The sequence below is a fragment of the Varanus komodoensis genome, unplaced genomic scaffold (genome assembly GCF_004798865.1).
Source record: "Varanus komodoensis strain SLA01 unplaced genomic scaffold, ASM479886v1 scaffold50, whole genome shotgun sequence".
Lineage (NCBI taxonomy): Eukaryota > Metazoa > Chordata > Lepidosauria > Squamata > Varanidae > Varanus > Varanus komodoensis.
The window spans coordinates 4,815,808-4,887,495 of NW_025336088.1; the positions used below are offsets into that span (position 1 = coordinate 4,815,808).

The 71,688-nt window shown below is 40.6% G+C and overlaps 3 protein-coding genes across 10 annotated transcripts in view; all 3 read right to left on the reverse strand.

Annotated features, from left to right (window-relative positions):
* Positions 1-362: 362 nt before the first annotated feature.
* On the reverse strand, positions 363-33,040 carry SMARCE1 (SWI/SNF related, matrix associated, actin dependent regulator of chromatin, subfamily e, member 1). Of its 3 annotated transcripts, none has more exons than XM_044446955.1 (11): positions 32,927-33,040; positions 29,872-29,907; positions 28,638-28,681; positions 20,879-20,983; positions 16,083-16,163; positions 14,961-15,092; positions 14,120-14,291; positions 10,343-10,515; positions 8,798-8,899; positions 5,651-5,861; positions 363-3,290 (listed from the first exon to the last, which is right to left on the reverse strand). In XM_044446955.1, the coding sequence occupies exons 2-11, from the start codon at positions 29,876-29,878 to the stop codon at positions 3,079-3,081; spliced, it is 1,239 nt and encodes a 412-aa protein (XP_044302890.1). In that variant the 5' UTR covers positions 29,879-29,907; positions 32,927-33,040; the 3' UTR covers positions 363-3,078. The 3 variants fall into 3 exon arrangements, with proteins under 3 accessions (XP_044302890.1, XP_044302888.1, XP_044302889.1); XM_044446953.1 differs by having other exon boundaries at positions 20,816-20,983; XM_044446954.1 differs by lacking the exon at positions 28,638-28,681 and having other exon boundaries at positions 20,816-20,983.
* Positions 33,041-40,572: 7,532 nt separating this feature from the next.
* On the reverse strand, positions 40,573-52,849 carry KRT222 (keratin 222). Its single transcript, XM_044446966.1, has 6 exons — positions 52,722-52,849; positions 46,370-46,498; positions 45,062-45,282; positions 42,969-43,048; positions 41,988-42,090; positions 40,573-40,786 (listed from the first exon to the last, which is right to left on the reverse strand). Exons 1-6 carry the CDS (start codon positions 52,815-52,817, stop codon positions 40,573-40,575), a joined length of 843 nt encoding a protein of 280 aa, XP_044302901.1. The 5' UTR covers positions 52,818-52,849.
* A 13,528-nt stretch (positions 52,850-66,377) lies between these two features.
* Positions 66,378-71,688, reverse strand: part of KRT24 (keratin 24) — a 9,981-nt gene continuing 4,670 nt past the window's right edge. Inside the window, exons 4-9 of one of the 6 annotated variants that reach the window (XM_044446960.1) lie at positions 70,997-71,158; positions 70,186-70,311; positions 69,034-69,248; positions 68,990-68,997; positions 67,810-67,830; positions 66,378-66,481 (exon numbers count right to left, since the gene is read on the reverse strand). In XM_044446960.1, the coding sequence (XP_044302895.1) occupies positions 66,378-66,481; positions 67,810-67,830; positions 68,990-68,997; positions 69,034-69,248; positions 70,186-70,311; positions 70,997-71,158 (636 nt within the window). Of the gene's footprint in view, positions 66,493-67,332; positions 67,347-67,554; positions 67,593-67,809; positions 67,831-68,989; positions 69,249-70,185; positions 70,312-70,996; positions 71,159-71,688 lie in introns of all 6 variants that reach the window. The other 5 variants (XM_044446958.1, XM_044446959.1, XM_044446957.1 and 2 more) reach the window with 5 other exon arrangements.

A 71,688-nucleotide genomic window follows, 5' to 3' on the forward strand; every position in this document is an offset into this window, starting at 1 on the left:
AACAAGTTCTGGCTGCCACAATTAACAGATGTAGCGATTCAGTATGGTGCAATGCTTGGAGCAGCTTTCCCTAACCGGACTCCTCCAAGATGGTCGTCTGCAATACCCAACAACCAAGCTAGTACGATTAATGACCAGGGATGATGTAGGCCAAACTATTTGGAAGGTCTAGCACTGGGGAAAGCTGGGTTAGTGTGTCAGATCAAATCTTTACTCAGAACCAAGCTTGGGTGAGGGAACCTTGGCTCTGTCATCCTTTCTCTGCTTAAAGTTTAAGAAATGGAGGAGGGAGAATCATGTAAAGCCTTGGGCTCCTTGGGGGAAAAACTTGGAAATTAAACAAGAAAATCAGTGAAGCGAAATTGCTAAATTGGATCTTATATTTGAGAAGTCAAGCAATGATGTCAGTTACATGAGGCCATAACTTTTTGTTACTTAAAACATTCAAGCACACAATTTTTTCCCAAAAGAAAACCTCAAGTTTTGCACCTGTGGCTCTGAAAAACAACGGATTGGTGCTTGTCCATTCCTAAGGCTATGCGGAAATAAAAGGACAGCAGCTTTCTGAGATGCAGTCTGTGCAGCTGCAGAACCCAACTGTTGGATGACAGAGACCAGAGGTTGCCCTTCCATGCATGGCTCATGCTCCGAACCATTCCCCCAGCTGTAGTTGAACTTCTGGGAATGCCTAACTTAGATGCATTAATTATCAGGTAAAAGTTGAGTCACTGCGATCCAACGAAGTAGGTCTTGATGCAGAGGCCTGCTTCTGTAGATCCAAATGTGTGTCGTGCTGAAGGTTGTCCTGAATTTCTTTTGTTTTTTGGAACGAAGTAGTGCTTTCATGGCAGTTGAAATCTTTCTCCCCAATCCCTTTGCGAGAGTTCTTAACTTGTCAAAAGGCCCGTCCACTGCTGTTGCTTTCCTTATCTGCTACCACTTCTAGCCCCTGCTTCCTCAAAGTGAGGAACATTAAGACAAATCATGATACTACACAGCTAGTCACTTTTGGCTCTTCAATGGCACCCTTAATGTGGAGGGCAAACAAAATTTATTTATTTAGGATATGCTTTCGTCTCTGGATGGCTTACAACAAAACCAGCTAAGAGAGGCAGCAAGAAAAGGATATGGGTACACACTGGCAAATATTCCCACTGGTTTTGAGAAAAATGAAAAAGAAGATGCTTTCCAATGCGAAGAAAAATGTGGGCGGTTTTCGCTCAGTCAAAATTAGGATGCCTGTTTGTGTCCGATTGAGCCAGCTGGAAGCATTTGAAAAATGTGAGGTTGTGCATCCCCATTCACGGGGCTGCTAGTCGCTGAGCCCTCCACATTCATGCCTGATGGTGTATTAGGATCAGCAGAGTGGGCTTATTTTAAACTGGAAGGAGTCCTGATTTTTTTATTGCTGGCATCCCTGTGGAAATTTTTATTTCCCCTCTATGTAGGAAAGTAGGACTTTACAACCAGTTCAGAATATGACAGCCTCATTTTTTTTTAAAAAACCACATTTTAGTTTATTACATCAAAGACTATTTAAAATAGGCCAAAGGAAGTAAAAACAAAACAAAACAAAAGCAACCCCCCAAACTCACTACAAATCCATAAGCAGCTGATGGATTATGAGACATTTGCAAAACTGGATGCTTTTGATTAAATCTACACTTTAAAAAAATTCTCTGAGGAGACAAGGGTAGATGACAACACTGAAACAACATTCTTAGATAGCTTGTCTAAAACAAATTAGTTAGTGATGGTGAAAAAAGTTTGCAGAATTCATTTCAGCTCAGAACCATTTGAAAGAAACTTTGCATGATGCTCATGTAGTGTGGTGTGCCATAGAAGGTGAAAATTTTTGACAAGGGTGAAGGAATTGCCTTGGATTGTGTTCCACCACACTTTTACAAGTTATTCTCCACAAAGGCATTAAAAAGCATCCAAAGGGGAGAAAAGGCCCCAAGATGTCATGAAGCCACATGACACAATCACATTTTTGGTAAAAATAGGGTAAAGCAGCATTTCCCCACCTGGCCCCCACTCCACCAGACGTTGGGAGCGCAGCTCTCATAATCTGGCTGTGAAAGAAACTGCATTCTCTTGAGAGAAACTGCGTTCTTTTTGTCTGTGCATGGGAGATACTATTAGTGCAGAGAGGAAGAACAGATCTAGACAGCAAATCTTTGCTTAAAGTATTTGTGGTTTTAAACTGCAGAGATCTGAAATGCTTATAATCAGTGTTTGCTTTCAATGCTTATACTTAATATTCCAGCACTGCAGCTTCTTTTGTCTTAATAGATCCTGAAAAGGGGGATGTTAAGACTATGATTTTTCATACAAATTTTCAGTAAGTACATGTGTAACAACACCACTAATATATTCAAAAAATCAGGGGAAATACAAGAAACACTTTAAAATACTATTCTGGAGAAAGAGGAAGAAAACAGGATTTTTGAATCTCAGTGCTGTAGTTTTAGCCCAAGTGGAAGCAAGAAACTTCCTTTCTTCGTAAAAATAAATGGCAATTTAATTCTGTGGGAAGAAACTTGTGGTTTTCACAGAAATTAGAAAAACGGTTATGTTTGGCAGGAGCTAACTTTGGAATATGGGTTCCAGATGCACTCTTTAATAATGTGGAAGAGGGAGACTAAGGTTTGGGAAACTTGCACCATAATAACCGGATTCTAAGCTTTTAGTTCCTGAGAAGAGGGAGCTTTTCTGAGATATAGTCTCTTCTTCAGCGCTCTGTAACATTTCCTTGGAAAAGGGGCATAGGGGAGAAAATAGCAAATAATAAAACAAAACTGTTTCCTTGAGCCATGATGCCCCTATTGTGGATGAAATGCAATGCAGTGAAAGCTGGGAACTGGCTTTATGCCAAATGATCACCCAGAAGTCATTGCTCATTCCTGGACATTTGTACTCATCAGCATCACACAAGGTACAAACAGTTGTTAGGTGGCTGCTAACATATAAAACAAAAACAAAAACAACAAAAAAAGGACACCAATTTCCATACAAGTCTTTCCCATGCTGCTAATAGTTTTAGCCAGAGATACATGGAAAGACACAGCTGTATATTTATTCTTTTTTTTCAGGGTCTTCTGGAGCTCCTGGATCAGTTGGTGGTTCTTCAACCATGGCACTGTTGCTTTCTGAACCAGTGTTGCTGTCACTTGTTCCTTCCTCTGCCATGCTCTCAACCCCTTCTTGTCCACTCTCTTTGTCTTCTGGTGTGGATGTCCCTTCACCGTTTTGCTGGTTTTCAATAGGTTCTTCAGGGGGAGGTTCCTCTGCCATAGAAACAGTTTATTATGTCAATTAGATACTTTTGTTGTTAACCTGAGTTCTATCGGAAAGCTTTTCAGGCTTAACAACAGCATGCAGAGAGTTTAAATAATGAATTGCATGGACAAAAGGAAAACAAAGTAAGATGGTCTTATCTTTAAAATTGTTATCAATTTTCTATCAAATTGTGGCCTAGTTAATGGAGATCTTGTGTCAACATCTGAATGGTTTCATCCCACACTACCCCTAAAGCTTAGGGGATATAATACTATTCCATACGCAAAAGTCAAGTCAAATTCAGTAATGGTATGGAAGTTACTATGGACATCTGAGGCTTAGATCAGATGTCAAAGCAGAAAATGCAGGTAACAGTTGTCACCTCCACTCACCCAAACTCCCTGAGGTAAGTTCCACCTACAATGTTTGAAAATTCCATAGCTTCCGGCCACATTTTCACACCTTTGAAATAAGTTGCGGCATCATGTAATACTCATGGGTATTTTGAAAGTTCAGAAGTTCAACTTCCAGCACAAGGGCTTAGGAAAAAGAGCTGGCTATGAATTCTTGTTGGGAAGAGGTGTGGAAGAGTTGGAGGAGCTGGTAGTGTTGGGATGAGGGAATACATGTGATGATTAATGCAATAGGGAAGACACAGCAATGAGTACACACTTTGCAAGCCTCACCCAAAGTATTTCTTTTCATATAAACACAAAATAATTCCTGCCCCTTGAATGCCCTTGATCAAAGAAAGGCGATACAACTTGAGAGGCACGTAGAATGAAAGCAATGGACAGAATTAGCAGGGGAACTAGTTTTTAATACAGTCTGGGATGGAAGAAATTACTAAATGTACTTGATCATTCCTGCCAATTTGGCAACACAGGTAATTGCCCAGTTCTCTCCTCCCTTCCTAACTCCAATTAAGCTGTGAACACATGCAGGGTGCTGGGAAGGCACAAGGGCCTTTCTGGTCCGCAGAAAATGTTAAGTGGAAAATTTGCTAACAATGTGTTTCATAGAGTCAATCTGGGTAAATGCCTGGCAGTACAAGTACATCCTGTGATTGAAAGGGCAGGGTCCCTAATTTTTCATGGCTTTTCTGGAGCCTATGCTTCAAGGATGTAGCAGACTCTGTGCGTATTTCCAATGCAGAAAGCAAGTCACTAAGCTAAGTGTGATTTTTTAATTCTGCCTTTGATTGAGAAAGTTTTTCTCCTGGATTGATGGTGGGAACTTAGAGAAAGGACATACATGGTGTTCCTAGATGAGCAACCAGCTGCTCTGGAGCAGCTCCACAGGATGAAAACAAAGACATAGATGACAAAGTGGAAAATGTTTCCCCCTTTGGGCATTTCAGCAAGAGCTCCTGCTTTGTCTGTTTGCTGGACATTTAAATCACAAAGTTATAGCTATTTAAATTTGTTGTTCCCCCTTTTGTTACCAAAGAGTTGCATTGTTTATTTATATTATATTTATATCCCACCATTTTTTTCCTTTCAAGGAACTCAAGGTGGCTTATATCCTCCTCCTCTTCTCAATCTTATCCTCACAACAACAACCCTGTGAGGTAGCTTGGGCTGAGAGTCTGTGACTGGCCCAAACTCACCCAGTGGACTAAGTGGGGCTAGAACCCAGATCTCCCGAGTCTCAGTTCTGCACTCTTAACCACTGCACCACACATGTTCTCTGGCATCATAAGGTGTATATTCTAGTTATGTTATAAGATGTAGCAAAATCCACAAAGCCCTGGTTATTAAATCAATGTCGAATTCAGTGTTCCTCACATCTGTCTTGTCAGACATTATGTCACTTTCTTTCAGTGACCTTCTGGAAAGATAGCAGTTACCCAAGTTATTTGTAAAGAATACCTTTCCAGAGGAAGACAGAAATATTTAAAACCAGTTATAAAACTCTTCTCTGGGGGGGCAAGTGAGATTAGATGCACTCATGTAAATGTAGAGATAAATTAAAGGGCTCACAAAATGACTTGAGAACTAATCTGGGAAGCCTGCTGAAACAGATACGTTTTTAACTTCCTTTTAAAGGTGGTAATTTGGAAAATCAGATGCATCTCGCCCAGCAAACCATTCCGCAGTTTAGGAGCAACCAATGAGAAAGTGTTCTGGGTAGCTGACATTAATCTGACTTCAGAAGATTATCCCCAGAGGATCTTAGCTGGCTAGGCGGAATGTATGAAAAGTACACTCTTAAAATCAGATATATCAAAAGATATTATTTGATGCAGACTTCAAATCCTTTTTCAATAATGATTAAATAAAAAATTAAGACCACATTCTCCTGCCTTCACTTCCCCACTGTAGCTTCTTCGAGAAAAGCCTAACGCTGGCTTTGCGAAAGCATGTACCTGTTTCTATGGGTGCAGTTCCCTCTTCTTTCTTCTCTTCCGCCTTGCCAGCAGCTTGCTCCTCCTCAGCGCCTATGCTGTTCTGATGGCGCTCTGCTTGCTCTGCAGCTTCTTTCTCCCTCTCCTCCTGCCGCTTTCGGGCCTGCTCCTCAGCCTGAGCAATTTCCGCAACGATTTTCTCCATATCCACCTCTACTTTCAGGCTACACAGCTAGGGGTAAAAGGAGAAAAAAAAAATCTCACTTTGGAATCCAGCACTTTTGTCCAGTTATTTTATCATCCTAATAGAGTTCACATGAGCTTAAGTGGACTCCGGGGGATAGTGGAGGACAGCAAGGCCTGGAGGAATGTTGTCCATGGGGTCACAATGGGTCAGACATGACTTGATGACTAGCAACAATAGAGTTCAAATCTCGTCTTGATCATGAATTTGCTAGGTGGCCTTCTGCCAGCCATTTTCTTAGTTTTTCTGTTATATATATTGATTCTCAATATCCAAGCCATGACTCATCCACCTACTGTAATCTTGAGCCTTACCTAAGAATTTTGTTATGCTGGATCAGACCAAGATGATCATCTGATCCAGTATTCTTTGCAAAAATCCCAGCAAACAGCAGCACTAGTTAACCCCCCTCAAACCTGACCAGAGGTGGCTCAGTGGGTCTTCTCTTACCACAGTCTCTAGCACAGGGTAAATACAAAGAAACTGCTTAATATTCAGTTCAGTGGAAATTGGCCAGTGATCCACCTTCTGCTTCTGCCTTAGTGGTTAACTGTGAGGACTATCAAAATAATGCATGTGGACCTCTTAGACCATTATAAAGTGTGGTACAGATTCAAGCTGTGCTTTCAACCTGCAGAGAGAATTTCGAAAGTGCACCATGATGGCTAGAAACTTGCTTTTTAAAACATTAAACTTCTAATGCCTTCCAATGTCTAAGCAAATCTTGAGGGCCTCACAAACATTTCTAAAGATTTGCATGTTTGTGCACATGGAAATGATCTGCAGTTCTAGTTTTTTTCTGGACCATTTCAAAGGAATTAGGCTGGATAATAACAAGGGGTGAACATACAATAATTGTTCTCATAACATGCCTCTTCTATTAGTTCAAAGATGGTCTCTCAATGTGGCATAATATTCAAACCTGTAGGCAAACCCCTTTTTTCTGAGGAATGTTTTTACTTAGAAGCAGCACATACAATAAGGAGTCCTAGATGAGCACAGTAGTAGCAATCATCATCATCTTCTTCTTTTAGTATAATCCTTTACTCAGAGGCAATTCCCACTGAGTTCAATGAGGTTACTCTCAAGTAAGTAACCCAACCTATACTTGTGTGCAAAAAGAGTATTGGTTATAGGGCGGATTTAAGATACAATCAATAAATACTTTGGCAATTATTTATAAATCAATAAATACAGACAAACATTTATTTATTTATTTAAATAGTTATAGCCTATCTTCAATCAAGGTAAGATGGCACCTGCAGAATTTCTAGGTGGTCTCCTGTCTAGGCATTGCCTAGAACCGGACCAGCACCATTTCAGCAAAGTCAGTGGGCTATGGTCCTTTGGGCTTTGCCACTGCTATATTCACCGCCTCTGACCTGTACCATTATGGCTTGCCCTTGGAGTGAAAACAATGCTTGCCCTTGGCTGAACTGTATTCAGTTCTGAACTGAACTGACAATTCATATACCACTCCAAGTCTACACACATTTCAGAGCAGTGAAGAGATTCTGGAGCAAATGGATTCATGATGGAGACTTGAGAGTACCACCACACATATGAGATAAGTACCCATGCCTACAATGACTGGGTATATACTGTGCGAAACAAGCAGTGCTATGTGACTCAGAATACAGATGACAAAACCCACCTGATTTAACTATAGTTTATGGTAAGAACAAATTTTAATATGCTTCATCAGATTTTAGAAATTTGACTTATTCATAAAAAGTGGAACTTCAGAATAATTTTCCATAAGAACATGTCCCTGCTGCATTAAGCCAGAAAAATGACTTTTTAAAATAACAGGGTTTTTAATAAAAATATATGCCACTTTTATGAGGAAGTTTTTATAATAATGTACATGAGCCAGCTTGACTTTCCCAAATTAAGTTTTCCCCATTTGACTTTCCCAAATTAAGCATTAAGTAGAATGCTTCAGCAGCCAGAGTGGAACTCCGTAAGCAGGGTTGTGAGTCCTACTTTTCCTAGTCAGGGCAAGACACATGCATGAAACTGAATTCGCTCTCCTTATTCAAGCATCTTTCCCACCAATGGAAGTGGCCTGGCCAGCACTATGGGCATGCAATTTGTCAGTTCTTCATACAGGGGTTAAAGATGTAGGCCTGGGGCAAAAGTAAATAGTCACCAATATTGTAAATAACCCTGCTGAGTCCATCTCAAACATCTGAGAAGAGAATAAGCTATCTTGCTCATTCCACAACTAATATATTCCTGAGAGCTGTGCTCTACGCCACAAGCTGAGGTGGGCCTAGATGTCACTGAAGTGATAACCTGTGTCTGGGCCACAGACAAAAGACAGAGACTCAGGTGATGGAATCCTTCTTGATAAGTGAAAAAGCGGTTCCTGCATATAGCAAAGGCACCTGTCAGGAAGAACGCTAATCCGAAATGGTTTTCTTGATATAAGAGTTTCCATTAAGAGGTGTATTCAGTCATTTGAGTCTGCTAACCAACCTGCAGTCTGACATGGTATGATCCACACAGAGGTTTATAACCTCAGTGAGAATTTAAGACCTTAGAAGAAAGCGCTGCAAACTCTTTGGCCTCCATGTATTTTACCTTGGAACTAGCACTGCTTGAGCTGGCTGCTGTTCTTACTGTTCTCTCCCAGTCTACATAGTGGGAGACAAAATGTTGACAAAGGGTATCAAAATTCCTTCTTCAAAGGAAATTAATTCTAGATTGGCCGTGGGCTTGCCCACTATTTATAGATAAAAGAGACCACTGGCCTCGAGGCTCTCTAGTAGAAAGCGTAAAAATGCAATGGCAGCAGGCCATTGCTTCACTTCTCCCTGACCTCAGCTCTGAAGAATCAAGGATCAGGCCCAACACACACATCCTCTTTCTGCCTGGACTGCACATGGAGGCACAAGTGGAACAACTCTGGAGAACCATACCCTCTTCAACTCGTTGTTGAAGGATTCTGTACTCTCCAAGAATTTCCTCTTCTTGTCCTGGTGGCGCTCTTCTATCTGTAGGAGTTCAGCTTCTAGTTTCCGCTGTATGTGGGGAGAAATTACAACACACAGTGAATACAAGGTTGTAACAAACACATTAGTGCAAAGTATATACTGCTTTATTTGAGGGAATAATTTTGGGATGTGTGCCATTTGCCTGTACTCTGTATTTTGTGAAGAGAACATTTAGCCACATACTAGGTAAAATGATATATGTAGAAAAAATACTCTCTGGCATTTTCAAGCTAATGAGAAACTGCTGAGCCTCTGACATAAGTGGTTCCCAGATTCATTTATTATTTCACTTGTTACAGAGCAGAGATTGTACAGGAATATTTGAAGAGTTACTTCACACCTCTTATTAAATTAGTTCTCCCAACGGATACCATCTGAAGCACTGAATAGTGGACCTTGCCCCTCTGAAAGTATGTGTGAGAGAGGTAAGTTCTGTGGGCAAACGGAGATATATGCTTAGCATGTGTGCATCATGTGGCTTGGAGGATATCCCAGAATGCTTAATTCAAACACACTCGAGATTATAGCAAGATTTTTTCCCCCACCTTCAAGAACTTGTAGCTCAGGGGAATAAAAGTGTGCATACATCTGTTAAGAGCTAGAATAAACAGCACAATAATCTTCTCTTATAATAAAGGGATAAGGGGAAGCAATATATAAAACCATAATTGAAAGTCATTCCATCCCAAGGGTTTTCTAATTTGCAGACTTTGTGTTCCACACCACCACATCCAGCATTTTCTCCTCCTGCGCCTAGGTTTTGGTTAATAACCAGCCCAAAGAAGAGTTGTGACAATTTAACTGGCCGTAAGAATCCTCCTGTGATTTTCAGATTCTTCCCTCATGGCTCAAACAGAATTATATGTGCTTTTTGAAGCTTCTAGTAATTTGGCAGCTTCTGGCTTTGGTAGATGGCACTTTAGCATGATATTTTGACTCACAATTTACGACATTCCAAGGGCTTAGGGAAAGTACCTATGTCTTAATTATTCTACTCTACAAGAGGATACAAGAGTCCTTCTGGAGATAACCAAAGGTACATCTAGTTCAGGATCCTGTTTCCAACAAATGTCTGGTCACTACAAGCCAGTTTGGGCAGTGGGGGCAGGGGGTGGTCTTACACCACTTTCAGTATGCCTAGTATCGCTGTTCATTTCAAACAGGTTTCAACCCAGTTTTAAACTGTTGTACCTTTTACAACCTCTTTTCTGGGAGAAGAGGCTAGAGCTCTCTTACAAAAGAATTTTCACCATGCTTCCAAAGCTACAGATGCAGAAGCAAATGGTGGTGCATTGATTTGAAATGGTAAATGGTGACCTATCTAATGGTTCTGGACCTGCCATAACACAATATGGGTGGCTTGTATCAGGCAGAAACTGACCCAGTGTAGGCACAGGATCTCACTCATATACAAACCCTTTCCAAGGACAATTTACATTTATTAATAGTGTTCAGATACCCAAACATTACCTGGTGAACCATTAAGGACTGAACCTGACGCTTGAGAACTTGCATCCTTGCTGTGGTGACCACTGAGCGAACATCAGGAACCACACTTTCACTCAGGATTTCACTAATCAAGCGGTGGTTCCTCTGAAAACGGGCGGTAGCAGTGTGTTTCATAGAAAATCCATCATCATAATCTGTAACAAAGACATTTGCAGTAATGAATGTAAAAGATGTAAGTGCAGCTTTTGCATTCTGTGACCACTGCTTAGATCTACAGGTAATACTGGTCACATAACCTCAAATTCTACACCATTCTGCTGATCCCACATTCTTTTCTGAAAACCTGAAGCTAAGAAGCAGAATTAGGTAAGAACACACCACCCAAAGAAAACTTAAAATACATACCCACATATAAATAACTCCATGGCTGCTGCAGTGTGTTTGCTCTATCCTTAAAACAGTCTTTCAGGGTAGGGAAGTAAGGATTCCATATTACACGGGAAGGAACAAAAAGGCGGATCTGAGATTTGGGCTGGCTTGTGCTTTCACTATTATGTTACACCAACTCACAAATCCAAAACTTCCTATTCTAAGTATCACTAAGTACAAGTGCTTTCTCTTATACAGACATTGTGGATGATGTGCAATTACACTGCATTCCAAGACATATTTACTCAAAAGCCATTTCTGCTGGACTCAGTGGGGCTTACTCTTAGTGTATGTTTGCAACCTCGCAAAAATGAAGGGGACAACCATGAAGGTCTAGCCCAGCCTCATAAATAAGCCTACAAAAGTGATTAGCTTATACAACCTTTTGCTAGCCTGCTGAGAGCTAGCAGAGGAGGTGCAGAGAATGCCTCCTCCCTCCACAACGGCCTCCTGCGTTTTTATGCTGTCTGCAGAAGCCGGGGCTTCCTTATGTGGCAGCCGACCTAGCTTATATGCTGTGTGCAAAGATAGGATGGAGTGCTCCAGTCTCGTTCCACCAGCCAACTTGCTTCTCTGCTTACCATTCCTTGACACCTGTGGCTACTAGGTACCTGCTTGGATACCAGCTGGTCTAGAGCTTTCTTAACTGAATCTTCTTGCTTTGCACATGCAAAAGAAGAACAAATCCCTTGACAAACATTCATCTGCCACTGCTGAAGGAGACCTGCAAGGTCACTGGGTTTTTTTTCTTCTCAACAGAAACCTAGCAAGGCCTTGCCTTTTTCTTTGCCACCTTTGTCACCCCACAAAAATAGCCAGTTAAGCTGGATTGCACACTCACTCCCACCCACCCCCACCGCTGTCCGAACCACAAATGAAAGAATGCCACCGATAATCAAGTACTGAAGGCACACCTCCAAATTAATTCTTGAAATGGGGGAGGATAAATGTCAAGTACAGGTTTGGCCTCATAGCTAAATAAAACTTTATTTTTACATAGGTTTCATGTAGGAACTACCCTAAATTTCTAGGCCCATCCCTTCCACTCAATGAATCCTTAGTAAGAGAGTTTGAACTTTGGACCATATGCTGGCCCTACAGACAAATGAGCGTATGCCTATTTCTGATCCGCTCTGATTACTCTCCGAGAGCTGGGAAGCTTATGTATAAGCTTACTTGTTGAACGGCCTGAAAGCCCTTCCGATTAATTCCATGTGTGTACAAGCTTGCTATGCTTTACTCACCACAAGAGAAAGACCTTCTGCACATATTCAGGGGTTCTCTTTTATACTGTTTCCATGCTGCGAGGGCTGAACCTTGACAACCAAATTTCCTAGCCCAAAATCCCCATCGGAAATATTATGCACACTTCCACAAAACACTGTGGTGGGAATACTGAGACTATTCCCTGCAACTAAGGAGTCACTTTTGATAGACAGAATGACTGGATTCCACACAGCAACCTGCAGAGAACAGTGCAATCGCTACAGTAAAAAGGCCATGGTTTGGAAAGGCTTCAAGGGAAGGGGATATGGTCCATTTATGGGAGATACCAAATGCTCTGTGGGCCAGAAGTCAGCAGCTTGGTAGTTTTTGATATTACAAGTTCTGTCAAACTGGAGATTGTATGAAGAGGAGAGAGCAGCTCCTTATGGGGAGAAATGAAGAGGCTCAATTTCCTATTCCAATCCTCCTATTCAGGCTGGGGAGAAGTGTTAAAAAGGTGTTCTCTTGTAAGTGTGGGAAAGAGATGCTTCCCCTGATCATATGGTTCTACCTCTAGTCTCTGCTCAGTCATTCCGCTGAAGAACATACTGCAATTATCCCAAGACAAATACATGCAATATTATTTCAGGCTGATGTGCTACAAACAACCATGCTCCCAATGTGGAGGGCTGCACACTCTTTGAATTCATGCTTACTGGATTGCATTCAGTAACTGGGGAACTGTATTGAGTGCAGAGGTATTTATTTTGGCTACAATGAGCACAGCACGCAGAGACAAAAAGTGACAGCCCAGAAAACTCTTGGCAGGTAGAAAAGGGAGCTTGCAAATCCAGAGCAGTTTGCATGAACAGATCAGGACACAGAGTGCTTGAGCAAAAAGCAGCTTGCCTCTGAGGGTGGCTTGCTGCCTGTCCTAAGGGAGGAGGGAGAATCTGCTAGCAAGTCTTTCTACTCCAGGATGAGCAAAGACTTCTCAATTCCATAAGATGGAATCAGGGCAGGGCAGAGGAATTTATGAATTTTTTTGCTTATCTCACTGTACCTCACACAGTGAAAACAGCTGCTCTGCTAGGAAACAGGTCTCATGGGTGTGTGAGCACGGCAAAATAGCACATATGCTTTCCTAACTGAATATTTTCACCCTCAGGTTTCAGCGTAGTTACAACAAACAAAACTGACTTAAAGAAAAAAGAAAGGAGTGATCACATTGCAAGACTAATACCACACAGCAGGCAAGAGAGGCCAAGGGGTATTCATGTCCTTCGGGCTGAAATAAAAACAATTTGCATTATTTCCCTCTCAAGTAGATGTTGGTGCCGACAACATATTTTTTTTTCAACTTTTTTTTTCAAAGATCTTGCTGTTTTCATGATATATTCTTTATTATATTCTTGCTCAACCTCTGAAAAAGACTCATAAAATTTGCTTAGCTGTAGTGAAATGTTGCTGATTCTGCTTGTACGTCCTAGTATCACATGAAACTGCGTAACAAATCTGACCAGCAAATACTGCTCTCACCTCAATCAATCTAACAAGTGGGCACAAAGAGCATGTCTGCTCTACAGAAGGTGCCAATTGGAAAAGGATGTTCAAAGGATCCGGGCTACTAAGAAAGAGGGCAATTTTTTTCAGGACACAGCATAATACCCTCGATTCCTGGTGCAGGGACTAGAAGCAACATTCAAATTCTTAGATGTCATTTTTAGGCACCTAAAAAATTCCAGGTGCCTGGTTGCACAAGTACTGGCAAGAGATTTTGAGTTAGTTGATAGATGAAATACTTAAAGGTTTTTATATCATCATGCATGTTCATCAATTACATCAGATGAAAAATGGAACTTCCTATCATTGCTTGAAATATGCTTAATATACTAGAAAAACAGTGACATGTGTTTGTGCAATCTGACTCTATTCATTTTGAAGACTCAAAATTTTAATTACAGAATATACACTGATGTTCCAGGCAGCGTATATGAGGAGACCTGCAGACAGTTCACCGCCAAGCAGCTTGAGTTAGAGGACAAGCGACTACTTTGCTACAAAGAACTATCCTGTGAGTTCCACTGTCAAATACCCACTGCCACTCCGCCACCAGCCACCTTGCCATTGGCAGAAAGCACCATGTCGCACTCTCTCGCTTACCATCTGGGTCTTCTGCGGGCTGGATGCTCATATAAGGTTCACCTTTCTCCATTCGGGATTGCCTTTGTCGGCTTTCCTCCTCCAGCGCGGCTTCAGCCCGGCTTTTTGCATTGATGTAGGCAAGGTAAGCAGGAGAGTTATGGTAGGCCTTCATCGACTCGTTGTATTCTATCTATAATTTGATAAATACAGGGGATTTTTTTTTAACTGTGATCAAGACCATCTCCTATGCCCTTGGGAAATTCTTCTGACTAAAAGATTCTTGCAGTAAACAAGGAAAATTTCACATGAAGCAAGGATTGGACATTGCAGGGCAGCTTACTGAGATTCAATTTCTCTTCTGCAAGGGTCTCACAACCAAAGGCAGGGTAGGGTTGCATCTAAACCCAACCCTTTCCGAGTGCTTCCATATATAATGAACAGCAAAGGGAATACAGGGAAATGTGATGCTGAAAGGAACTGGAAGAGGGGAGTCTCTGCAACTGTGCTTTATTTCCACGTGTCTTTATATTTAGAGTTGGGGACAGAGAGGGAGGGCACGCAACCTTGACTCAGGTTTAACTGCACGATTTTTGTGTGTGGGGACTCTTTCTCAAGCCATCCACGGTATCATGATTCTATCATACTCTCCTTAAAAACTCCTGGGAGATCTGGCCTTGCACAGCAAAGTGTTGATTCAGTTTCTTTCCTCAATAATGTTCTCGTATGTGAGCCCGTTTTATCATCACCTCCTGCAGAACCAGTCTTTTAATTTTTTTTTTATTTTAGCTTTGTGTGTGTGTGACAGAGAAAGACTTCCAGCGCCATTTGGGAGTGAGAGAGGGAGATTTCTTCTTTGTACCTTTTCTGCTTCATATTCATTTAAGTATTCTTGCTTCTCTTCATCAGTGAGGTCTCGCCACATCCCTCCAATGATTTTTCCAATTTCCCATAACTTCAAGTCAGGGTTAGACGCCTTCACTTGGTCCCAGACCTTAATAAAAACATCTGTAGTAAAGCTCCAGCTAACTACTTATAAAATTAAAACACATCTTTGTTAATATCACCAGCATGACTATGGTCCTTTCAGAGAACTATCACCACAAAGCAAGGCAACATTAAGATAGTTATTTTGGCTATGCTATGTCCACTGTTCGATTATTTCTCTGGGAAAACAGAGGTACAATGGTTTATCCACTGCCTGGTTTTATTCTCAGCCGCACAGCATCCTTTTCACAGCATCCTTTCCCTTAAATTCTGCCATGTGTCTTCTCTTTTCTCTTAAGAGAGGCTGCTGGATGAAATAAACGTTTTTTAGAACCAGAGACAAAAAAGCAGATAACACAGTCCTCCTCCTGGCTCAGTCACTCCTTGACACTGGACTGGATCACGCGCTGTCCAGAAGACTTAGGCTCTCATTTTATCAGGAAAAAGTCACTGATTTCTTTTTAAAAAGGGGAAAAAGACGTGTGAAACTATACCCACAATCCCTCTCCCTAAAGTAAAAGGGGAAGAGGACTTAAAAAAAAAAACTTTAAAAAAAGCAAAGTAGATTCTACTGTCACTATTGCAAAGTCCATCTATGGAGCTGCACAAATGCTGCTTTGCCTCTTTAAGTGGGTACTTTTAACACAGAAAATTCTGTCAATAAGTCACCAGATGCATCCTTGTTAGCAGATGAAGTGGTAGTAAGTTTAAATATTTTCTAAATATTCAATTAAAAAGTCTTCATTTCTCCCCCGACAGTATGGTGACCATATTTCATTTTGTGGCGAAACTTATTTTTCCCCTCCACTTGGGTAGTTCACTATAGCCTTCACTGTGGAAGGAGAAGATACCTGCATTCTTAAGTTTTCCCTTAAGGAAAAAAAATAAGCAAAGCACTTAGGTTGGATTTTGAATTCAAGCACTCTTTAGAACAACTATGAAATGGGTTCAGCATAAGCCAGATGTGAAGCACCGCTTAGTGAAATTTTGTACCCACCTTCCTGCTGTACCTCATGTAGGGCATAAGTGGCTTATCTGGAGGCTTTGGGGGCTTGGGGATTGTAATACCCGATGATGCCTAGAGAAGAACCAAATAATATCCACTGGTTATCTTATCTCAAACATCTGAGAAATTTAGAGCACAAGTTTGCAAAGAGACATATACAGGTAAGTAAGACTCAAGTGCAGGTAACATTACTAGCTCTCATGAGAACAGAGTATGTTCTCCAACATTTGTTCAGAGACAGGAGTAATGCAACAGTACCTGGACTTGTAGCTTTCATTAATTTGTCAAGGCAAGGTATTTTGCACAAAACCCAGCAGTTATCTCAACAGTACATGTAGCATCTTGAACATCAGCTTCAAATATCCATTCTCTCTTTCTAATGAGAGCAGCTGTTATGTTTCCTGCACTAACTGAGGCTTCATTCACACCTGCCTTTTAACTCCTGCTTAAACCACAGCAGTAACATCAGTCCCAACAACATCACTTCTGTGGCAGCCAATGCACAGCATCTTGTGGATTTAGCTCCCAATTTCCAATGAATTTCAATCCCAGTTTGGCTGGATCAGAGGCTAATGTGTCTGACAAGGACTGCCTAGGCAATTCCTCTTGCTCTCCCAAGAAGGAAAGTAATAGTTCTGAATCATACTCTTGTGTGTTGCTCCATTTACAATAATTCCTTGAGAGTAGCTGTGATGTATTTCAATGATAGGCACATGGCTTTCCCCTGACCTCTCACTGGGGAAACTCAAGTAGTAGAGCATGGACACATTCTGCAAAAAGTTCAGTGGCAAACTAGCAGTAAATGTCAGGTGTAAATGCAACCTCAGTGCTAAAGAAAAGTGATAGTAACTTTAGGAAGAGGAAAGAGAACAGAACTGAAGTGGTATGGATTTTCTTTCATTCAAGGCCTTCTTAAGTTACACTTATTCCATAAAGACAGACTAAGGTGGGAAGAATCCCAGAATATTTATTGGAACAAGATCTCTGCAAGGCTTGCTCCCTGAACCTGTATATCATATGAGTCCGAATTGTACTGTCCGAGTCCAAATTAGATTGTGAGTTCCTGGAGGGACCTTTGTCTTCCTTAAAGGTTTGTACAAACGCGAAGCACCTTGCCTGCACTCAATAAGAAAGAAAAAGAAAGACACTAAAACAAATATGTGTTATTGACTGGCAGCTGCGCAGTCCCTTTCTCTCTACAAAAAAACCTGGTTTCAAAACACAGCATTTGAATAAATATTCTCCTTTGAGAGATGTGCTGACACTTTATCTGAAATATTTCTAGATTTAGCATTTTCTGTTAAAGCATTGCTGATTTCAGTGGAACTAGCCTAGACTTCCATGTATGTTCTGAAATCAGTGTAATTTCCAAGTAGTGGCTATGATCAACCTTGTGTACACGCATGGGGATTTAGTGCCAACTGTGAGAAACTGACCCCTTGGGAGTACAAAGACCACTCTCCCAAGCTGCTGCTGCTGACAGTGAGAGCGCTTTACTGTGAACAAAGGAATTATCTCACTATATTGTGGTCCTCAACATGTGGTTTCTGACAATAGCAGAAGCTCTGATGTGCAGACAAAACAAAATCTACAAGGTGTTCACATTCAGGAAACAGATCCATGTGTGTATTTCTTCACTTATGGGAAGTGCCTTTTTCCACATACGTTGATGGAACAGCCTTCATGAGCAAAATTCTACTGGCACATTGGAGCACATTTCTTAACACTGTAGTCCCATTCCAGAACAAGGCATACAGACACAGCTTTGAATGGATCTCAGCTTTAGAACATGGTAATTCTCATGGACTGTAATGGGACAATTCCCTAGTTAGAGGTAAAGCATGTATGGTAAGAATGGTTTGCAAAATCAGGAGTCTTGCATTCTAGGAGCATTGGTAATAGATTTTTTTTTAAAGGGAGAAAAAGTTTTCTCCTTGCCATATTTATGAAATGTTATGAACCAATCAATGCATACATCACTTCCATTGAAATATTAAAACATGTTTATGAGGTGTATGCATCAGCAAATGTATACAAATATACACACACAAAGATGGATCTGGAAACATTCAGTGAATCAGTTTAATGCTTATAAATTAATAGGAATTTTTAAAAGATAAACCACACATATTGAAGTATACATGGCAGAGAAAGCTGTAAACACTCATGACATATATACAATGAAAATCTGAGAAACAAACCACCCCCATTTCAGCCTGAATTTGAGTTCAAATTTTTAAAATATTTGGAGATTAATGATTAAGGGAAAATACATCCTGGTTTGACGTTTACAACACAATCCTAGGCACATGTCTATTCAAAAGTAGCCCCACTGACTTCAATGGAACTTACTCCCAGATAAATATATATAGGATTGTGGTCAATGTTCCTGCATGAAAGCTAACCCCTCACCACTGTAGTTTGGTTTCTGTATATCTTGGTTATTTATTTGCAGTTCTCTTTATATTTCCCTACTTTATTTCTTTTGACTTGGCTGTAAAAAAAGAGAAAAGGCTCCCTTCAAAGTTATCAAGTGAGTGCACAATCCTATGCATGTTTAGATCAGAAAAGGTCCTACAACTCCAAGAATTCCTCAGCTGGCCATACTGGAAGATAACAGTTGTAAGACTTTTCCTAGGCTTAGGAGTGTACCCTTAATGTGTGTGAGGGAACCCTGAGGAAAAGGGGTTTAAGTTGCATGTAAGCCATGAATTTACTGGATGGCATTAGGCTGAACAATTATTCTAGCAGTCAATTTATTAAAAGTAGGATACCAGAACTCAAGTCCAATCTTTAGTCACAGGAAAGTGGTAACTGGCTACACTTTTTAAAGGAGTAGACCAGGTTTAGAGGTGCTGAAGAGATGACTTCTGGGTATTTGATGAAAAATTAGGTTTCAGAGCCACTGCTGCTCAAATAAAGCATGGAAATAATATATGTTATGGCACCAATATTGCACCTATATATGCCATAGCTGCCATGAAGAATCAGGCTTAACTCCAACCAAGGTGGCAAAACTGCTGGGCTAAATCACAGCAGACTGCAGTGGAAGCTTAAATGATTCTCCCTTAGTGGCAAAGGAATTTACTACCCATAGAAAATGAGTACGTGAGGGAAAAGGCGAGGGTAAAACCCTTCTTTCTGGCAGGTTTACATTTCACGTGCAAGGAAGTATTTCAGATGGCAGGTCACTTCAGCTCCCTACCTACAGGCCATGGTGGTACAGACCAGACACAATTACCTCTTCTGGGAGAACTAGAATTAAAAAATAGGATGAAAAAGGTGGCAACTTCCTTAGATTCTATTGCAAGCTCATGATCAAGGACAAGTGGGAATGAAAGTTCCATGCTGGTAGGGAAACAGGCCAGCTTACAATTCACCATGTATTTTCCTTCCTCAAAGGTTATCAGGCTAGTGGGTCAGCTATCAGGAGATTATTAAGTGAGTACTGAACACTTAAGGGGCAAGCAGCTAAGAGTAAACTTTCGCAATAGCTATTTAATTCTTTGCCTGATCATCCAGTAAATGTAATAATGCTTCTAATACTTACTATGGTTATCAGTTACTAGTTAATTCCAGAAGAGTAGCCATGTTAGGTATCTTAATACATGCTACTGCAGGGGCATCGGAGCCACTTTCTTCTGGTTTCTTCCCCCATTGCACCTGTAAGGGAGTATGTAGGAACTGCATGAATGGGGCCACTGGTGCATTCTTTCTCATGCATATGTTACCCAGCTGAGGAGACAATAATCCTGGCTATAGCAATTTAAAGGGTTTTATGGAGTACATCTTTCAGGAAAATATTGTTTTGCATTAGATACAAGTGGTTCATGGTGGTGGCAACAGAGGGATCCTATTAAAAGCTGGCAATTGCTTCTTATTCAGATGAGGGAGAAGTTTGCAAATTTTAATCACCTTTAGGAAAGACATGAGAACTTGGAATAAATAGTCTGTCTGAAGGCGACAACAGGAAAATGCTTTAAAAATAATGAAAGCAGACAGGTGGTGCCCTGTCCAATTCCAGAATAATATCGATTTTTACACAACTTCACAAGGAGGAGAAATATGCTACTCTTAGTAAACAACAAACTTGGAGAAGATGTGGGAATTTCCTAGAGTTAAAAAGTTATTTCTCCCTCAAATCTGGAAAAACTGTCTTTAGTTCTAACATTTGCTTCTTTGGTTCATCCCTTCCAATGTGGGTCAGTCTTTGCATTTATATGCCCACCATCTTCTCTTCACTGTTTCATTCATCTGGTGAAGGAGGCCATCACATCAGAAAGATCATGCTCCAATAAGGCAAGTTAGTCTTGAACGTGCCAAAGCATGCCTGACTTCTAAATGAATTGCTCCTGAAGGGCCAATTCAGACATGCATGTATATCACTTGATACTTTATCATTTGGTGACTTGCAACTCGATGTGTGAGCTGCCCCCTTGGAAAACACAATCTGAGGAGACCAGATGTGACATGAAAGCTCTGTCAGCAACATCTGATTTGCAGTAAGTTTAAATATATACTTGACGGCCCAGTCATCAAGTGACATACATGTGAACTTACCCAAAATCTTGTTCCAATTCATAAATCAAAGTCTATTATCTACAACTTAGTTTCTGAACAATGGAAAGAGGAAGGCCAGGGAGAAAGGAAAAGAAACCAAAAGTTATTTTTCATGTTTATATTATATAAAAAGTGGTAGCAGCTAAGATTCAGAAGAACCTAACTCTAAAGCCATTTCTGGTCACTTCCTGTTGTTTGCCGGATGACGTAATAGTTGATTCTCCTACCGTGGCCCGGCTGTTGGTGCCCGGGTTCCCTCCCAGCCTGTAGTTGTTGTAGGCCAGATGGCTGTATGGATTGTATCCCACAAACCCTGGTGTGCTGGGCATTTGCTGATGGAAACAAATGAGACAAAAACACGAATGAGAAATGAGTCCCAACGAGGAGAACACAGAGAAATGAAAATGGTTTGCAATACGGCATGCAAAAGCAACCGGAAGTTTAAACAAGCAAAATGAGGTGTTGCAGCAGCTAGGTCCCTCTTGAGAGGGGCAATTAGCCTGAATGAAACCTGTCAAGAAAACAGAATTTTTCTTTGTAAAATCTTGTCACTGCTTCCAACATGAATGTGGCAATGCTTTATCTCTGACAATTCTAGCTTAAACAGTGTATAATCAATTTCAGCAGAATCTAGTTTGTTAAAAACCTACACAAACCCCTACCAATAATTTGGGGTGGGCAACATATGGGTTGCATCTGGTCCTTGCCAGGCTTCTAAGATCCGCAGCAGCAAATGACTACAGAAGGCTAATATAGAAAAATGTAATTTTTTCCCCATCTACATTTGGCCACTTTAGCTTCCTCCTCTTTGTCGTCGATTTGCTGCATTTGTAGTGTTGCCAAGGCAAGGAAGCAGTAGAAGTGCAGTCTGGAGGGCAAAACCGGTGCTCGGTGCACCCAAAGCTATCAGTACTATTTAGATTGAGTAGTTACTTGTTACTTAGTCACAATTTTTTCTGTGCATAGTAAAATCATGCTCCCCCACCACTCTGAATCACTTTGTTAAAGAGGGGTAAGTTAGCAGCTTTCATCTCAGTTGGCTTCAGAAGGGCACAGAACTACCAAATATAGACACTGACCTCCAAAACCACATCAACTTGGATATACAAACTCTAAGGAACTGTCATCAAATTATCTTAGAACCAGCCAAAAATGTTTAGAGACCTGTCCTTACACAAAACTGAAAACCATTTCAAATTCCTTGACATCAGCATTAGAGAACCAGTGCGGTATATTTTTATTTTATTTATTAAAACATTTTTATGCCGCCCCATTCGCCGAAGCCTCGGGGCGGCTTACAACAATATTGGTCAAAGTGTTGGTCTTAGGATGAGGAGTCACTGTCTTGAATCTCTGACTGATGGGATTCACTGGCTGCATTCAGACAATCGTATCTTCTCTCAGTGAATAGCACTATACAGAATTATTTTGCATGTGCCCAAACTCCCCTCAAGTGAGTCTTGATTAAATCAGGAAGCTTCTAATTAACCACAGATTCTTGATTTGGATGAAACTGAAACTATAATTACTTAGAAGCTTCCTGGTTTAATTGCCACTTGCTCAAATGGGCTCCATGCACAAGCAATGGGATATTGTTTGACTGTGAGTCAGTCCCTCTCTTTCAGCTTAATGCACCTCACAGGATTGCTGTGAGGCTAAAAGGGTAGGGCAAAAATATAATGCACACATAAGTAAAAATTCTGATCACCCAAGTCACCACATATCATGCAAATCTTACTTGTAAGTAAGAAGCAATATATATTTATCATCTATGCTTTTCTGAAGGTTGGTAACAATGTTACGGCATGACGCAGTATTAGAAGATGTCACTGCCCTTCAAAAGGTTCAGAATCAGAACAAGAAAATATTATTCCCCTTCCACCTATGATACAACTGTCCCCCATATCTTCCTTTCCTCCAACATACAGCACAAAACTATAATCCCCAGGGTTTCTTGGGATAGTAAAGGCATGACAATTGTCAAATTAAAGTTCTGACATTTTTTACAGAGGGATCAACTGCAAAAAATATGGGTACTATAAACTAAATTCTAACATTTATATCTGGATCTTTCATCGCCTCTAGTATGACATGGACTAAAGGTCAAGACCTTTCCCACAATATGCACATTTGACTAAAGCAAGCAGTATCATAAAATGTGTACATGATGAGACAGCTGCTTCTGCTATATTGACCCTGATGGGTCAAGGAGATCAGGGAACCTTAGCAGTTCTCTGTAGTTCAAGCTGTACAAGCCACTATGCAACAAGCCACTATGAAAGATTTATTTCTAAACCTGACTAGTCAGGTATCCCATGGCCAACCCAACTAGACCCTGGCAACCCCCTTAGTAATCAGTAATTTCAGGACAAGACTGTAGCTGTCCTTTTGCTTGCTTTGAACCTTCCTTCCAACCTTCCGCTGCTCTCTGCTCCTTCATTTGGATGCCTGAGTCCCTTGAATACGCCAGCCAGTTATGAGACTGACTCCTTTTGAACCTGGCACAAGTTCAGCATGTGGTAAACTTGTCCTCCTGACTCTGCCCATCACCAGAAATGTTCTTAGGCTTCCTTCCCTTCTTCACCATAATCACCTATTTTGTAGGCCACATATTTCCCCTGGAAACTCTATTCTGTGAGACTTTGGATGCATGTCCTATCTTAATACTCTGAATTTCTCTTATTCTGGGCAACTTTCTACTACCTACTAAACATATGCAACATCTTCACTGTTAAAGCTTTACACTTCAATCTTTACTCTCTTTCTTTGTTTTGTCCCTAAAATTTGTCTGTTCCCCAATTCCTGCTTTGGTACCCTTCTGAGGTTGCTTTGTCAACCATGGAAAACAGTTGGTGTGGTTCTTTTTGTGCTGGCTGTGAGGAGGCAGGGGATTAGATTCCAAGCTCTGTAGTTTTAGTGCTGTCTTTGAACTATCCTATGGTCTGACAGCTGAGATTTAGGGGCCACAGGGTTGTTTCCAATATTTAGGGGCCATTGGATGGATCCATAGCTATTGCCAAAAAGCACATTTTAGAAACATACATGCAAAAGTACAGGTTTTCAGAACCAGACAAATATTATAAAACCACTTTGGGAATAAGCCAATAACAGGAAGTGTGCATATTCATTCAGTATCTCTTTAAAATGGTGGCTTAATGGCAGAATCATTGCCTCATAGGCACAAAAATAGAAAAATATCAACAATATGCCTTTGCTGAAATAAAAATAATTCTGAACATGTTCATTTTGGGTATTACATAAGTGAAGCCGGCTGGAGCCTGGGGCCAGACTACATGGCCCAGGAGGTCCCTTCTGCCTTTCTATGTGTCTATGGTTTAGTGGCCTAAGCCAGCATATGAAATGTTTGTGAAATATAAGTGCTTTGCAATTCTGAAACATAGAAAGTTTTAGAAACACAAGTTACAGGGAAGGAGCTGTTATGTTTGGGGGGATTACTGGAGGAAAAGTTTTATTCGCTTGTGTGAAACTCAGCTCTCTACAATGCAACAGACCAAGAGTTGGTTTGGTTGCAAGTGACCGAAGCTCAAATTCCCTCCCAGCCAAGAACACATTGTAGGACCCCAGTCAAGTTATTTTCTCAAGCTGAGCTATATTATGGAATTGGTTAGCTAGCTAAAATGCTGCTGTCAGTTGTTGGAAGAAGGGTAAGCTATAAATGGATCATTCCAACAAGTAATAATTAAGGAATAAAGGAAAAAACTGAAAAAGGTAACCCTCCATATAACAAGTAGTAGCTTTTGAGTACTGGCCTGTAAAATATCCGATGCTCACCTCAACCTTCTCATAAATGGAGGTAGTATACACATTTATATATTAAATATACTCATTAATAAAAGACTGTCAAAAGTATTTGGCCCTTTGTGAAATCCAATGCAGCCCATGGCATCCATACCACTTTCCACACAATACAAGTATTTTCAAGAACAGAAAGACAGTCTTCAGTCTTCATAGACCAAAGAAACTGCCTTGGTAGCAGTTATTATTTTGTACCATGCTATCAGCCTTTCACTTTCTCATGTGCAGTGATGAGCACAGTGTAAAGCATAATATGCTAGAATCTGCAAGCCAAGGTTACTGATCAGGAACCACAGATTTCATTCCTTTCTGTGTGTGTACGTGTGTTCGTCCCCCCCACCCCCACACTTTGCTTCTCATTATCTTTGTATGTTCTGGTTCTTTTTGAGAATATATAGGCTACTCATCAAAAACACAAACAAACAAAAACTTGCATGTAAGTATCCCAGTTCACTGTGCATTTGCTACCCGAGGGTTTCTCAGACAGACATCTGAAACAGCTTGCTGGGATCCTTATGAATAAGCTGTTCACAGGTTCCGAAACCTATGGCCACCGAACCAGCTGTAATGGTGAAGGTGGATGAACATCAGGAACATGTGTTGGAGGGATTAATGCTCATCAAATGGAGAAGGAATTAATATCATCTGGTTAAAAAAGGTGGGTGATACACACTGCTGTTTAACAACTTTATTAAACACCTGGGAGCAAACTTGAGCACACATGGTAGATGGTAGAAGCTTCTCTTACCATCGGCTAGAAAGTACAGCTATAGGCAACAGTGACCATACATAAAGATAAAGTCAGAATCTAAGGAATAAGACCGAGAGAAATTCTAGTCTTGCTCAGAAAAATATTAAACTATGTTTTATCAAGGAAAAAAACAGCAAAGTTATGGAAATGAACAACCGTGGAATACTGTATACCCTCTTTCCACTGTAGTTCCATCTTGCCAACCCTGATCTGAGGCTTGTGGGAGTGAACTGTCTGCCATTGTATAAAAACCAGCAAAGCTGTGGATCATATCATAGTCTACTATCCTGGTTTGCAGAGCAAAGGCAAAGCATCATCTGCTGGTTTGGACAAAATGACAGACTGTGGCTTCTTTCCTTGATCTGTGTCAGAAGCAGAAGTAGCATGCAGGAAAGGAGCTTTTATGATGTCCCATTATGTCTGAATCACCCACTGTTTTATCAGCTAGCTACCAGTTTGTGTGGTTGTTGCTATGCTCCCTATGCGAGTAGCAAATTTCATGTCTAATATAAACATGCACTCAGAAACAATCAATAAAAGTAAAATTATTAACACCCAACCTTCTAGTTTGGTTACAGCCCACCTAAAATGAAAATCCTGAAGATATTTCAGTATCTCCCCACAAAAAGACAGCTTTACAATTGACTTGCAATAACTGGGAGTGTCTGTGTAGGTGCCCATGCAAAACTATATAAAACTCTCACATATTCTCAATGTTAGAAAGCATGATATATCACAAGATGGTAAATGTTCAAGCATTAGTTCACATAGTTATGTTTTCTTTAGCTATTCATGCTATGCAAAAATCAATTCATTTATTTCATGTGTAATACTTATTTATATCTATATCCTATTCTTCAACAGACTTCTCAGGGCAGCTAACAATCAAGTGTATTGTCAACAGTACAAAACACAGCATATCTAAAATACAAGATTTAAAAAATGTTGTTGTGGTTAGTTGCAAAGTCGTGCCTGACCCATCACAACCCCAAGGACAACATTCCTCCAGGCTCTCCTGTCCTCCACCATCCCTTGGCGTTCACCCAAGCTCACACCCACTGCCCCTGTGACTCCATCTAGCCACCTCATCCTCTGCTGTCCCCTTCTCTTTTTGCCATCAATTGTTCCCAGATTTTAAAAAAATAAACCAACATAAAACTGTAAAAGCAGCTTAAAATCCCACTGCTGGCACATTTTGCTATAGGACTAGATTAGGAACTATATGGGACAGAAAACTGACATTGTCAAAGTCCAGAAGAGCAACCCATAAAATTTTGTATGGCTCATATTGTTAGATCATTAACTAGTTATGAGCAAGTGAAATTTATCTCACCAGTCCGCAAATGATTTTATTGGCTGCTGGTCCACTGAGCACATTTAAAAATGGTTCTAGTAATCTTTAAAGCCCTATAATGTTTGGGATTTGATGGGTGTAAATCATTTGCTTCTACATGGACCTCCCTGTATGTTTAGATCCTATGCAGAAGTGCGTCCAAGAGCTTAAGTAGGTAGTGATAAGAGGGAGGTGTCAAAATGGACAGAGAGAATGTACTCTGCAACTGTTCATCTTTGCACACCCCCACAGAAGTCTGCCTAGTGTTGAACGTCATGCCCTTGGGCACCAGGAGAATGTTTTATAGGCCAAGTATTTCAAACTATGTTTTGGATTTGCTTTAATGCTGATGTGCTTTTGTGAATCAACTGTTTTAATTACACTGTACACTGCCCAGACATTCTGATGACATTCTGTGTTTTCAGCACTTCCAGTTTTTAAAGTCTTTCTTTAATTATCACTTGTGAGCCATTCTAGAAAATGAAATACGACGGAAACGTATTTGCATAGGGTTACTTAGGTATTCTGTGGGTGGCACAAAATTATTAGTGAAAATAGTTTACCTTCTGAAATTATGAAATATTAGTCTCCGCACATTCACAAAATTTCATCTCCCATGGAAGCAGAATTTGGAACATTGAGAGATCTCAAAGGACAGGGAGTTATACTCCTTATAGGGACCCAAGTGGTAAAATTTATTTGATGAACATGAGCTCTAAAGAAAACAGTGGAATTTCCTTCTATGTAAACGTTGCAGGAACAGAATGTTGGGACAGCAGGATAAAACAATATTAGACAGTGGGGGTTCTATCTCTTATCCAAAGAGCCATAGAGTTCTTTGAGCCTGGAGCCAACAGATTGGTAAGTTTTTTTAAACTGATATAGCCCAAGTAAGAAGGCTGTCAGTAGAAGGGTATTATTTGTAATGTAGCGATCATTAGATCATATTATCCCAAAATAATGGGGAATCTTTAGAAGAAAGGCAATACAGTCATAGATTAATAAAAACAAATAAAAAATATAGCACTGACATAGGGAAAGGAGAAGGGATTCAATCCACCCTTCTTTTCAGTATTCCAAATTCTGGACACTTCCCAGCTCTGGAATTCTCCGAAGATTCACAAAAATTAAGGCAATTAAATATTTTTCCCTTGGACAAGAATCTACTGATCAGAGAAAATGCAAGAGTATAAAATGGACACTCTTTCAGTATTTATTTCAGTGTTTTTAAACTATAGTTCTATAAATGTAGGTGCTTTATCCAGATGAGTTCATATGTATATATGAACCCGAAGGGCTGCAAATATATAAATTACTGCTCTTGGACAGTCCAGTAAGTGTGTAAGTTGCAGCTCAACTCTGCAAATAGGCCCTGGAAGCACCTTGGATCCAAATGTTCGCAAGCAGTGGAATCTATAGACCTAGACTGAATCCTAACCTTCTGCTCTTTGGAAGACTTTTTTTTAAAACAAGTTTGCTTTAGTCACTGTATATATCAAATGCATTCCTAATATTTTTGCTCAGAAAGTAATTCTACAACCATTATTCAAAACTCAGTTGTCAGTTTCAATATGGAAATAAAACCATATATCATTTGGACCAGCACTTTTGCTTCTCCCTCTTTTGGAATAAATTCAACATAAAATTATTAGAACATGAAAATTTGCAAACACCTATTATTATAAACACACAACTTGCATTTTCTCTGATTTTCAAGAAAGTGGAGTTTTCAGCAAGATTATTTGGAGGGATAACAATAACTTAAGCTAAAGATGCAGTCCCAGCAAGCAACAAAAATGCATTTTTTTCAAGTTAAGCCAAATGGTATACCAAAAAGGCTCAAATTATACTTTAGGCGATAGTGCATATATTCTGTACATGTTAGACCTCAGTTCTAATTCTTGAAAATGACATTTAAGAGAACTCCAGAAGTAAGGCTGCCAAAGACCTGTGCAGTATGGATTTGAATCAGAGTTTAACCATATTCAGAGAGCAGAACTGCTGGTCTGATTCTTTATACCCTTTCTGTGGGAATAAGATGAAGACAGACTTCAGAGTCTGAGAAGAGAAATACATCCATACTTACGGTTGTGGGGGCTGGGGTGGGAGGGGGGGCATAAGACGGCCTTTCTGTTTCAAAAAGAAAGGGAAAAAAGAATGACTATGTAAAGGAGGTGGAACATAGAGACTGTAATGAAAGTTTTTGAATAGCAAATCAAAATGTGAATGGTGGAGCAAAAAAAGAAAGGAAGAAAGAGGAAAGGCTGTAAGTTTAGAAAACACTTGAAACACTATTACAGGAATGCCCAAGTTGTGGTTTGTGAGTGCAGTTCCTAAGAAGTTGAGGACATTAACAGAACAAGCAAGCCCAAATAATTTAACAGTTAACAGATTGACTCTTTGTACATCCCTTCACCTTAATTAAGCATGAAGACTGATGGCTGATACAGTTCTCTCCTGTGACTATACCCCTTGTATTTTGTATGTATATTACTTATTTGCAAGTTCCCCAGTGTCGAAATGTGTGTGTGTGTGAGAGAGAGAGAGCAAGAAAGCGAGAGCGTGCAAGTGAGCAAGTGCAAGCAGTGTCAGGAGTCTTTTTACTGTGCAAGCAGTGTCAGGAGAGTGTAAGACAGCACAATCAGAGTGACTGCAGTTGTGGTCAGTGGTACAAGCAACAAGAGCTGCAGGGTTCTGATGCAGGAAATCCTCACCCGTAACCCCATTATAGGGATAGCAGACCAAGGAAAAATAGCAGTAAAAAGGGTATAGAGAAAGGAATGGAAACAGTATTTGCGGAACAGTGTGTCTTCTTCTTGGTCACCTTGAACCACTTTGCATGACAGAACATCCCACTGTGGGTTAGTTCAACCTCAAGGAAGTATGGCATGTGCTAGCTGCCATTATGAATAAGCAATTCCCAGACAGAGGCTGTTGTGGATTCTTATGCCGGCCAAGGTTATTTGAGGGTTAAGCCACCCTTGTATAATCTTAAATTGGACAATCCTCAGATGACCCCACTAGCAGGGACTGGATGAAGGGTGCAAATTCATAATGGTGGCTGGCATGCACTACAGCACCTCATGGATAAACTAATCCATCACGGGCTGTCATGTTTTACAAACCAGATCACTTAATTTGATCCAGAGATAAGGCAAAAGGGAAGCTTTCATAGTGTATAAGGTTCTCTGAAGGGCCATATCTAGCCCATGGACCAGAGGTACCTTGATTTAGAAAGTGCAGCCATCATCAGCACTGAGCAATGGAATGAAATAATTTGGATATGATATACTAAACAAAAAAACTTCTGCTAAACTTACTTGACATTTTGGTAGTTCAACCAGATGACATTAGATCTGAAAAATATTAATAGAACAAAATTGTAAAACATGTTCTCTTTTGACACATGCATAAAAATTATCCCAACACACTCCACTAATGACATCAATAACTAAAGTCCATAACTGAGAGAGTGGCCATCAGCCAAACACAAAACAAGATTGTGTAATTCCCTAGTATTACTAATGTCAGTACGGACACACCCCTCATATATCGATCCTCACTAATAGCAGAAAGTGGGGACTATTTGAAACCAAGTACTTCCAGTGGTGAGGAAATAATTCTGAAAGCATTCCCTTTCCCCTCCATTATTCCGGCACAGGGAAATACATAGTGTAAAGGAGAAGCAAAATCACATTATAAACTGACTAAAGATACTTAGCTTTACCTGAATTCATCTTACTGTGATGCAGAAAAAGCAGTAATGATCAAGCTCTGCTTGTAATACAAGGAGCAAATCCCTCACCTCTGGTAACACATGAACAACTATGGTCATGCAAGTGCTTTCTTAAACACCTCACAGCCTGATTTAGACTACAATCCTATGCAGGGATAGACAGGTATAAAAGGCTTAAAACATTCTCTAGCCAACCATGCTGGGAGATGGCTATTTTTTGCCTAAAGATACATATAATAACATCCTCAAACATTTTGGAAAGTATGTAGCATAGCTCTCCCATTACAACCCAAACCCCATTTTTTTCAACTTGCTAGCTAGCTGGTAATTAATAAGGAGCATTTAAATTAGGAGAGCATTTAAGGTTCTGTTCCATTCATGCTTTCTGAGACTTGAGTTTCACATCTTCTCTCTCCACTTGCCAGCTGGACTCTACTATGAATTAATTTCTCTCAGATCAAATAGTAGCTCTAGAACATATTGCCCACTTCTGTTCTACTGTGCAGTTGTCTGCAGAGGGACCATCCAGACCTTGTGCATAGAACAGGAATAGATAATGTGCAGCTCCCAAAAGTGTAAAAGTTATTTTTAATGGAATTACATCCAGAGTATGCATTTAAAAATTTTTTTTGCCCCTTTTAGTACTTGTTAGCTATTACAGAGGAACAAAAAGGGTCAATATTTGCTTGAAAACAAGCAGCTGCTCCCAATGCCATTTTTAATTGGAGGGTTTTGGCACCATGGGGGCATAAATGGCAAAAAAGGTATCTGGTCTTCTCAAAGTTAATTACTTGAAGATCAATCAACTCCAGTTAAAATGAGTCAGGTAGCAGATGACAGGAAAGACCTATGCCTGAGACCTTAGAGAGCCATTGTCAGCCAGAGTACCCAATAAAGGGCTAGACAGATGTACAAGTAGTATGACCAATATTGAACTAGATGTAAATAGTATAAGGAAGTTTCCTATGTTATTAGCCTGAGTCATCTAGTGCCATTGTATAGTAGATACTTCTAATGTGATGTACTTTTCTATTAGCCTCTGCTGGTAGTGCACAGGGATTACACTGGGGTCTGCTTTAAGTGGAATTATGAAAAATTATTTATATTTTATTATTTTTGCAGGGAGCCCTTTGATACCATCCCCCATATACTAGATGAGAAACATATTGCCCATCAATAATATACATCCTCATCCTTTTTGACCTTCAGAGAGCACCATCATGTATTAAAATCCAGGAAAACTCTCTTTCACTAAAACAAAGCACATATCCCACACTTGTTTCGAAGGGAAATGCTTTTTCCTCACTTCCCAACATTAGTGGCAATTCCATAACAGTGGGGGGCATAGCAGGGGAAAAATGGCTCCCAATAGCACGAACATTGCCCATCCCACCTTCCTGCAACTAAGTCTAAGCTTGTGATCCTAAAAATTAAGTAGGACAGTAAAGTTCCATAAAATTATGGATTTACCCTGAAAAAATGCTTAGTGTTGTGCAGCAAATAGGTTTAAATGAAATCATTATTATCCCTGTTTACTATTTCCCTCTCTCCTCTATTGTCTACAGTGTTTGATATACAGATTATAAACACCAAATGTCTAAAAATGCCCCCCTTCACTTCTTAAATTCACAGGCACTTCTACAGCACTAAACAAAAGCAAAATTTACAAAGTTGCAATAACTGGATGTTGCTTCTTTGTAGCTGGGCTGGGACAGGACCCGATGCATTTCTGTGCAATATAACTTTGGGGGGGGGGGCCGGGGGGGAGTATGCTTTTACTCTTCCCCCGCTAGCAGTTGAAACCCTAGCCTGTTTGAGTTGCTGATGTAATATGGCTATGTCTGTAGCACCCAAATAATAGATTAGAACGTTCACCAAATATTTCAAGCATTCTCTCCCCCTCCCCCTGTAATCCTTATAACTTTTAAGATTATAATCATGATACTGTGGATGAAGGAACTGGAACCTATGAGAATACCAGCATGCCTACAAGCAGCTACCAAATGTACGAGAGAAGTATGATCTGAAGCAATCAACATAAGATGGGTTTTGAATTTTCTAAAATGATTTACTTGTGATATCTAGGCATAGCTATCCAGAAATAAGGCCCATTAAGTTGAATGCAGCTTATTCCGTGGTTAAGTGTGCAAAGGATTGAAACTTTAAGGCACAATCATGTGCATACTTGGGCAGGGAAAAGTCATACAACTCCCAGCTTTCCCCAGCTGGTTGGAAAATGCTAGAAGTTATTTAGATAGGGAAAACAGGAGTCCTACATGTGACCATAATTTATTTTTCTTGTTGTTGAAAATACAACCTAATACTGCAAATTATTTCCCAGTCTATGGCAGAAAACATCTGAATTAAAAAGTATTGCCAGATTGGATAATTAATTTTATCAGATTTTTCTAAATAGTGGAGCTCGGAGACGAGGGACTGGCAGATCTGTGCTTGCGCCAGGGGCTCATCGCCGCCACTGCGGCGGGCGAGAGGCAGCCCAGAAGACGAGCCTTCTTCACACCCTCCTCTAGGTAGGAAGCCCCACCTCCGCAGCGGCCACGGGAGGAGAGGCTGTGCGGTTCCTAAGAAAGAAGGAGGTCTCTCCGCAGCTACATCCGGACCGGGCCCGGCAAACTCACCAGTTCCAAAAGGGCCTCAGGCCTCGCTTCTTTGTTTCCGACCCGAAACAAACGGCGACGGCAGGAATGGTGGGCAGGGAGAGGAAGACGAAGAGGCTGCCGTAGCTTCCGTTTCCGTTTCAATACTTTCCACAGAAACTTTCCTCTCTTGCTCAAAATAGAAACGAACAAAATTCCTCAACCCTGCCACGGCTTCTCCGAATAAATAAGTCCCCCATTTTGGTTGAAGATATTCTTCCTAGTCTTCTTCCTTACTTACAAAAGAAACTGCCCTTAGGCAGTAGCGAAACAGTGAATCCGTTTTAAAATTACATTTACCGTAACCGTAAACTTGAAGCGGGTGGGGTTAGGTCACGTGAGGACGAAATGACGTTTTCCAGAAAAGCGTGTGCAGGTGGGCGGGTGGTATTTTCAAAAGGGATAAACCATTGACTTCAGGGTGGCTAAGCTGGCAAATTTACAGTGAATCAACCAAGAGAAAAGTGGATGCCCGAGGATCATATTCTAGTTTTCAGTGTCTTGGCATTATTACACTCGCAAGGAACTCAAGCGCTTCTCCTTTCCATTTTATCCTCACAGCAACCATGACCGGTCCAAAGGGCCCCCTGGGTTTCAGGGCTGAATGTGGACCAGAACCCTGATGAACTGAGTCCCTGACCCACACTCTTAACCAGTACACCTCAGAGGCTCTGTTTTATTTCCTGCTAATACAGGTGTCTGAGCTGTAAAGATACGTTTGTTTTAAAAATATTAGTGTTTACCTGAACCTTTGAGAACAGCTCAGTTACAAAAAAATAAAAATAAAAAATCAGATTTTAGATGAAAAGCAATGTTAACAGGAAATTTTCCAGACATCTTTTTTTGCAAACATACACTGTCTGGAGAAACAGCCAACTGTCAAGTCATCTCAAAGGTGTTTTCTTCCTCTGCTACACAATAAAATAACTATATATTCTATTGAAGGGTAACACTGAATACTTTGAAGTCAGATTAGAAGAGTCTTAAATCTATCAGATTAAGTATTATGTCAGTTAAGGTGTGCCATTTTCTTGTGGGCAGGTTTGTATTGTGTGTATTTAGATGAAAAAAGTCTATCAACATTCTTTTGGCATGTTTGAATAGAGAAAAAGGGGATTGCAAAATTAGATGAGATTTATATGGCTTAACAAAATATTTAATTTTAATAAGGGATTTGTGTAGTCATTGGTCTTGAATGTTAGCTATTTGTTTGGTTTGCCAAATCTGTTTTTACACAGCTCAGTGAACAGAAATGTTTTTGCTTTTATCAAAGTGTTGCTTTTCTTTTTGTAATTTTGTTATTATCAATGCTACTTTCAGTTAAGGAAAAGGTTGTTATTCTTTGAGATAAAAAAGTAACAATTGTAGTTGGCAGTGACCGCATAGACAAGGTTGCCTTATTACATGTGTGACAGAACTTCTGGAACTTTGGAGGGTGGAGTTTTCGGTGGTAATAATTTTGATTGTCCAGTAATTATATGCTCCGTCTTAAGCAAATATTTTTGGACCTACTAGGCAATCAGTGAATAGAAGGGTCTTGGCAAAACCAAAGACAGAAATTAACATGTTGTTGTTGTTGTTTTAAGTATGAGACATTGTTTGCTACCTTTATTTATGAACCTTACTGGGGAGGCAGTTGTGTCTCATGAACAAACTCAAGGAATTTCCTTGTGCTAATTAGCAATTCATCTACACACTAACACTTTATGAATGAACTCACAGTGTCTTATTGATCTCTGCTGGACAGTTCTGTGCAATGCTAGGATGACCCCTTTGAACCCAGAGAATATTACTATGCTGTGGCTTTTGATTCCCCCCACCCCCGCCCCCATTGATCACAAAGCTACATAGAGGTTTGGTGATCTCTGTATCAATATCTTCCAAGACACATCATGTATTCACTTATGGCTTTACCTAGCAACTAACCTTACTGAAGGGTTGTTTTCTCCCTGATGTTTTCTAACCCTTGGATTATCAAACTGAGTGGCCAGCTCTTGGACGCAACTATTTTTTCCTACTTCTGTATCTATCAGGTTAAACAGGCCTAAAAAGAGCAGCTGTTAAGTAGGCCTAGTAGATGAATGTTGTTGGCAGCCTGAACAAATACCTCTTCATGCTCTGAAATAAGTCAGCATTTCTTGATATGATAAAACAATCACATTCTCTTGGGCTAAGTGGAAGTGGTTAGAAGTTCAAGTTTTGGTAATTTGGTTCTTATCTGTCTAACTAATATAAGAAGATGCTATTTGGTGACTATTGCTTTACTCCTTGGTGTTTATTTTGCAGGGTTACAACTATCCAACCTTTTTAAATATGTGATTATGGTGAGCAATATCTGTTATGTGGAAGATAGTACAGTGGTAACATGGCTCATGAATTCAATCCATTCCAGGACTCTGGTCGTGATGCAAATTGGTTGTGAGCCAAGTTAAATTTCCCCATAAGGTTCAATGTAAATAAGGTTAATCCATTCTGTAACCATTTTTTTTTAATCAGAAAAATGTGAAGCAAAGTGACAAAGAACAACAAAGATCGTGGCCATTTCCCCCCCACCACCACCCTGAACACAAGTGTGGCCATCTCCCTGCCCCCCTGCCCCCCCAGCACGACCGAGATCATGCCCATCATCCCAGCGCGCTGGAGCGGGGGAGACAGGCATGAATGGGGAGCACTGGGGGAGGGAGAGACAGGCATGATCACGGCCATCTCTCCACGCCCCTGAGTGGGGAGATGACTGTGATCGTGCTGAAGGCAGGGGGGAGATGGCCGAGATTGCACCCATCTTTCCTGCAGGAACGCCCCCGTGATCATGCATGTCTTCCCTGCATGAATGCAACTGCGATCTTGGCCATCTCCCTGCTCGGGGAGGGGGGAATGGTCACAATCACGCTGGTTGGCGGAATGGGGGGGATGGCCGGGATTGCGCCCATCTTTCCTTCAGGAGTGTGCCTGTGATCACGCACGTCTTCCCTGCATGAACACAAGTACGATCGTGGCCATCTCCCCACTGGGGGTGGGGAGATGGCTGCGATCTTGGTCGCCACCCAATGCAGAGTTTGCGACCCAAGTCAATATTTTCACGAAATTTTTGTTCGCGACCTGATTCGGTTGTGAACTGAGGCGTTCGCGAGCCGAGGCACCACTGTATCTGATTAGTATGCTGATTATACCTGACCTCATGCTTCATTTAAATCAGATACTCCAACAAGTGCCTTTATAGGGGAATGAGGGTCAGTAAGTTAAACCTTTACAGGAGAGAGTTTATTATTTGACTCGCAAAGGTACTCATGACTGTCTTGTAACAGTTTTGACTGTAAATTTATGTATTTAGAGTATTTGTATGCCATTCTTTTGCATAGCCTCAGGACGGCTTACATAAATAAGAATAAAACAGAATACAAATAAAATCCAGATCCACCCTGGCTGCAGATTAAAACCTATATAGCTAATGTTAAACGATTAAAATGTTGTTGAAAGAAAAAGGTCTTTAAATAAAAATTGGCTGTGATCTTGCATCTGGGGTTCATGGATTGGTTACATCCCGTCTAGATTACCATAATATGCTTTACATGGGAAAAGGGTTCAGGAGCTTCAACTGATTAATTTTCTGGCTGGGCTGTGAAGGATCAGTCATAAGATGTCACTCATAGTGCAGTTATATTGTTTGCTCAATCCAAAGTGCTGGTTTTCACCTTCACAGTGCTAAATAGTCTGGGTTCTGAACAGCATTCTTAACACCTTCTCCAGTGTGTGCCTTATTCTTTAATACCATTTGAGAAAAGCTGCCCCTATTTTTATAGGGTGGTCGTGTGTGTTCTCTTTCACAGAGAATGATTTGAAGGGCTACCACATTCTCTCTTTGAATGTGTTTTTCATTTGAAGGGCTGACCTGTCCAATTCCAGTTTAAAGATAATGAATCATAAGAACTGTTGGCCATCAGCTGTTGCCCAAACAGGCACACAGGCCATCATCTTCCACATGTGATAAGATGTACTGTATCTCTAGTTCAACCATAAAATAGTAATTTTAAAGTTTGTATCTCTATATAAACTAGTATATGTGATTCTTATGCAAATCTGCTTCCTTTTTATTTTTTGGAGACTTATAATTATGATTAGGTGTGGAGCAAAGACTTTTCCACTGCAGTATAAGCTGTGTGGAACTTTGTTCTGCAGGCAATACTTGCTGGATACTGTATTGGGTGTAATTTTGTTTTTTGTCATACCACTTAGCTTTTAGAGCTATTTTTGGGGCGGAGGGGCAGGCAGGTAATCTTATCAGTTTCCCTGCATGCTGAACTGCAGGAAAATTGACTAAATAATTGAAGAAATCACAGACATTTGACAAATTCTTCTCTGATTGCTGACAATCACATATGAATACCTCTCTCATTGCTGTATTGAGAAGATTCACAGGACATAATGGTAATATTAGCCAGACTCAATTTTATTATTTGCATACAGTGGTGTCATTTACTTTGGTAAATTCATATCCCCATGGTTTTTAATGTTCAACATTAGTTTTTAATTTTGAAATTAAATGTTGTAAAAAGTACAAATTAAGTTCCAACAAAAAAGGGAAAAGGTGCAGAGTAATTAGGCAGTTTTACATTCAGAATGCCATGTAATCAAAAATTAACAATGCTAGATCAGTTTATTGATCAAATGTTAACAGGAGACATACTATTTCAGGTTATAGAACAAGAACCTGCAGTAGAAATGCTTCATTTGCATGTTGTTAAAAGTTGGAAGTTCATGAATTTCAGCAAGGCATTTGCTGTGTCTTTTTTCCTGTAATGCATGCCATATGTAATAAGGCAACCATTGATACCTTAGCAAAATTATTACATGCGACTGAAGACCTAAATAAACATTGAACCTGATTCTCCAAGATATACAGACAACATGTAGTGCCCTCTAATTTAAAAGTATATCCACAAAGAAAGCACAATAATTTAATTATAAGTTCATTTTAAAAAGCCAAATACCTGTTTTCACATTTAGTTTATAGTATTTTAAAAACAAGAATTTTACTGTCTGCAGCATAGAAAGAAAGACATGCAATCCCATCTAAAATGGTTAGATGGTGACTTGAGTTTCCAAGGTGGTAGAAACAGATGATGTATCTGTGCTGTGGAAACAAAATCCAGTGAATCTTTGGGATGTTTGGTATGAACACAGAAGGTGGTGAGTTTGAATTATGCTTCTCTCCACTGTTTCCCATGACCTTACCTTTTCAAGAAAAGTCATGCTGTCCTAGATTAGGGAATAAAACATTCTGTCTTCCTGTGTATAAGGCAAATGTCACAAAAAGTGTCTAAATCCAGCGCCCAAAGAATCATTTTAGGCATAGAAAAAAGCTAACCCATTCAGATTTTTTTCTTCTTAACTATTGAAAAGCAGCCCCCCACGCCTTGCCACAGATAGCTTTTGAAACTCATTTCTGTTTCAGTAGTACTTTACCATACAATTTGAAAAAGTATTGGTCAAACTGTTGGACGTGCTAAGTAGTTGTGCCATTCTTTGGAACTTTGGCTATAGATAACTTCGATCTTTGGTATTCCAGACTAAAGATTCAGATAACCTGTCATTCTATTCATTGTATAAACAGAAGGTATAACAGACACTTTTCACCAGTGGGGAAAAATGATTTTGCTTTTCTAGTATCCATTTGGACCAAGGGTACTTTTGCAAACAGACTGTTAGGAATACCATTTGGTTTGGGATGCCTCACCTCCAGAAGTGAATTTTGCATCAAAAATAGGAGAAAATTGGATTGCTAACACATGAAAATTCTGTAAGTGCAGCTTTTGAAGGAAGACATGAACTCATGGCCCCTTAATGGCTAATTATAGCACACATTATTATAGGTGATAATCAGGCAACAGGTTAGACTGTTAAAAAGCCATAGCTTTTGTAATGTTTTTTGCTTGTAATTGTGCGATAGCTGAATTGGCATGATGGAGCACAAATGTAAAAATATTTTACTTCTCCCTGGTTGGCTTATTATGAGAAGATGCTCTACATGTAAGACTTGAGCATGATTTTGGCTTCAGTTTGTAGCCCTTTTTAGCTTCATTTGATCAGCTGTAGATCCAGTTGATATGATCATATGGCAGACTTCCCTAACTTGGTGCCTTCCAGATGTTTTGGACTACAATTCCTAGCATTCTGGATCCTTGGCCATGCTGACCGATGGGAGTGGAGGTCCTAACATCTTGAAAGGATTAGGTTTTGAAATGGCAGCCAAATGTTATAGGCACGGACATAATCATCAGTATTTTATACTTGAAATATCTTTATCCCTGTTATTGTTGTAACTACCAGGCTTCTGCTGAAACCCTGGATATTTCAAAATCAATAGCTTTGCCACTGGTTTCTAAGAAACCAGGATTTCAATCTATTGTGATTACAATAAATGTTTTCCATTCAAAAGTATGAGTTGGCAAGTCATTAAAGAAACCAGTAAACTATTTAAAGCCTTTGAGAAAAAGGTTAACAATCTAAGCAAACATAGGAAAATGCTTTGAAAAAAATCCTTGCAAACAGTTGCTTTTCAAGGAAAGTTTCTCCTTGGTCAAAGTCACAATGAAAGGGTAGTAAGAAATATACCAAACAGGCCATTTGACATGGCCTACATATTGGGCTGGTTTGCACATCACAATAAGCTGATGTGACAACAAGGCACCTTGAAACAGACAAGCGAGACAACCCACCATGGGTTGCTGTGTTGTGCAAACCAGGTTAATGGATAGTTCACATGTTCTCACGTTTTTAGATCATAGGCCAGAAGACAATAACCCTGCAATTATCACCAAAACAGAAGCCAATTAGAACAATGATAGTTAGTAGCCATGGGCACCTTCCTATTTGTTAAATTATTACCTTGGCTGTAGCCTCTTTTTGGATTAATCTACCAGGATTTCACAAGTGCTGATAACAACATATGGCAAGTTATAGTTTGAAATGGTGTTTAAAAAGAGTTTTGGAAATACTAGCATCGATCCCTTGGGAAGAAATCTGCCTATGGTGGTAAACTGTACAATTACTGGCCAGTTCTGTTAGAAGAAGCATTGTATATATGAGCCTTGCAGTGGTCATTCATTTTTTTCTGCAATGTATCGCATGGAAGTTAGTGGGACTGAGGCATACTTGCCCCCATGAAATTTTATATGGATTTATCACTTGCTGGATGAGAAATGCCAACTGTTTTTTTACGATAGTGATACATCAGTTACAGTTACATCAGTCCTAATCTTATACTAGAGTTAATAATTTTAGATGTGCATTTTCTGTTCTGCAAAGACAGGTCTTTTGACATACTACATTCATAAATGCTTGTTAAATTTCTAAAAGCGAAGAAATTGCCTTTGAAGGAAAATAAATGAGAAAACAAAGTATTCCAGTAGGAGCATAATAATCTAACGGGCATTGTTTCTCAATGTAACATCCTTAAACTTCTCTAGTATCTTCAAAATAACACTAGTTTATAGGAATATATGTTAGTTGAAAGAATATGCTTCTGATTTTGACAGACAGGAGCCAATCATGTAGTCCATCTACGTCCATATTAATATTTATTTCTGAAACCCATTCATGAGCAATCATTGGGTCAGTTTGATGCTGATTTAAGTTTTGATGGATGGGATGCTACAAGACCTCCTCATGACCAATCTCACTTCAATATCAGGCACGCTTTTCTGTTTAGTCTGTAAACAACCTTCATCTGTGGCTGCCAGGTGGAGATCAAAACGCAGTGAAACTGATTTTTTCCTTAAGCGAGGGTTGTCCTTAAAGAAAGAGCCTTCCCATTCTTTAATAACTTCATCGACTTTTTCTGTCCTGAAACAATAAAGTAAGCATTACACACAGATGTTAAGGCAAAGCATGACTTTATTAATAAAGTGATAAAAAGTAGCCTGTCCTGACCACACAGAGGTATATTTAACAAAGGCTGCTGAGTCTTTTACATGGCTGTATTTGTTGGAAAAAATATTGGGAAGGTGTGACTCTGCATTTCTTCCCTTGTAAAATAGAAGGAATCTAATGTTTAGCAATGTTTGCTGCTACAAGATGCAATGATGGCTGCCACCCAAATGGCTTTTTAAAAGGATTAAATAAATTAGTGGAAAATAAGGCTTCTAAAGGCTATGTCATAATGGCTATATGCCATCCCCATTATTGGAAGCAATATGCCTACCAGTACCACTGGATGGGGAATATGACTATGAGGGGGTATTGTACTCATGACCTGCTTTTCATGAGTATCTGGTTAGTCAGTGCAGAATCAAAATGCTGGAGTAGGTAGGCTTTTCTTTTGATGTTCTTATGAGTTCTATTAGGGAACATATTAATAATACTCTAAAAACAGAATATATATATGCCCTTGAAGATCTGCTTTCACACCCTATTTAGGAGAAAACAGCAATTCTGTTGAATTAAGCAATGCTGAGTGAAGGCTATCATTTAATTTGTGGTGCATTAAATTTTAGACTTTATCTTTTTGTATTAACCCTTTGCTAAATGCTTCTTTTGATGCCTTTAACATTTTCGGTGCAATCCAACCCCATTGAAAAAACCAGCCCTTCTGTGTAAATAGGTGTAGCTGGTCATCATAATGTAATCTGTCCACAGGAGCTGCATGTTATTCATCACAGTTGATAAATTAGTAAACTGCAAAAGTTAGCTGGTGTGCTGCGCCACGGTGGCACTTAAGAAACATCTGCATTGGGTAACCCAGGACTATTTAAAAACAACATATGAAGGCAGGACCTTACAGCAGAAGTGACCCTACCATCAGGCAAGGTGAGATGGCCACCATGAGTGGCAGATTTTGGACATAATTGATAGCACTAGGCCAATTGTTGCATTTTTCATCCATTGCATTTGATTTATGCAGGACAATTGTCAGAAGGATTGTGTCCCTTGTGGTTTAGCAGGTGGAGGCAGTATTATGTGGTACTGAAATATCCTAAGCTGGACCTGCCTTTGACAATATTTTCTTACTTCTTGAATGCACTTTGTTTTGCCCTGTTTGACTTACTGTACTGTGCCATGTGCTTCTGCACTCTCCTTTGCAACATTTAGGATGGCTTGTGTCGTCAGTATTTCCACTTTTTCAATCTCATGCTTCTTTAACTCACTTGCTGTATAAAGGGAAAAATGCAAATATAGGATAATATTCACCATTATGCAGCAACAAACACATGTCTGTAGGTTGCACCATAAGACATGTATCCACCTTATTTTCATTTCTTGTCTTTTACCCCTTTCAGAGCAGAAAATCACCGTTCTGAACATCAAGTCTGGGTCTGTACCATCTCATTGTGCATAATAATTCAGCTATTCAACTGATTAGCCTAGCTTTACAACTTCACTACTGGAAGCCCTTGCTCTCTGCAGCCCCAGAGGGCCAGACTAGATTTAACTGGCTAAATTTGCAGAAGGATAAATTCTGATTGAAAATTAGGAGAAACACCTTAATGGTAAGAGCAGTGGACTCAGTTACTGACAGTGCTCACAAGAGAGCATAATGCAGAGGGTAAAAACGATCTGTTGCAGAAGCTCTAGCTTGGATTTCCTGCATAAACAGGGGTTAGCCTAGATGGACTGCAAGGCTCCCTCCAACTTTATGATTTTATTATTTCAACCCATAAGTAAATAGATTTTTTTTCAAGCCAGAACATGGCAGTGCTACATATTATATGACTAGTTCACCTTGATGCCTGGGATATAGAGATTCGGGGTGAGGACACTCACATATGCAAGTGGGTGGGTGTGAAGTTCCCTGGCTGGGAAACAGCAGGGACAGTTTGGATTTGCTGGTCTTAATGGTATTGTACAAAGAAGCACGTATGCATACAAATTATTTTGTACCATGCTACTGTAAATCCCAGAAACTGGAAAAAAATTTTAATTTTTCCAGTCAATTATTGTCCTGAAATCCTGTGAGCCTTTCTTCAAATTAAGGCTTATCTGAAATCTGGACTATCCTTTTATGTTGTCCTGTTTTAAGGAAACTCACGTGAAGGCAAGATAAATGCTATTCTGCTGGTGGTAGGCTTTTTGTCATCTTTTCTTTCTTGGCGTGCAGAACAATGAAACCTAGAAATAAACAAAAATGATAAGAATGGGGTTTTAAATGGATATTGTCTTCCAAGTGGGCAAGAACCTTGAATGATTGCAATCGCTGAGTTCTGTGCCCAAGCACACAAGTTCAGTGTGATCCATACTGCATTTGTTTGACCTGCAGTACAACAGCCTCTTCAGCAGCAAAACCGTCAACCTTTTACGGATTTCAGCTGTCAAGGATGAGAGCAAAATGATGAAAGCAGCCCTCTTTCACGAATATTCATTCAGAGTTTTGAAAGCTTTATTCTGATTTGCATAATATGGGAAATTAAGCAGGCTATGCATACTTTCCCCTCTTATATTGATCTTTTGCATTTGGATTCTTTATAATGGCTGTTCCTTTTGGTTCCTTTGGACTTTGAGGAAATTATGACAGCAATCAGGAATGTGGATACAGGAAATGCATGTGAGTTTCTAGTTGAGTGGCAGAAAACACTTTTCAACCAATTAGTTTCAAATTGTTGGTCTCTGAATAATCATGTTTTTTAAATAGGCTCCCCTTCTTCATCGTGAAATGATGCTTTTATATTACTGTGGTTCCTGAGCCTGAAGGGATCATACTTACTATTGCCCTATTTCATCAATTAATGTGAATATTAAAATACTGATTACAATTCTGGCTGATAGATTTCAAGACATTACAACATTGGTTTGAGCAGATCATTTGGGAGATATTCAGCATAGACAGAGGGCTGATAGATTAGTTGTGGATCTGACAGAACAGACCAGGCAGCTATTGTTTCTTCAGAAGGTGAAACAGCCTCTGCAAAATTTAGAAATGTATTCTCACTAACACTGAGTTATTTTGGCTATCTGGCAGAGTTTTTGAGAAAGGTTAGAATTTTATATTCAGATCTGGAGCTATCTTTTTGTGTGTGTGGGGGGGTTGTTCTTTTCACTTGGGAGAGGTACTGGATAGGGATGTCTACTTTCTCCTTTGATTTTTGGTTTATGTTTGGAAGCTCTGGATTGTACTATGAATTGTGCACTGAATAATATTATTTTTGGCTTTGTGCACGATAGTTTAGAAATCAACATTATTCTTTATGCTGATGATTGTTTACTGTTTAACTTGAAACTTCTGTTGTCTGTTTCAACTTGGTTGCAGGTGATTAATACTTTTGGTACATGTTTGGCTCTTCAATTAATTGCTCAAGATCTGATGTAATGTCAGCTGGAGATATTATATCATGCAATGTATTAACTAATTAGAAATTCTGATGGTGCCTAGTTATTGCTTAATTGGGAATCCTTTCTAGAGATGTATCCCAAATAATCAAGCTCAAATTGAATGAGTTGATTAATAAGAACTCGCAGGATTTAGATAGCTGGGCATCTTTGATGTTGACTATGTGGGAAAAGTTACTGAACTCAAAGTGAATACTTTACTTGGTATTGTATAGGATTCCTTTATTTATACATGCAGCTTCAGTATGTACATTTGAAATGTCTGTGGGTCTCAGGTTATGTCTTATTCAGCAAAAACACTAGTTCTGTCTCTACTGAATGTTGCAACATCTCTTTTATGAGGGTATGTTCAAGTCAGCTAATTGCAGAATGTGTCTCACACATAAAGCTTCTTTTAGCCATATATTTTGGCAATCTCCAGTAGCTCTTGAGCAGGACATGGGAATGAGGAATACTTGACTTGTGCAAGCTAGTTCTTGTAACAACCAATTATGGTTTGTCATTGCTTTGTTGTAGAAGAGGAAGCCTGCCCATCACCCTGAATCAAACATGGTGTGCTCATTTTGTGGTTAGTACATAAACCCATTACCCTGAATCAAACATGGTGTGCTCATTTTGTGGTTAGTACATAAACTAGGTTTCCCAGTGATATCAAAATACTTGGATTTGCTAAAGACTTAAGATACATAGAAGCCTTAGCTCAGGAAGTGGGATAGAAATTTAAGAAATAAAGAAATAATTCATACTTGTCAAATAGTCTAGGCTAAATTGTGGGATTTGAGTCATATATGCAAGTACCTTTCCTCTTCCTGCTGCAGCAGATTGCGGTATGTAGCTATTTCTTGCTCAAGCTTCATCTTAGTGTTTAGTAATATTTCATGTTGCTGAAGCTGTTTATCAATTCCCTGCCGAACATCTTGTAGCTCTTTCTCCAGACCTTCAATCTCTGTTTCTAGATGCTTTAGCTGTTTTTGGTACTGCCGTTCAGTGGTACGAAGAGAACGTTCCAGACCCTTTTCCTATTAGATTAAGTTATTAGTTCAGATTCCATTGAGTATTTCTAAAAAGCCCAAGACCATTTTTAAACCAAGACAGTGCTCCAAACAAACAAACTTAAGTTGGTTTTAAATCAAATCAATATTTATAACAGTACTTTTAATTTTTATCTCTATAGTTTACAGCATTTAATAAGGGCTAAGTCATTTAGATGTCTGGATCAGGTCTACGTCAGGTTAAAATGAATCCAGGTGACTTAATGCAAATAAAGCATATCATGCTACCTGAGGAGAAATATTTTCTATTTTTTTCAAATTTTCTGGTTATATTCTTAACTATGTGGTACTTGTAAAAGTTCTTCAAACTTCAGAACAATTTTTGCTGTCTTTCAAATCAACAGTGCTGTAAAAATGATTAGAGCACTGATGAACAATGATTAGCAAAGGATCCATATAAACTTAACAGATTCATTTAAGTTATTTTTATCCCACATTTTTGACCAAATGATTGGCATATAATTGCATAAATAATGAAAAATAAAAGGACAAAAGACCAGTCACTGGATTAAGCAAAAGCACATTCACCCAAAACAACAACAACAAAATAATCCTACAGCAAACCAGCAATCCAGAACAGAATCAACCAGGCTTGCCAAAAGCTAAAGCAGAGAGTGCTGTTCAAATTCCACTTGAATGTGCTAAGACATGGAACAAGCTGAGCACCTTCTGGCTAAAGAATTCCAGATTGTAAAGGCTTGATCACATGCTCTCAATTACTTCCACACCTCACAAGATAAAGAGATGTGCAAAGGGGCCCCTCCTGATGACCTTAATGTGTGGGTAGATTTGTGTGGAAGGAGATGACCACTCGGATAACCTGGTTTCAAACCATTTGGAGCTTTGATTGAGCCCAGAAACCTACTGGGAGCCATCACAACAGATGGAAAACAAGGGTGATACAGTCATAATATTGTGCTTTTCCCATGAGCAGCCTTGCTGCCTATTCTGTAGTACCTGATTCTCCAGCAAACACTTTCCAGGCGTATTGCCCAAATGGTGTTTTTTGTGTAAAGATATTTTGGAGCTGCACTGCATGCCAACAGAAACCTACCACAGCATGGAGAGAGTCAATTTCCATCTGCATGTGATGCCACTGACGTCTCGCTTCGTTTAACTCTTCCCTGGCTGCCTTTAGGACTTCTTCGTCTTTGTTCATTCTCTCACTAGCTGCTGCTTCTAGCTGCAAGGAAGCAAGCAAAGCATGCCAGAATCAGTGAAGATTTTTAACTTCACTTGGGTGAATAAACCCCAAATTTCTGCAGCACAGCCCCTCCTGAGCATCATTTATTTGGTCACTGAGGAGAGAAAAATCTTGGATTTAGGTTTCAGTACATATGAATAAGTTAATATAGATCTTCCTTCCTTTTTCTTTCCAAATGCTTAATAATGAATTTGCATTCTCACCAAGTGGACTAACAATGTGGTATACCTGGCTATCAATTTAACCTATCATTTCCATTTAACTGCACATGCTGTAGTTACATATTGATTGCTCTACATGGGGCTGCCTTTGCAAAGTTCAGAAAATATTCCTGTAATGGCTTGGTTAGACCAACCTGAAGTTCACAAAATACTGTACAAGCTTTTGAGTTCTCCAGAAGTCTTCACTGGGTGAGATGGTAAGCAAAGCAAGAGGTGGGAGTGCTTGATGTTAAAGCCATAAATAAAATGGAAAGTTGGAAGGAAGCTGCAGACATTCATATTAGGCTCTGCCAGATAAGTTTCAGATTGCACCTGAATTGTTGGGAAGAAGAAACTAACAATGGCTGATCCATCATCTCTGAAAATACAAATCCAGCTGTCACACACAATTCATCACCATCCTTAGGTGAAACACAGATTACTTGGTGGGTAGAAAGCAGGCCAATTTTGTAAACAAAGCTGGAGATAATCTTAGATGGTGTACTAGGTTGAAGGATAGATTCCAAACTGAGTTAGTCTACCTGGTACTTATAGAGAATGTATGCTTTGAGAATAATATCCCAGCTTCAAGTGATATCAAGTTCAGCTTCAAGCTGAACTGGTGCCTGGCCGAGGTAATGGGCTGGATGAGGGCCAATAAACTGAAGCTCAATCCAGACAAGACGGAGGTCCTGTTGGTTGGCGGATCGGGCTTTGGAGAGGGTGAATTGAACCTTGTCCTGAACAGGGTTGCACTCCCTCTTAGAGATAAGGTCCGCAGCTTGGGAGTGCTCCTTGACCCTGAGCTTTCATTGGAAGCTCAGGTAACAGCAGCGGCGAGGAGCGCTTTCCTCCAGCTTCGGCTGATTCATCAGCTGCGCCCCTACCTGGAGAACGACTGCCTTGCGACAGTGACACATGCGCTGGTGACTTCCCGTCTTGACTTCTGTAACACGCTCTACGTGGGGCTACCCTTGAAGACAGTCCAGATACTTCAATTGGTTCCAAATAGAGCTGCCAGGCTGCTGACGGGGACTGGACGTTATGTTCACATGACTCCAGTTCTCCGTCAGCTTCACTGGCTCCCCATTGAAGTCTGGGCCCAATTCAAGGTGTTGGTGATGACCTATAAAGCCCTAAATGGCTTGGGTCCTGGTTACCTGAAGGAGCGCTTACATCCATATATGCCCAGCCGCCCCCTGAGATCGGCGGGAGAGGCCCTTCTCCGGGAGCCCTCCGTGGAAGAAGTTAGGAGGGTGGTTACTCGGAGGAGGGCTTTCTCAGCGGTGGCGCCTAAGTTATGGAATGCGCTCCCCAGAGAGGTCCGCCTGGCGCCATCGTTATTTGTTTTTCAGCGCCAGGCGAAGACCTTTTTATTTAAGCAGCATTTTAAATGATAATATTATTGAATTTTATCGGGCCAGGGCGGCTTATTTTATATTGTATATTTGTATCTTATTTTAATGTATATATTTTAAAATGTTATTTATGATGTTTTAATTTATTGTTGTAAGCCGCCCCGAGGCTTCAGCTAATGGGGCGGCATAAAAATGTTTTAATAAATAAAATAAATAAAAATAAATATTAAATCTTATTACTCTAGTTTCATGTCCCGAGGCTTATGCAAATGGGACGGCATACAAAAACTCCAAATAAATAAATACATACATAAATAAAATAAATAAATAGCTAAATCTCCAGTTAACAAAAAGAAAAGAAAGAAAGAAAAACCCATGGTAGCCGGGTTGACCGAAAGATAAATTTTAAATGTTCCAAAATATATATCATTTTAATGTCTAGACAGGGAAAGGCAGAAGAGGAAGATCAAATATAAGAGGGAGTATTTTTCTAAAGAAAGCCATCACCTTGAGTTTACAAGAGCTGAGCAGAACATATTGGAGGGCAATCATTTGGAGGGCCTCCATAAATTGGAAATGACTTGACAGCATATAACAAGTCCTTTCTTAAGCCAATTCCAAGGTTTGTTAACCATGAACAACCTACGAAGAGAACCCATGGACAGTGCCTGGCAAGCTCACCAGAAAAGCTGCAATGGACAAAGAGACCTACTGACATAGGAGTAACCAGTTTCCCCTTGGAAACTGCCTTTTCAAAGTGCTGTCCTCTCCTCACTTAGAAGGGGAGGTTTGAGCAGAGCCTGCCAGATGCCCCTAGACCACACGTGGGTTGCCTTGTATAAAGTCCGAGCTAGTAATACACAGTGCTTTTTTTGTAAGAAAAAAGGTGCTGGAATGCATGAAATTATTTGCCTTTCACACGTAGTCAATCACTGTACACACACCCACACACGTCAGTTGTGTAACGAAACATCATGGTTGCCGCTCGCAGTAAGCACTCAGCGCGTGACCACACGGCCAATCACAAGCCGAGCAGCGCCACAAGCGGAGCAGCGCCATCACAACCAGCGCGGACAAAGTACGCATGTATCGGACTCGACACACAAGCAGCCCGCATGCACCGTTTTAATGATTTTGCCGCCAACCTGCTACGCTCAACAGGGTGATTTGAATCCATGTGGACCAAACATCAAATTTTCAAAAGTTACTTTTAAAACTTGGAAAATCTGTTGAAAAAAGGTGCTGGAACTCTGTTCTGGTGCATTCTATGACAAAAAAAGCACTGGTAATAAATCACTACATTCTAGCAATCATTTCATTTCTTATCATGCTGATACCTGTCTTGAAAATGCATTAAACATTTGCTGTTATGATGTGGGAACTGAACTTCACTACTGGCTAGTAAATAATTGCTTGTGACCAGCTCCAGACAGAATTTGTGGATCCTTGCTCATACCTAATTCTGAGTGCGCATTTTTCCAAATACCAAGACGTCTGTGGACAAGTCAGCATACTCTGTCATTGCCAAAGTACACATTGTCTCTGCATGAGACAGTCTCAGCTGGGGCGTGTTTATAAGCACAGGCACAATTGATATCACCGAAGATCTGATCAGGCACAGTGAATGGCAGACAGGTTGGCTAATCATGCATTGCTTAAACACTGGCAATGCCACACCAAGAAAGAGGACCCCAATTTGAATATGCCTGTTACTATCTATAGGGATAATTTCTATTATTTACATAGAAACACAATGCACCTTTTGAGCTGAGCGGAGCTATCAAGGACTAGACATTTTGGAGAGTGTTCATTCAGAAGATCGTCGTAAGTCAGTAGCATGAAACGACCACAGGCCAATCATCACAACATAGTGGGGAAGACTCTGACCAGGTGTGCCTACTCCATGGGCTTCCTGAGCTCCAATTGTAGCTTCGAGGGCTCTGCATGCTGCCCCTTGTTAGGGTTTCTTATCTTTAAATCAGACAGGGCAGCCCTTCAAATAAAAGCTGCATTCAAAGCAAGGATGATGGCCACCCGTATGGCACATGCAGATCATGTAAATCAGAGCAAATCAGTGGCCGGATAGAAAATGGCATGTCCCCTCATTCTGTGTACAGAAGCCAACCAGGTTGGCTTCAACACCGGGGTGCCGGGGGGGGGGGGGAGCACAGGCAGCATCTTCCATTGTGCTTGTGACAGGAGCCCAGTTCAGGCGGCACCCACAGCTTTCTCTTGCTCCTCAGCATCTGCTCTGTGCACTGCCTAATTGCTGGCCAGCCCTTGATAGAGGATCTTCTGGAAACCAAGAATTTGAGAAATAGGGATAACCACGAGACCATGGTTACCAGACATTTTGAGGAGAGAACCTGACAAGGCCTGCACATGTGTTCTCAGAGACTCAAACATTAACAGAAACTTCTCAAGCCTAATGTGCATGAAGCAGATGGCAGGTGGACTTACCTGACTAGAAAGACCTATTATGAAAACCCTATTCAGGAACCTCATGAAACAATAGGCTAAGTCCTATTTCAGTATTGGGCTTTTGTGTAGAATAAACAGGTGATGAGAGGAAGCAGGCTCCATCTGTCATCAGGTTCTTCACCCTCTACACTCAGAGGGTGACTTTCTGAAGAAGAGAGCTTCCTGTAGCCACAGGGGCTCTCCATGCAATTCAGAATGCTGGGGAAAAAGCCTTCTGGATCAAATGGGACACCTGTGTAAATACAAAAGATAGCAGGCTCCACAGATGCAGAAGACAGCAGTTTAGGGCAATGGACATGATGACGGAAGGGGTAGGCTAGTGCGCTCCCTTCTTAAACAAATTCAGAGCTCCTGTACAGGGCTTCGAGCCAATGGCAAAAGCTGGTCAGGGCCCAGGAATACTTGACCTACATAACTGGACATGTTATTCAACGTGTTAACCCTAAACATTTACAAAACAAGAGCAGCACAGTCATACCGTAATTGTTACATATTGCCAAGCTAAGCAACCTTGCCAGAGAAGGCCAAAATAAGGTTCACAAAGTCAGGAAGCAAGAAGTCCTGCAAAACAGAAGTTTTGAATTTCTGCTGAAAAGCCTGAAGAAGTACAGTGCACACGCACACACACACACACACACAGAGCGCCCTCTGCAAGGCCATTCAAGGCCATTCATCCTTCTTTTGCTTATTATACTTCCCTGCCACCTGATAACCAAAGATTTCTGGGAACGTTATAAATTTAAAAAAACTTAAAATTGCTATATTCTACATATTATAAAGGCCAGTTACTTGGAAACATACACACCTCTCAGAGGCACTTGAAAGAGAGCCTTAGATGATGAGCATAGCATAAAGGTAGGTAGGCCCTCCCCTTGCTACCAAGGTCCTTACTCCCTGGCATAGGGAAAACAGTAATGTCCTATCACAGAGAAGAGCCCTTTAAGGTATGTTTGACTCTGGCCATAAAGAGCTCAAAGGGCCCCAAACAGTGGCTTCATTTGCAATCAAATGTTAATCATAAAGTTCGGCCTCCTGCTTGCCAGGTAATGATGGAAGTCAGAAGATATTTCAGTCAGTCCAGCTAGAAAGAACACGGCTATCATCCCCAACCTCCTGCCCCTCAGCTTCTCCATCGACTCAGGTGCTATTGGTTTTTGTGCCTCTACACTTCCACAATACAAAACAGACCTGTAAGCCCAACATTAGGTGATGGTTTCAGTGATTCGCATAAGTGCTACATAGAATAAGTTGTGTGTGTGGTGTGCTGGCTGGTGGGTTGGCTTGGGATATGGGACATCCAGCTCCAAACACCAGATTTGTTGAGAAGCCTGGTGGATGGGCATGTCACTAACTCCAGGCCTAACCTTTCAGATTTTCATGAGGTTAGATAAAGAATGTTATAACCTGCCCCAAGCTCTTGGGATAGGATTTGAAAGCTATCACAACAAACAGACAAATGGTGTCCACTCCACCTACCGAAGTGGCTGAAGTGGCCGGCCAGCCTTAAGAGATTATAAAAGGACCATTCATTCAGAAATAATGATTTCAAAGGACAGCAGAGTGATTAGCTCATCCTCCTTCCTACTTCAGTTTCGTGGTTTATGGTGCTTGGGGTTGTCAGATAGGTCATCGATTATGATTCAGACACATTTATTACTGTGTGAATTTTTAATGCTGTCACTGTGACCAGGTAACCTTTAAGAAATATGAGACACGAAACAGGCAAGCAAAGCATTGCAGAGCATTGGCACCCCCTTTTGTCTTCTAGGGACATTAACCCTTACCTTGAGAGTAAAACATAAGCTCCCATAATCTTATAGGTGCCTAGAAATCTTAACCCACCTTAAAAGAGGTTTTTTTAAATGCAGCTTATTCAGTATTTTATTTGGAGGAGAAGGGAAACAGCAAAACCTTTGCCATCCTAGTTCTATAAATATCTTAATGCAAGGTGACACAATGCTACCTTAACATCCTTAACGTATTTCCCCACTTTATCTAGACATACTGCAGTATGAAAAAAAAAAAAAAATCAGATTCCCTTCCCCAGTAAAATGCTGCATTGAAAAAGGAAATACTGTACCTCACAGAGGCTGAGAGAGGAACTGAGTACACATTGGAATGTCTCCTTATTCGGGTAGGTGCCTGTCTGTATATGATCATTACCTGGGTCCCTGCTGAGAGGACGGTCTCTATCTGACTTCGGGTGATGAGCGTTTCATAGTTTGCCCTGATCTCATTGAGGAGCTGGGACAGTTCCATGCTGCTCCCATCCTCCACCTTGGCTATAACTGAACCTTATTTACAGGGCGAGAAGGCTGCTGCAAAGCGTTCCCGGGCTGCAGTAAAAGTGAGAGAGAGAAGAGAGAGCTAGAGCAGAGGGTGAGGAGGGAGGGAAATTCACATTTTTTTTTTTTTAAAGTGGCAGAGTTGTTTTCCTTGAGCAACAGCATTGAAGCAATGGCATTTCTTGTAGCTCTGAGGTTCTCACCCTTGTCTTAGAACCAGATTGTGCACAGCTAAGAAATTTGTCTGCATTCCACTGAGGAATCAATCAAAAAGCTTTAACAATAGCCATGCACTTAGTGATGCTTTAATAAGAACTTGATATTGCATAAAAACAATTAGCCCTCCAATTTCTCCTCTGATATTTCCAATAGATGCATATTATGATAAGCATTTAAGGAAAAGCAATGATGCTATAATATATATTATTATATGTGTTATAGATTTTGATGATATATAAAGAAAGATTGACAAGAAGGAATATAGCTGTAAAATTATAGAAAACTATAAAAGTTCTTGCCAAAAACTAAAAGGTGAAGGAGTAAAGAATGACTTCTTTCTTTCTTTCTTACTTTCTTTCTCTAAAACTTTTATATGCCGTCCTTTATGCATGACATCTCAGGACGGCTTACAATCATTAAAAATAAAACACCCATATCAATATAATAACAATAACCAGAAATATAGATTAAATAAGTTAAATAAAAAGCGACTGTTGACCATTAAAATACCAATTTTAATTACTTTACTACCAATTGGTTTCAAGATTGGAAAGGGAAATTCAAACAGGACAAGGTACTTTAAGTGACCTGATAGAATTTGAAAAGTTGATGACACAGCAAAAGGTCACCTATTAGGATGAGTTTATAAGCAATAACTCCAATATGATACTGAAATTGAACAAGTTATAATATGTATAAGTTGGATGCAGAATTTTGAGGAAAAAATATATTTCCATCAATGGGAGACCTTGTGGATGAAGGTTATAAAATTCACAGCTAGTCAAGCACTGAGAGAACATTGGTACAAGATTTTTTTTTTTTTTTTGTTATATTACACCAATAGAATTCTTATGGGTTAGAATTCTAATGGAAAGTGCTGGAAATGTAAAAAAAAAAAAAAGTGGATGGGACTTTTTACCATATGTGGTGGATGTGTAATAAAGTTTTTAAAATTTGGAAAGAAATGAACCCAGGAATACAGAAATTTTTGAAAATTAACTTTCCTATGAATGCTAAGAATATGCTACCAAGTATTGTACCAGAAACTCTGCCAAGGAATTTGACAGAGTAATTTAAATATACGACAACAGCAGCTACAGCTATAACAGCATCACAATGGAAAGCAGAAGTCTACCCAGCTAAAGAAGACTGGAAATATAAACTAGCTGACTATGTAGTAATAGCAAGACTAACTTGTTACATAAATAGAAGACTGGCTGAAGAATTAAATGATAATGGAAAGCTTATTTTATACAATTTACTTAATACACTTGTAAAAATAGAGCTTATGCTGTGAGCCACCCAGACAGCCTTTGGCTATGGAGTGGCATACAAATGCAATAAATTAATAATAAAAATATCATTAGTGAGCTATAATTTTAATACAAATGCTTTGTAGTTATTTAAAATCAATTTAAAAGGAATGGAAAATAGGTCAGTACTAAGAATTAAAAATTAGAATAATTGTTCTATAAGTTTCAATTGAGTATCATAGGAAAGATAACAATAACTATGTTTTTGTGAAATATTTTCATCTTGATATTATAAGTAATATTTGTGTCAGATCCCTTGGTATCTTTTTTTGTATTCTACTTTTTAATGAAAATAATAATAATAAATAAAGGAAACTTGCCCGCATTCCCAATGTTTGTGGCCAGTACAGGTCAATGTACTCCTACTACTTCAATGTAACTTTTTCTGGCATAGGAATTTCAGTGTTGAAACATAGAAACAGAGCGAGTCAGAAGGGGTCTCCCGGGCCATCTAGTCTGACCTTTGGCTCCAGCCGGCTCTGCTCACGAAGAAAACATGTTTTGCAAACTGTGCATCATTTGGTGGATGCAGGCAAGCCCTGATATGTGCCTATAATTGCATATACTTGGAGGCAGTGAGAGCAGCAAAGAAACAATATCTCACTGCCCATATTCAAGCTTCTCTTTGCTGCCTAGGGGAGCTCTCTAAGGTCATCTGCAGCCTACATGCCTGTCCCATGGACATTTTAGAGGCATCTGAGGGCCACTGCAATATGTTTGCTAGGCGCTTCCAGGACAAAGTCTCTTATATCCGCTGGGATATAGACTCCACAGTGGAATCAGATGAGATATCCATAGCACAGCCCGGTCAAATTCTCTTGGATGAGTTCCAGTTAGTGCAGCTCAAGGATGTTGATAAGGTGCTCAGACAGGTTCATGCAATCGCATCTGTACTGGATCCTTTTTCCTCCTGCCAAATAAAACCATTAGGGAGGGAACAGCTGGCTGGGCCAGGGAGGTGATTAATGCCTCCTTGAGAGAGGGAATAGTCCCATGACACCTGAAACTGGCAATGGTAAGGCCACACCTAGAAACCCTTTCTAGACCCAGAAAATCTTAATAATGTTGGGCCAGTGGCTTCTTGGGCAAGGTTATTGAGGGGGCAGTGGCCAACCAGCTCCAGGCATTCTTGGAGGAGATTGATTATCTGGATCCATTTCAGTTGGGGTTCAGGCTAAATTTTGGTGCAGAATCAGGTTTGGTTGCCCTGTCTGATGACCTATGCTAGATGGAAGAGAGTTAGCTCGTACTCCTATATCTCTCTGTGGCCTTCAATTCCCTCAATCATGGTATCCTTCTGGAGCAACTGGCTGAGTCAGGAGTAAGGGGTGTACTGCATTTCAGTGGTTCTGCTCCTCCCTGAATGGCCAGCTTCTGAAGGTGGTGCTTGGACTATCCAGTACAGGATCTAAGCACCACCAGCTGCCTCAGAGGTCTGTCTTGTCCCTCAAGGGGTTGCACTCCCCGTGATGGAACAGATTCACACCTTAGGGGTGCTTCTTGAGACCTCTAACACTTGAGGTCCAGGTGGCCTCAGTGACACAGCCTGCTTTCTACCAGTTGGTTAGTAGCCCAACCAAGACCCTTATGTAGACAGGGATGACCTGGTTTCAGTAAACTAGGATCTGGTAATCTCTAAATTAGATTACTACACTACACTCTACATGGGACTATCCTTAAAGACTGTTTGCAGGTTTTGCAAAATGTGGCAACGCGATTAGTAACAGGGACCAGAACGTTTGAGTACATTACACCTGCTTGCATTGGCTGCTTGTAAGCTTCTGAGTCCAATTCAGTATGCTGGTCTTAACCTATAAAGCTCCACATGGCTGGGGAACACAATAACTGTCAGAATGCCTCTCCCAAACTCCTTATCAATGCTGTGGTTGCCATCTCTGAGGGAGGCAACAAGGAGAAGGGCCTTTTTAGTGGTGACCCTCCAGTTTCCACTGGAGGAACATGCTTCCCACTGAGGCCCACCTGGCACCAACCTTGATAACTTTTTGGAATCAGGTTAAGCCTAGGCTAGGGAGAAATCTTTCAGAAAGCAAGCTGAGTCAAGAGGAAGTCTAAGAAACTAAAACCCTAAAAACTAAAATGTCTCCTATGTTAGTATTTAGTCTATGTTAAACCTTTTCTGAGTGTGCAAATGGTGGTCAGGATCAGCTAAACTTAGAGGAGCCAGGATGTCTAAGGACGAAGACAAATGTTTATAGTTTTGTTGGATTTGAGGAACCAAACTGTGGAAGAAGAAAAGTTTGTAGCATGCTCAGCTGAAGATTAGAGGAAGAGTTTAGGGAAAGGATTAAGGGCTATAGTGGACAAAAAACTTATCTTTCTGATTGCAGTTGGGGAGGGGTAATCAATTTTAAGATAAATGCTTAGGGCAGAAGCTGGAAGTGGGTAGGAGGAGAGTGGGAGAAGAAGACTGAAAAAAGAAGGAAATCTAGAAAGAGGCTGGAACAGAGGAAAAGGTTCTGAGCCTTCTTGGTAGAAATATAGAACACAAATCAAATATATAAACATATGGTAATAAAATATTGCTTAAATTAGGGATGCAGTCTAATTAGGTTAGTTGGTTGCATTTATTCTTGGTCATTTTATTGCCCCATTATGCAGTTTTTCTCTGCGTTGTATGTGCATCTGTTTGGTTTTTTAAACTTTTTCCTATTAATCCTTTACTTCAGTAACACTTTTAACCTTTTTGTTGGGACCTGTGTTGGAGCCTCACTCATCGTTCTGGGGGAGCCACTTCATATCTAGTGGCCAATACCCACATTACTGAAAGTAGATACCTGCATCCTAATTTTAGGAGTGTTTTGGTGGAGGCAGCCAGAATGAGGTGGCTGGGAACAGGAGGCAGAGGGATTGATTTCTATCTAGTGGCAAGAGAAGAGGTATCAGGAGTCAAAAAACAAAAAGAAGTTAGAACATAGTGCTTTGCCTGATTTTCTCTCTACTCACAGAACAGAACAAGATCTTGACAGTCCCTGGCAATACTTATCTACCTAAAAAGGGAGAGAGAGAAATTAAATGATAATATCATTTGTTTAGACAAGGTTGCTATTTTGTAAATCCTTGTTTTGGCTTTCTTACAAGTGAAGACCTAATTATCATTTCATGCCTTTAAGGCTTGACAAGGAATAATAAATAAAGGCTTAGGCATGTTGCAAACCTTTCCCAGGAAGTTGCAGTCTATATATGTAATACAACATACTTTTGGATGCTCTGCAGCACAATCATATACGTTTTCCCAGCAGTCAAGTCCCATTGACTTGGTTTGCACAATATGACATGCTATAGTGGTTTGTTGTATTGTGAGTACCTTGACCACTTTTCCCAGGGGGCTTATCAATGTGCAAGAAGCTATTCCAACAGCCCATGACTTGTTCTAGGGGTTCTTTAGCCTGTGATCAGTTATCGCATCTCTTGAATCCAGGCAACAGACCACATCAAGGATTGCGGAAACCAACCAGTGAGGCATTCAGCAAGAGCAGGAAAAATGCTCTTGGAGCAAGAGTGGAGTATTGGTGGAGCAGTTGGCACTGAGTCAGTGCATCCTGATGCATTTGTGAGCCAATTTGTGCTTGCTGCAGTCTCCCTGCTCCCTTTTCTTGTTGTCCTTCTTGGATCACTTTTTGCAATCTCCAAGTAGACAGCTAGTGACGGGAACTTCCAATTGTCTAAGCAGCACATTGAAGGTACTGTCAGTCCCTTCCTAATTAACATTTTAACACAATAAATTTGGGCATTTTTGTACAATGCTTTAAATTTAATGTAATAAGACTTGCACAAATGCAACCTTATGCAGGGCCAAAATGGCAAGTCTTGCCTGGGTAATGTCTTGGACAGTATCTGTATTCAGAGTTCAGGCACACTCCACTGACATTTATCCAGGGAAGCTGCAAATATGTTTGTGTTCCCTCCTTGATAGCTATCAAAAAGCTAAGGATCTGGAGTTTTGACAACTAGCTCTCAAACTACTATGGTCCTGCAAAAGATGTTCCATGCTCTTTTCTAGCATCTAAAATCTTAGGAAAGGCTGGAAAAGTGTGAGGAAACTGACAAAAGTCAGGTCCAAAAGCGAACAAAAAGCAAACCAAACACCTCAAAACAAAATCTCTAGAGCAGGGGTCCTCAAACTTTTTGAATAGGGGGCCAGTTGAAAAGTGCCAGGGATGGGTGCGGGCCACCAAGGCGGTGCGGGCAGGGGGCGCGGGCCGGGCTGGGGGGGGGTGTGCACATGTATGTAGAAAGACGGGCATGTGTGCGCAGAGATTATTTTTTCCCAACAAATCCAAAATGATCTCCTTGCGCATGGTGAGCTATGGCAGGCCAGATCAATGGGCATGGTGGGACGGATCCAGCCCGTGGGCCACAGTTTGAGGACCCATGCCCTAGAGGTTCTCACTGCAAATGATCTACTGGTCATTCCTTTTTGCAAGTGAAGATTGTTCATGACTTTGCTTTCTTTTGACAGCTCTCTGGAAAAAGCAAAAGAGAGAGAGAGAGAGAGAGAGAGAGAGAGAGAGAGAGAGAGAGAGAGAACTTTTTTTCAGCCTTTCTGGGTTAATAACCACTTTTACACCCCCAGATGTTGCCAAGGCAAGGTATGCAATTCCAGATTCACTCATGTCAGAGTAAAAAAAATAACAGTAGTGTATGAAAATGTTTTAATGATCTTTTAAGAGTGATGTGATATGATCATGGCTGCAAGCCAGGCATCTGTCCACCATGTACTCTAGGTGTCTGTAGTGAATGGTGCCATCTAGGAAACACCAGGCTTTCTTTGCCTTAAAAAAGCTGCAAACATGGGAGAGGGCCTGGAGCATGATGTTGTGAAAATGGTGTGCACGCTTCTGTGAATGACGTATCACAAATGCATAGACCCATGTTTTGAAGCCCCTTAGATATGGGCTTGAATGGGGAAGTGGATGGCTTGCCAGTAGTTTTGCCAAAAAAGATGTGTTTGAGGAAGAATTTGGAAGAAGAAAGGCAGGTTGCATTTGCTGATTAAGATTAATCAACCTGTTTGAGTCTGTTAGTTCAGCATCTCAGTTCAATTCCTTAGATGGCTTCACCCAGCAGTTTCACACCTACTTTGGATAGCATGGAGGTTACAAACCACCATTTTATGTTTCCTGTGACATGATCTGGTGGTAAGGTCCAACCCCAGTATGACTTGGTACTGGCAAGATGGAGAGCTCCTTGGGACTTGGCTGCCTTGGCTGCCACAAGTTTATTGTAAAGTGCTATGCATGGTGCTATTCACCCGGTTCTGCACAGGTCTGTTGTTGTTGTTGTTGCTTTCACTATGTTTTCACTATTTTTCATACTACACTAGTTTTTACTATATCTTTTCTTGCTTCACATCACCTTGACTGGGCTACTGTCCTGAAAGGCAGCCAAGAAATCTTTAATGTAAAGATGAAATAAATTCCTGAATAGGCAGTGCAGAATTGTAGACATTTAAAACCTTTCCCAGGCCTATTGCTTTTGCACTAATATGCCAAACATGCTGTTACAAAGATCCTTAGTAGTTCTAGTTGTACCTAGGGCTTTCATTTGTGAAAAAGAGAAAAGGTTTGGGCTTATTTGGAAGTCCTGGACCCAGTTCCAGGTGTGCAAGAGGGATGGCTCTGGTTACTTAGCTGTTTCTACCTAGCCTATGCAAGCAGAGAAATTCTGATCCAGTGAATAAGACCGGGGCCTTGTGCAGATGTACAGGAAACAAGGGTAAGGAAACAGATGTACAGGAAACAATCTAAGGAGTCTGTCTGAGCAAGCCATGAAGAGTTGTAGGCTCACTCATTTCTTGGAACTCACTTCCCTACCTTGGAAGTGCATGGGGCATTTTTAAGGAGCCTAACCTTTGAGGGATGCCTCATGTCTGTGTGTGAGAGAAGTGGGACAGAGGAGATGGGAATAGCAGTTCAATAGTACATATTCATCCACTTTAGTCAAGTTTTTTCCCCTTCCTGTTGGGAGAGAAGGTTTAGTGCGTGGGTCAGTGCCCTCTGCCCTTGATGCATGGAAACCTCTGAACACGGAGGCTCATATGCTTCCGATACAGGGCATGAGGCGCAGGGGTGGTCTCCACCCCCCTATGCCCCCTGTGATCCCTACCTAGACGGGGCTCCATGGAGGTGGAGAGAAAGAGATTGGGGTGCCATTTAGTTACGCTGGCCCCAACCCTCCCCTGCCCCCCCCACTCAATCTCCCCCCCCCCCTTCTAAAAAACCCTTTCCCCCCCCCCCCCACACACACACACAATGTTGGGAAGCCTTAGGATTACCCCCTTGCACTACTTGCACAACTAACCACAACCTGACTAATCCCTGTAAGAGAACTTTGATGGGAGTTTTCCTAGTAGCTCCTGGGATCCAGAAATACATTTGTTTATGTGTTCCCCTTAGTTCTCAGAGGTGGTGAGCAGGCTACCATTTTATTGGCTTTCAGTGCAAATTCATTTATTCAGACAAATTCAGTTTATAGTCTATTCTGAAACTAGTTTAAGTTAGTTTAAAAATCTTTCTGCCCTCTATTTTTCACAGAGTTCGATATGTGTATATAACAAGAAAAAAGTCCCAGTTTGAGTGTAGCTATTTGTATATGTATTGGTTTCAAGCTGATATTTTTGATGGTTCATATTAAACTTGGAACTGTGAACATTCTCAGAAAAATCTTGGCTAATTTTTTCCTCAAGAGAACCTGCTGGTTTAAGGAAGTAATCTGTGGCCATATGATTCTGATGGGCAACTGGATCCACTCCAGGTTTTTGGGTATAAGCTCCCATAAGACACAGCCAGCATGGCTGATGAGTCAAGGATTGTGGGATTTATAGTCCAAACACCTGGAGGGCCAAAGTTGCTTTCCTCTGCGCTACAGAGTCAGGGAGCAGGTATGACTTTTCAGGCATGAGTTTGTTTAATAACATTTATTTGATCTCCACCTTCCCTTTTGGCCTGTGGGCACATTTTTGGCATATAGGATCCACTGGAACCCAGAAGTCCACCAGTGAGAGCCTGGTGAAAAAGAATTTTGAACCCAGGAATGTGTGTCAGAAGTAAAGAGCATTCTTACTTGTTTCATGCAAACATCCATCTGGCCTTTCTTCTTCCTGGCAATGCAATTTATTCTCTGTATTCTCTGCAGTGGCCCCCAGACTTTGGAACTGCCCTGGGGTCATACGGATGGTGCTAACCTTGCTTTCCTTCATACACCAGGTAAAAACTTTTCTGTTCTGACAAGCATTTGGTTAATTTAATTTGTATCTCACTGTTGATTTATTTATGTAAGTGTTTGTTTTTTAATTATTTGGCTGCAATTGGTCTGTGTTTGAGGTATGATTCTGTATTATCTTTTATCACTTGTATATTATTTTATGGATTGAACTTTTATATGCTGGCTTAGCATTTTGTAAGCTGCCCAGAGAATCCTTGGATTATGGAGTGGCATAGAAATAAAATAAAATAATAAATATTAATAAATTTAGGGTGGGCAGGGAGACTCCTATTGTTAAACAACTGGGAATCAGAAATTCTACTGTAAATCACCCAGACCCCCAGCAGTAGATTCAATCCACCTCCTGCCCAGCCATGATTGGTACCTAACCTTTTAGTCCAATTTAGCTTTTCAGGCAGCTTAGTTGACTATGTCTGTATTCCTACAATTTAGCTCTGTGAAGAGGGACAAAGTGCCATATTAGTTCAAGTTGTAACAAGTACCCTCGTGTCTCCTGAGCCCAAGATATGATTACATACCTTGGTGTTCCCAAGGGGGTGCTAAAGATGGATGCCTTCTACAGTAAGTGAACTCCGTTGGCTCAGAGAATCATCAGTCAATTTGACAGTTCAAAGTTAGGAAGCTTAGAAATAACACCAACTTTGCAAGGTTTTATCAAAGCTTCTGCCAAATGAATGTTACTGTAAATGGTGTTTGACAATGATGTGCATGTTCCAACAAGATTTTATCAAATAAAATTCAGACACCAGAGTCTTTTGAATTTGAGCTGAAAACTACTGAAGCTGGAGGCATTCATTGTATCAGAGTGGTTTCTGACTTAAACAATTCAGGTATGAAACCTATCAAAAAGTTGTAAAGATAGCAAAGGGGTATGAGTGAGTCTGGAGGGAGATCTAAGAGCTCTCTAAATAATACTGTAAATTATAAGTGTTCTGTTGTCTCTCCCATCATAAATAAGGTCTGTATGTCATAATAAACCCCCATCCCTGTCCCAGGAGCTTTCACATAAAAAGCCAAAAACCAAAATCAAAAGAAGTGGAAAGAAAATATTAATAACAAAGGACATACAATACTGCTTCAGTACTTTGGATCTCTCCACAGCTCAAATCACTGCAGAGCCAGAGCCTGGCAAACAGATGCATGCACTCTGTGGCTCTTAAAGGGCCCCACAGTGCCACAAATGGCAATAGCTAAGTATTTTGTGGACAGAGTCCCAAAGGCCAGATGGAGGAGTTTACAAGAGCAGGAGGAGGTTAAGTATTGCTTTGGAACTTCAGTGCTACTTAGACGGTAGAGTACCAGCTGATCTGCTGACTGCTCCTCTGCAAAAGAACAAAAAAGTCTCACTTGACTTGCTCCATATTTGTTATTCTTGGGGATTGGCACACTATTAGGTTGACTTGGCTCCATTGTTGCTATCACTGTAGCATTAAGAGAGGCGTAGCCATGTGAAATCATTCTTGTTGCTACTATGGCTGCTGCTAAGAGCAGTGGTACAGAGGGACAAAAGCTTCCCTCTCATGATTGCTCATGAAAGAGGCTTAGTCATGTCAGACTGCTGCTATTGCTACTACTAGGAGTAGTGGAACGGGCAGAGAAAACATCCTTCTCCACTGGCCTTGTTCATGATTGGTCACACTGAATGGTTTGAATACAGAGAAACAGTAGAAAGAACCGTGGCTGGATGGGTTATCCCAGTAACGGTGTTGCGTCTTTGCTCTTACCATAAGAGCAGGAAGGTAGAACCTGACTTAAGTGGAACAGTGAGCACTACAGCCTCCTCACTCTGCCTGGGTCCACACATCATGCAAGCAATCCTGTGTGGTTTCCACCGGGCATGTTTTTTGCACGGATGTGCCTGCAAGGTGATTGGGCTCATCATGGTAACTCTCCTCCCATCCACAATTTCCTTCCCTCTCGGTCCTCCAGGCAGTGTCCCAGGAAGCTCTGCTGGGAGGAATGGTGCTCCTTGCCTTGAGAGCAATGATTCCGAGCCGGGTTCGACTCGCCATGGCCCTCAAGCAGTCTCAGCTGTGCAAACGAGGCTCATGCTCTGAAGTGCGGCAGAGAGGACAAGGAGCTGGTCAGGGAGCTCCTGCTCCATAGGAGGCCACTCAAGCAGGACCGGGGGGGGGGGGGCAAAAGGGGGGGCAGAAATCTGATGGGCAGTGCTGCAGAAAGATGTGCCCAGTTTGGCAACCTCCATGAGTGCCTGAGCGAAGCTCCTCCTGTGTGTGGGCAGCAGAGGCAAGAACCAGCAGGGTGGTGGCAGCCCTGGTGGCCGCTGGTTGGGGTCATGTGCTGCAGCAGGTTCCTTCATGCAGTCCCTCTCACTCGGCAAAGGCAGGTTCCTCCTGAACTGGCGGCAGGGGTGAGACTCTGCTGGACAGCACTGTAGAAAGGGACAGCGCCTCCCAATTGCTTCCCTTCTGTGCCTTCTGCCTGCACCAGAGCGGAGCTCCTTGTGCCTGTAAGCCAGTGGCAGGGGCAAGGAGGCAAGAAAAGGGGGCAGCAGGGGAATCTGCTTCTTGCCAAAGTGAGAAAGAGGGTGATGGCAGTGAGTTCTGCTGTAATGCGCAGCCTCCAAACGAGGGCATCCATCCAGCAGCTCACGAGGAGTGGTGGCACATGGACATCCACTGCAGTGCATAGCTCCCAACTCTTGCTGCCTCCCGCTACTCCTCTGGTTCCCTCTGGTGAGTGAGGGGTAGAGGCACGCAGTCCCCAGCTAGGCACTGCGGCTTAGCAGGCTCCTGCTGCTCCCACCTGAGCCAACTGAGCAATGCTGGTCTTCTCCCAGTGCTGACCAGTGGTTTGCCTTCTCCTGCCCCAAAGAAGAGCTTAAGAGCAGAAGGTGGGAGCTACAGGGATGCGAATTTCAGCTGTCAGTGGCATTCTCTGCTTAGCCTTTGGGCAATGGACCCCTCCTTTAAAGTGGCTGTATGGGTCTGGTCCCGGCCAATTTGGGCATCACAGCAAGCAATTTTGGTACCAAGAAACAATACAGCAGACAGTTGCTTCTGTTCTTGGTTGCTCAGAACCAAATGTACCATGCTGGAATACCACAACGGGGACTGGACAACACAACAGATCCCCTGGCATAAAAAACACTCAACATTTTCCTGTCTTGTTGTGTGAACCTGCCCCTTCACTCTCTCTTTCTCATAACACCCCCCTCCCACATTAGGTATCTTACAGAAATAACAGTTCCCAGTGATGTGTGAGGAGTCCAGAGAAGCAGTACTAATGGAACTCAGAGAAACTGCCTAAGTGGCCATCTTGGTTCCTGGACCATTTTGTCAACCCGGACTAATTTTTTAAACTTAACGTAGGCTATGTGGAAAGTCACCATTGAACAACTACAGTGATGCCATAATCATCCAATTATTTCTTAAAAAGAGTGTTGTTAAGAAGACACATGGAAACAAAGAAGTTAATCATGACTCACTTGTGGCACAACACTTTCAACAGGACTTAGTCATGACCAAGGCCAGCTTTTATACGATGACATTATTGGAAACATTGTTGGCTGATCCAAAACCATTGTTTCCCTATGAAAGTGACATGGGTATTAGTGTCAGTGATGCCCTGATTATAGGTCTATGTTTGGGAGTCCCTCCCCCTTTTGGCCATGTTGGCAAATTGTGGAAATAGCCTATATTAGGGTTGATTCAGTCTGTGTGCACATATTCTTTGAAAGAAACCCAGGGAGCATCTTCCTTCTTAGCTGTGTGGCTGCAATACAAGAGCCCTAGTTGCAAACTGTAGTGGAAGACCTCTAAATGCATAAACATGAGCTCATGAGTAGAGCAGCCTTGTTCAGTTTGCAACATTTTTAAGTCTGCATGGTTGCACATATTGAATGTCTACCCTAAGTAAAAACTCTCTTTAAAACAAGTCAGAGATTGTGCAAACGTGATGGTGGTGGGAATATGTTCACTTGGGATGCTGCAGATTGTTGTCTGTTCCTCAGGAAGGCATATCTCCACAGTAAAACAGTCACAACATGGTTGCCATTTCTCATACAAAATGAACAACTGCAGGAAGGATTTGGATTGTGCTGTTTTTTTTACATCTATATATTTTTGTGTGCTGTCATTTTATGTTGAAGTTCTTACCAGTCCTTTTAAGCTTATTTACCCCAAATTTTCATTCTTCCACCACCTACGTATCTTTCTTTTCTCTGAGCCCTTCCAGATGTGAGGGATATCAGTCTACATTATAAAATTGTCATTTGGTTCTTTGTTATCTATGTACATAAATCTCTCATTGAGAACCTTGTTCAATTCTTTGTAAGAAATGTAGCCTAGATTTATAGTCCCAATATTTCATCTTTTCCTGCCCCTTTGATACTAGAGTAAACTAAAAATGCAGGCAGTGATTCAATATACAGGGAAGTGTGTAAATGGTTAATGCTGTGGTTAATATACATCAGTAGCATTTAAGCACAAGGCTGTAACTTCAATATTTTTCTTAAAAAATCAGCAAGTCATGTAGCATGGTAAGAACATGTTCAGAGCTGAAATGATCGTATCTGAAAGGCAGGTATAATTTGCAAGAGTAAGAAAGTTTATTGCAATTGAAGCAGTAAACAGAAAGCAGTTTTCAGTACTTGTAAAGGATTATACCTCCATAAAAGTAGAAGAAAGCATTTTTTTTCTCTAGTTTTCTTATTGGTAAGAAGCTGTTACATTAAAATTGGTTCTGGTTCCAGGAGGCATTTTGCTACTTGGGTTCTCTGTTGCTTTCCATGCAGCTTACTTCGCAGCTCTTTCTTCAATTGACTTCACTTGAGAAGAGACCACTCTGCCATCCACCATTTCTTCCACAATGGTCTTCACCACCCTGGTTTTGGTGGGTTCTGATGGCAAGACAAAAATACGACAGTGTTATCCTTTCATAATATCAATATTAAGCAAAGTGGATCCATGTAAGCTGTTTTCCCACCATAACATTATATATCATAGAAAACTGCTGGTTTTGAGTTGGAGAAGGGCCAGACGTTCATAGGAACTGCAGGGGTACACTGATTTGACTAGTTTTAAAAATCACGTTTCTCAAAATTCAGGATGGCTTGTGTGTGCGGATCCTTCTAAGAAGTGATCCTATGCATATTTAGGGAAGGATGCTGAGAATTGTAGAACTACTTTCTCTCTAAGCTTGCATAGGACTTAGCTCTTAGTAAGTTTTCTCCTACTTTGTATGTATGCAATATCATCCAGAACGACTGGACTGCAGACAGATATCTTATAAGGAACAGGACAATGGTCATATGAATATGCAATTGGTATTCTGTTAATGGCTTCATATTTTAGACGTGTTGGTTCCCAAGACATGGAATAGCAGAAGATGGATCAAGGCAATATTCTTGTTTAGACTAATGTTTGGCATTTGGTGCGTCAGATAAACTTTTGCTACTAAATGTGATAATTAGGGTAATATTTTCCCTGGCTTTTCCCTTTCATCAATTCATTACTTTTAGAATTCTGTGTTTTGCATAATGATTATTCTTAATGATTATATTTGGAATAATATATTTAATTTTCTATCAGTTCAATAGGATAGCACAATTGAATGCAAATTACTAAAGAAATATAATCTAATAAAGCTGTCATTAAAAATATTTGTTGCTTTCTACTTTTTAATTTCCAAATCTATTTTGCAACACTGCAACACTTATCAAACTAGCCTATTAATTTCTTTTTTAATTTTTATTGAAACATGTGCTAGCAATGAGTGACAATTGATTTTAGTAGTTCTTAAGGTAATCTTTTCTAATAATATGATGGCAGTACTCACTGTTTTCTACTACTGTTCTGTTAATACTAACTCTTTTCTAGCAATAGTCCAATCTAGAAAATTATTCTTAAACAGAAGCAAAACTGGCTTGGCAACTGGATTGCCAATAAATGCAGCTAATATAATTATACTTACCTTTGATATGAACTTTTGTGTCATATGATGAGCGGAAGCTGTGAAAAAGGATCACAACAGTGTTAATCTGTAAATGGTGCTTCCAGAAATTATTTTAAAAAACAAAGGGGAATGGTTGCAAGAGAAGTAAAGGGCATCGTAAAAGGAGAGAAACCATACTATTTCTGTGGCATGCGGCTCATATTTTTGATGGAAACCTCATTGTTGTAAATAAGCTGAATAATGAAAAGTTCTGAAAAGTCACTACTAGAATACTTTTTGATTTAGAACCCATCACTTGTGGATGTTGTTGATGTGATCTAGACAACTGGAGAGAACACAATTTACATTCCAATGGGAATCTTTTTAATGTGGTCATTCTGCAGTTATCCTTATAGCTATCTTGGTTTTATAGAAACTAGGTGATATCATTATGTGGGGCAATTACTGCCGAAAGCACTAGAAGTTTTTGAGTCACACAGAAGTCTTCCATGTACATGCAAAATACAGTCAATGTTAAATGTTAGTTTCTAGACTTTTAAAATTCTAGAACTGGCTCAAAATAAAAGGTATTACTAATTGTCTTTATGGAACTTTCTGGTTATGCAGTACATGTAAATCTGTTTGGTCTCTTTTAATTGTTGGGGAACTATAGCTCTGTGAATGGTAAATAATGATGAAAGTAATTTGAGTGTCTAAACAATTAGGCAGTACACATATTGTAACTAAACAAGATACCTGCTAGCATTTTGTCAAGTATAAACAATGCTTAAAAGAAGCAAACTGCATACAAATTATAAAATGAAAAGTGTAACAAAACGAAAACAGTGTTACAATATAATCCTATGTGTGTTTACTCAGAAGTAAATGCCACTGTGCCCAATGAGGCTTGCTCCATAGTACATAAGGTTAGTGTTGCTGTATCACATGTACTGTTATTGTTAGGGCAGTTTCACCAAGCACATAAAACTAATTTTTTCAACCCTCAGAATAAAGCCCTATTAGATCGGGGCTTTATTCTGAGGGTGTCTGGTCTACCATTCAGACCAGACACCTGTCTTGGTCTAGGCATCAAACTCCCGGCTGCTGATATGAAGCATGGAGGGAAGGATACCATGGCATTCATGGGTTAGTTCTTTGGGTTTTCCTCCTTCTGGGGGAAGCAATGTCTTCCAACAGAAGGAATCCTCCCATTAGAAGAAGGGAACCTCTTCATCCAATTCCCTGTAGCTACTGACTTGGCTTCCAACCTATGAAGAGCCTTGCTGGATCAGAAAAAGCTTTTTTGCTGTAATATCTTCTCTCTGCACAGTGGCCATTGAAATTCCTATGGGAAGCTATCTAAGTTAGTGGCTGTCAGCACATCCTATGATGACAACTTCTGAAATTATAACTATGCACCAAAAAAGTACTTTCATCTGTCTGTCCTGAATCTCCCACTGGATGACTTGTGGACAATGAGCACTGCTACTGTTCTTAACCTTTAGACCGTCTACTGACCTTTCTCCATCCAGCAGGCGCCGGTATGTTTCAATCTCCATCTCCAGTCTGGTCTTGATGCCCAGTAGCTGTTGGTACTCCAAATTCTGGGCCTCTGTTTCAGACCTGATCTGCTGTAGCTGTTCTTCCAGGCCACTCACTTGCAGCTGTAACTGTGAAAGCTGAGAGCTGTAGTTCTCCTCCGTTTCTGCCAAGGTGCCTTCTAGCGAGGCTTTCTATTAGGAGAGGAAGAATCAGGGGGAGGCTCATTAATGCGAGTGCTTGATTTGCGATGTTTCAGTGTTATCATCATCATTACTGCATTGCATTATTTATTAATCTATTTCAAAGGTTGTTCATTTCTCCTTTAAAAGCCAGGGTCAATATGTCTATTTTGTGTATTCTTGCATATTGCGATACATATGCAGAATTTTGTTTCTTTGGAGAATTTTGCAGTTTGGCATCTGAAAAACCCTGTATAAAACAAGAAATAATCAATATAATTCCTATAAATATGAATTTATGGCCTTGTAAATAAGCTCACAAAAGCTACTGGCCAGCAACGAAAAACTTAGTAGTCTGCTAAGAGGCTAGTAGCCTGTGTTCCCAACTTGGCCACGAAGGTGGGAAATCTCCTTCTCCTCAAGCAGCAGGGAAAGCCGAGATGCTAACCTCTTGGCCGGAAGGGAGTTGCAACCTCTGCTAATGGGCATTCAGAGAGTGGAGGTCTCTTTGTGGAAGGGAGATGCATCCTGCTATGTTTCCATGCTGCGCATGGAGGCAGGAAACCCTCTTCTCTGTAGCCAGTGTGGAAGTACATGCACCTAGACTTTAGGTAGTCCAATCTTTCAAATGGAAGAGGCCTACAAATGGAAGAAGTCTGTGTCCTCTGACAGCCTTTCACATACAGAACTGTTTTCTGTAAAGGAAGACACATCCATCGCCTCTTAAATTAGGTTCTGGGATTCTTAGATTTCGGGACCTGCAATGATGTTGCCTTGGGGTTAGTATTGTCTGCACATGCAAGTACAGGCCCATAAATTTTCCTTCACTTCAGAGTTAGTAAACATATTTGTCTCAAAACACATTGATCTCAACTTCCTTTGTAAAAGGAGCGTGCCCTGCAGATGCTGCTTCTCCTGCCGTTCAAGGAGGGGGAAGCAAGCTACAAACCTTGGCCAGAAGGGACTGGAGCTCAATTTCCAATGACTGGAAGGAGCGTTTCAGCTCTATTAACTCGTTCCTTGCTGAGTTTGCGGCACCGGCATCATCATAGATCTGCTGCTGCAGTGGTTGGCTCTGGAGGAAAAAATAACAATCCAAAATATCTATTTTTGTTTTCTTTTAAAGTGTGGTTTTGTCATGTAGCTATCAGATAACAGACTCATTTTGTCCAGTGTCATGGATTATTACTATGAAAGAGTGACACTATAATCTTTTTACTATAATCTAAAAATATCCTATAAAAGATAAATGTACAGTTGATAAGATTGAATAAGCTATCTTGATACTCTGGACCCAGTTTAACATATGTACCAGCTCTCCATTTATGAGGTTCATCAGCTTTTAAGATTCCAAAATATGCATACTCTGTTCCTTGATTTATATATTAAAGACATAAAAGCAACCCAGATCTGTTGTATGGTCTTTTCTGCACTGATATTGAATTAGTTAGCAAAAAGGTTCCAGAAGCACCATTTGAAACTTTACAGTACCTTCCAAAGTAAGTCCCATTCAATTCAGTGGGGCATGATCCCAGGCAAATATGTATGATTGCAACTTCAGTGGTGAAAACCCTGCAAAGGTTGTCCACTGGCCACTATTAAAGGAATCATAACATTATTGTGCCATTTAGGCATAAGTCTATGCCATTTAGGTTTGGTGTCCATTTTTTGTTTATCATCTTCAATTTCGCAGAACAGCAGCAGGCATTACAAGTGAAATACGTTATACAGAATCAGGGTTCAGCAGTCATCCATTTTACCATTTTGTTGAATTGTTCTTCAGCCTCTCTGCGATTCTGTTCTGCGAGATCTTCATATTGTGCTCTCATTTCATTCAGTAGCTTCGTCAAGTCCACCCCTGGAGCAGCATTCATTTCCACAGTGACATCACCTGTGGAGCTACTTCTCAGTAAGGCAATTTCCTGTGTGAGGATATTGGATGCAAGTTACTTGAGCTGCAGAATCAATCTTAAGTCCAGAAACAGTGGCCTTGAACTCCTTACCCTCGGAGCCTTCCCCAACCTCCAGATGTTTTGGCATCCAGCTCCCAACATTTCTGACAGCTGGTCATCTTGGCTGGGGCTGATGGAAAGGGCAAAACATCTAGGCAGGTAGGGATGTTCTGGAAGGACATCTGCTGAATTTCATGATAAAACTCATATATAATTGCTTTAACAAATGTTATCTCAAGGAACAGCTAAACGTTACTGAACAGGCTTCCATATTCATTGTTTCTCTGAGTCAGGCAGTTGGATAGAGTCTTAGTCATATTTAAAATCCCTTTTAGTTAGGGATTTGTTAGCCATGCATCCCTTGATTTCAGTGGGTCTCCTTGAAGTATTGCTAAACCTGCATCCAATCTAGTGTATGCAAGGATATCTTTGGTACACATGAAATGATTATCACTGCTTTTGTACATAAAGTATCGTTCTAAAATAACAATATGAAATAG

Bases quoted from the DNA above. Each gene is read 5' to 3' on its own strand.
- SMARCE1 (XM_044446953.1), bottom strand. The intron at 20,984-28,637 runs GTAAGTATGGAT...TGTTTCCATCAG, and splicing joins CCACCCCAGCCCCCACAACC to CAAATGCCCAGCACACCAGG. The intron at 8,900-10,342 runs GTAATGTTTGGG...CCCCACATACAG, and splicing joins AGTCCTTAATGGTTCACCAG to CGGAAACTAGAAGCTGAACT.
- KRT222 (XM_044446966.1), bottom strand. From the start codon at position 52,817: ATGGAACTGTCCCAGCTCCTCAATGAGATCAGGGCAAACTATGAAACG. The intron at 46,499-52,721 runs GTAATGATCATA...GCTTCCTTGCAG, and splicing joins TCCTCTCAGCAGGGACCCAG to CTAGAAGCAGCAGCTAGTGA. The intron at 40,787-41,987 runs GTAAGTCAAACA...TTATTGTTTCAG, and splicing joins GAAGCACATGGCACAGTACA to GACAGAAAAAGTCGATGAAG.